Consider the following 72,089-nt stretch of genomic DNA (forward strand, 5'->3'; position numbering starts at 1 on the left):
CTTTTGCTGGTGCTAGTGTGATGGTCTAAAGGTATCAAGTAGTAAAGAGTATAAAGGTATTAACAAAGATGAAAAGTTAATTGAGAAATACTTTATTGCAACGCCTCACTGCTTCACCTTAACAAAAATAAAGAATTAGTGGTGTTAGTGCACTTATCAGAAGAAACAAAATGATACTCTTAGGCAACAAGACTATTTTTTATGTAGGTGGAAGATGATTGGGCAGGGGGGCACTCTTGGAAACTTTAGGAGGAAATCCATGTGCTTGGTATGCTCTTTTGCTTGGCCGTTAGCAGAAGGATAATTCTTGCAATAACTTAAATAGTATAATGATGTTTTTTGTTCAATAAAGCATCACAAGAATGTAATATAGGTTTGGGCTATAGTTCAAGAATGATATCGGACCTTTTCTTGTGGTGTCAAATTGAGCATTTTCTTGTAAACCGCCACAAATTGAGCATTTTCTTGTAGTGTCATTTGATGACTTCTTTCTTCTCATCTATTGTGACCGTTATAAGTGGGGGTTCTTTTTTCCACGAACTAAAAGAAAGTGTACCATAATAAATTATAAATTATATCGGGTGAAGAGAGTACTACATACTAAAAAAATAAACTACCGCCGGATACTTCCTAATGCGGCATACTTCCGATTACAAGATGTAGGAACTTTTCTAGTGTAAGATGTCCTATTGTAACGGTTAAATTTAACGTGAGAATTTTAGGTGTTTGGTTAGTTTTAACGCTTTCCACTAAAATTGCACACTTTTTGTGAATATAAAGGACCATTTGTGTTGAGCAGTATATATGAAGGATCAAATAAGCCCACCGCTGTACATTAATTAAGGACCATTTGAATCTTTTTCTCGAACAATCTTGTGTTTTTCCTTTATTCAGTGACTGAGTTTTCTGTGTACTAAACTTTGAGCCTTTTCTTTAGTCTTGCTTTATTGATTCTTTGACATTCTTTTCTCCTTTTTGGTTTAATTTCCTAACATATTTTCTCCATAGTTTCTGAAGAGATTATCTTTGTGTTGTGAAGATTTGGGGTTTGCACTACTCCAGTCTCAAGAAACTTCAGTAAAAGTAGTGGAGATAGAAAGAAATGGCAGGAGTAGCTTCAGCACCAATTGCAAGTGACCCACTGCCACATCCAGCAAAGATTCAGCTTCCCAATGTTCGCTACACCATTACTAGTCCTCCCCCATGGCGTAAGTCTACACCTCTTTCCTTTTTGTATTACCCCACTATATTCCTTTGCTTTTTATATGTTCCTGTTTTGGGTTTCACGGGATCGGTTTGTACTTTGTTTCTTTGAGCGAGACTGTTTCTGCATTAATATTGATATTTTTTAACCATGGTGGTAGGCCTCTATATATGGGCAATAATTTGGTTCAGGTTCGAATCTCCTCTACTTAATGTGAAATCATCTATGCTTAGGGTTGAACAATATGTGGTAGTAGCCAGTGGGCTAGCTAGGGGGTGGATTAATCCAAAAGAACATTTCCATTTATGCTAGGTGCATATGGGTCCTTATTCTTGACCTAGTTTCTACTTTCTTTTCCTGCAGGCTTCACTGTTTCAGTGAATCACTTGATAATACACTGGGTATTGCCTTAATGAGTTTAGCAAATATCACTTGTTTTAGTTTCACGTTTTCTATTTTCTTTTCAAATCTTCCATACTATGTCGCTCGTGTCAGGAAATAATAACCCAAACAGAAATAATATTCATGGTAAATATCAAGAATAAGAGAGTGATAAGGACACCAAGTCTTTTTAAGATGAATAATATAATATTGTAGGGGAGCAATATAATACAATTATAGTGAAATTATTCACACTTGGTAGTCTCAAAATTCTACTTTACACTTAAAAGAAACAATCCCCTTTTATTTTACACACTTTACCCTCAATATTACTCTACTCCCTATTTTTATCTACCGTCCATGGATTAGTCTCACTGCTCTTCTCCTATAGTTGGTTTAGTAGGTTGTGCATACTTCCCATATTTCAAGGTTTCTTTATTTTTATATTCAAGTAATATGCCTTTTACCTTCTGTATAGTTTTACGCGAATTTTTCCAAATTTGACCGTCTGTTCATGGATTTTATTTTAAAATTTTGAAATAAAAAATGTTTGTTTATCAAACAGGCTCATTACTTCTACTTCAAACTTGAAATGTGAAATTTAAAGTTTGAAAAATAGGTTTTACGAGTTTTTCAAGTTTTCACTCACAAAACTAAACTATATTTTTATGTCCACATACAATTGTCCTTTATCAGTTTAACTTCAGATACTATTTTCATGTCCAAACTATTTTAATTTTATAAGCAAAAACAGTTTAGGCTCAAGGAAGTTTTATTGCTTTTCTGTATGTTCTACATTCATGTCCCTAGCTTGGGTTATATATACAATCCAAGGAACATATACAAATACAACTCACAGACTAATAGATTCCTACAATCTGACGATCCTATACATGAAATAACGTGCAGCCCAGGAAATTGATGATAACAAGCAAATTAGGTCTCTACTATCATCCACAATCCTTATCCCATCCAACTTCACTTTCATTCAGCCTCAAGCTAGAGTTGGGCAAAGATGCAACTCTTAGCTTGCTAGGGAATAGAAATTATTGTTTTGTTAATGCCTTAGTAAATATGTCAGCAATCTGAAGGAGTAAAGGTATGTACTTCATCACCATAGCTCCTTGAGTGACCTTTTCACGAACAAAATAATGATAGTCGAGCTCGACATGTTTTGTGCGACAATGAAGGATAGGATTATTTGTATTATTTTGGCTTGCACCTCGACACAAGAGGGCGAAGGGTGAATTGTGTCTTGCTCGTTTATGCGTGTTAAAGAATCTAGTTCTCTAACCTAAGTATTTCAGACACAAACAAAAAAGTAAAGTGCAGAAATTAAAGTACACAATGAAATTTAGGTGCAAAACCTCCTTGCTCAAGGAAGTAAAAATCATAACCTACCCTCGTAAGATTTGCCTCAAATTTTCACCAACTTCAAAGAGAGGTTTTAGGTTACAACTCAATAATCAAAGGAACTAACTGTAGTACCTTAGTCCCTACAATCAACCAAATTGTAGCTACCTCTTTCAAGACTATAAACTCTACCCTAAAAAACTAAGCAACTCTTCCACAATTTGATAACCTATGAATACACTACTCAAAAGCAAAATAGGTTAAAACTAAAGAACAATGACTCAACCCGGAAACAATGACTCAACCCGGAACAACTAAAGAACTAAAGAATCTTCTTCTTCTTGACCTGATTCATTAGTTGAGCAGCTTAAATCATTCAAAGCACCTTCTTGCAATGATTGATATCTGCTAAGATAAATTTCAGTGCTTTTGCAAAATAGTGGTAGCCCGCAGTAGAGCAACGTGATGCTTTATATAGGAGACCGAAATCTACTTCAATTAATCCTCCAAAACCTAAAATATTTTGGTTAAGGAAAATAATCTCTCTAGGATTCAGTTTCCTTATTTGTTTTCAACTCCACAGGCCTTTTTCTTAAATGCAAGTATTTCTAATTGATGAATCCTTTTTTAACACAAATTTCTCCATCAAATATATTTCTTATAGCCCACAAATTAAATCTTCCAAGGAATCTGTTTAGCATTAGGAATCAACTTTCTAACTTTTAATAATCGCTCTTCAGGTAATCTACTTTTCATTTTCAGACATGTTTCTTTCGATATCTGCTCGTCACATATGCAATCATGTATATCAGTACAACAAAGATCCTCAAAAGATTTGATTCTTTGTCAGTTGTTTGTTAATCATCAAAACTATTTTAAGCTCAGCTCAATAAATTATCCCTTTATGATAATGACAAACCCATGTGCAACTCAATTCAAACTTATGATAAAACCACATGTTTTCTTTAGATAAACCTATGTATGGTCTAGCTTAAAAATCAGTTTCAGTTTCAGGCCTTTCCTGCAGATCACCTATTTTTGCATACATGTAGGGACTCACCTTCCATTTATTGCAACCATATAGATGGCTAGGCATAAGAACCATATTGGTTCAACATTATTTTTTCCTGTAAACAGACATCTTCATACACAATTAATGATTTATCAATTCCAAGCGCGTAGAGAACAGGTTCGTTACCCAGTATATGTGCACATCCTTAACTCCCTCTTTTGGCATCATCAAAAATAAAGCATCCGTGAAGTCAAAAGTGAGAATTAAATAATATCAAACTCATGACCACTTGAGCTACATTACATGAACATAAGCCAAGAACTCGGACGTTTAATCTAAGGATATTATCTATTGTTGAAAGACACATCATAGCATAAATAAAATATTCTTATTTATTCATTGATGTACCGTTTTAAGCCACACGAGTCCAAACCAACAGACGGTTACACAAACCCGCCAAATTTCCACATTCACAAAAAACAAAAACAAAAAACTACTACCAACAACTGGTCATAGAAAGGACTAGACTGGGTCAGACTGGGTTTAAGAAGGGAATAAGGACCAGGTTCACTTGCTAAGGGAGGGGGCTAGGGGATACAAGTTGTAGCAGTTTATCTAGTTGGGCAGTAGCATCCTCTTGATCTTTCATCTTCTCTCACAGCCTAAGTTGCTCGGACTCGGGTGCGGGTGTCCGATACAAGTGGGAATCTAGATGTAAGATCCTTCATGATCTAAATTTAAAGATTCGGGGGTACGGATCCAGGTACGGATACGAGTGCGGGGATTCGGCTAAAAATAATTTAATAATTTAAAAATAGAGTTATAAAAATATGTCTAAATTATGAGACATTATGTGAAAAACTTACAAGGTATTCCGAGAAGGAGAAAATATTGAACAAGAGTAGAATTTTAGAAAGAGATAAAAGGAAAAGGACTGACATAAAAATTTATATATACAAGGTATTCCATTTTCTTCCACATCACCCTAGCTTTTGATTTGTTTTCTAAAATCATTATATCTGTCCCAAATTTCTCCGTTGATTTTGGTCAAAGTACCCAAAATCGCTTGACCAGATTCGACATGGATCCCAGACCCACGTCGTGTCGACACGGGTGCGACATTGAAAGTGAAGAGTCCGAGCAACTTAGCACTCAGCTGCCTATTCTCTTCCCTCAAATAAACATTCTCCTTAGTCAGCTTCTCGTTCTCCTCCTTTGCACTGTTCAGACCACTGATCAGTTGAGTGACCAGATTGTTTCTCTTGGAACCTGGTTCCTTCTCTAGAAGAACACATTCATAGAGTGTCGCTCTATCAAGTAAATCCTTCTTTGTCCCCTTCTTTCCTTCTCTTAGTGGGACCCTAAAGTGAGCAAACACTGGAGTGAGTAAGAACTCATAAGGTAGTGCACGTTTTCCCTTAGATGGAGTGGCTGTCATAGCCATTTGCTTGACCATTTTTGAAGACAAATTCAACAACATATTACTGTCAAAAACCTCCATTACTACCAAATCCAACATAGTGGCCTCATTTTATCTTTTTCCTCTTGTCAACACACACTTGTTCACAAACTCATACAAGAGCTTATGCACTGGGTTCATTTCTCCTTTTAACACCTTCTTCCACCCGTCTCTCTACCTTATGAGAACTTTGCCATCAGATACGCCTTCTTTTGTTCCTCATAAACCCTTATCCAATCCCATTTTATATAGGTGTCAAACCCATTGGTTGGAATTCTCAAGATCTGCCCCAAAGCCTCAGCATTGAAGGTCAACTCGACCCCCTTCACCATGGTGCTCAGAGTCTCATCCTTCAACAACTGCAAGTTGGAGTAGAAATCGCACACTTCCTCCTCATGAACAACCGGAATTGGACAAAGAAACATATGTGCCCACTGTTGGAAGTCCATTTTTTTTTTTCGACTCCTTCATCCCATTTTTCTCCTACAATCTGGTCGATCACCTTCCCCTTCAACACATTCAAATCACTAAACCACTATTCCTTGTCCATACTGGAAACTTTTACTTCAGTCTTCCTCCTCCTTTTGGAACTGGTCCCTTCTACATTAGGGTTAGTTTCCGTTCTTTTCCTCGGAGTCCTGTTCTTCTTTGGAGTGGTTCCTCTTCCATTCTTTCTTATCACTCTCCACCTCTACTACCTCCATATCAGACGGCTCATCCTTCAAGCCGAACTCTTTTTGCTCTTTCCTCTCCTCTCTTTTTCTCTTACTCTCTTCTGTAGTCTCGGCCAAGATAGCTTTGCCCTTACTCCTAGTGTGAGGAATCTTTTTTACACTACTTTATGGCATTTTGACTAGCTGTTCACATAGCGACCAAATAAAGAAGCCCTTTTTTCTTGTGCTTCTTGTTTTCACAAGGCTACCAAAGGCAACCGATAAGTTTTTCCCATCTGTCTCTTCTTCACCCTCAATTCTAGACTGGCTACCACTTAAAGAATCAGGTTTTTTATCAGCCTCTTCAACGTTCTCACCTTCACTAACACCCTCAACATTAGCACCCTCATCAACTTCCTCCTATGTACTCTCACTCACATGCACTTCTTCTACACCCTTACCATCACCAGAAAGGCTTGGTTGTTGTCTAGGGACTTCTACGGCACTAGCATTGTCTTCCCCTTTACTTGCTGCTTCATCAACCTTTTCTTTCTATTTCTCCTTCTTCTTCCACCGCTATGATTTTTTCGCTGCCACCACTCATCTGAATACCCTCCTCCCCAACTACAGTTTCTTCTCTCTACTTCTTCCTCGTCGAGCACCAGAACACTTGTCACCATTTTCTCGCCGGCTGCTGCTGCGATTTCTTATTCTTGAGTGGGGTTGGGATTTTGGATATTTTTAGATTGATATTTTAAAGGAGAAGCATCACAAATAATATTAGTGTGCTCGTACTTAGAAGGTTCAGATTCGTTCACGTTTTGGGAAGTCGACATTGTGAGAGTTTTTTTTCTTTTTCTTTTTTTTTTTTTTTTGCAAAATTTGAAAATTTTAAATTTGGTTATTTTCTTGCTTTTCGATTTAGTTGGAGAGAAGAGATGATTTGAGATAGAGAATTTGTGAGTGGATTAGCGTGTGGGAGGAGTTATATAAGGGGTAGACACGATTTGACAATTGAAACCAAATCAATCAAGGTATTTTAATACCTAATCGTGTTCCTAGTTGGAAAAAGATACGCCCAAGATTTTGAATTTGAAAAATTGGCGGTTGATTGGCTATAGTTTAGGCAACAGAAACGTTCAGTTAGTAAATATAGGAAAACGTTTTGCTTTTCACGTGGACTGGTGGCAATTATGGTTACCTTTTATTACTTGAATATGATCAAGATATGACTGTGGAACCCGATTTTCATGGCGTGGCAATTTAATGGGCTGATACAACTATATCCTGGAGAAGAGGTACATAACTTGGCATCAAAAGAACTATGTTCTTTGAATGATTTCCTCAATGTAGTTGAGTGTCTTCTAAGGAGTAGGGATAACATCATTAGATTTCATCTAAGTTCCTCGATCATGCGGTGCATGCATACCCGTTGCAGTACTGAGTTAGATATTCCCAACAATTAGACACACTAGACACATTATTGTAACATAGCCAATCATTGAAGGAACCAAGACTCTACTCATTTCATCTTGATCAGACTAAGGTACAAGCAATTTCTTGATCATGTCATGCATGCATACCTATTACAGTATAAGAGTGAATATTTTCAACAACTAGACACATTATTGTAACATAGCCAATCATTAAGAGAATCAAGAATGTGCTCAGTTCATCTTGACCAAATCAAGCTCCAAGAAATTCCTTTCAAAATTATCCCTGGTCAAAGCCTTTGTAAGTATATCCACAATCTGCTCTTTAGTGCGCAAAACTCCATAGAGATTTGCCCCTTCTCCATATTGTCTCTCAAAAGTGATGTTTTACATCAATTTTTTTTTCCTCATATAATGAACCAGTTTCTTTGCAATATTCGTAGAAGTATGATCACAATATATAGGAGCCTATTCAATTTTCATTCCAAAGTCCTCTATTTGTTGTTTAATCCACAGTAGTTGTGCATAACACGATGCAGTTGCGACATATTCAACTTCTATAGTTGATATAGCCACAAAGTTCTGTTTCTTTGATACCCATGAGATCAAGCATGAACCGAAAATTGAACCTTCCTAGATGTATCTATTTCTATCCGCCAAATATCCAACATAATCACCATTCGGATATCCCAACAGGTCAAATGTACAACCAGAAGAATACCAAAGAACCAGGTCTTGAGTACCTTTAAAATACCTCAAGATCCTCTTTACCCCTTTCATATGTGACTCTTTGGGATGTGACTGGAAACTTGCATATATTTCAACACTAAATATAATATCTGGTCTATTTGCATTTAAATATAATAAGGAGCTAATCATACCCTTATACATCTTTTCATCAATAGATGAACCAGGTTCATCCAATCCTACCCAGTAGCAGTAGTTATACGAGTGTAAATTGTCTTTGCATTTTCCATCTCATAATTTTTGAGAAATCTTGATGTAATTTTGTTGATGTATAATCATCCTCTTTGCAGTTTTCTTAACTTATAATCCAAGAAAGAAAGTCAGCTCATCCATCGTGCTCATCTCAAATTCATTTCACATGAAATTTGCATACTCATTGCACAAAGACTCATTAGTGGCATCAAAAGTGATATCATCAATATATATTTAGGCAATTAACAAGTTCTTTCCTGTCTTCATCGGAAATAAAGTATTGTCAATTTTGCCTCTTGTGAACCCGTTTGCAAGAAAAAATTTTGATAACTTTTTGTACCATGTCCTTGGTGCTTGCTTCAACCCACTTAATGACTTGGCCAGTTTGTAAACATGTTTAGGAAATTCATGGCTTTCAAAACCTGGAGGTTGTCACACCTATACTTCTTCCTTTAGATACCTATTGAGCAATGCACTTTTAACATCCATTTTGTATAGTTTGAAACTCATATAAGATGCAAAGGCAATGATCATCCATATGGCCTCCACTCTAGCAACTTGTACAAAAGTTTTATCATAGTTTGCCATCTTCTTGATTGTAGCCTCGAACTACCAAGCTTTCATTATTCCTTGTGATAGTAACTTGATTGTCCAACTTGTTTCTAAAAATCCACTTGGTTCCTATGATTCTTCTATCTTTCGATCGAGGTTTCAGATGCCATACTTTATGACTTTCAAATTAATAAAGCTCCACTTGTATAGCCATGATCCAATCAGCATCCCGCTTCTTTTATATTCTTTGGCCAATCATGGATAGGTAGGTAGAGAAGGTACACATTTTTCTTATTTTGGATCATGTCATCATTCCAAAATCCACTGGAGTGAGAACTTTTTTAATTTGATGAGAACTCTTATGCTTCCAGTTTCTCACTTGTAACCCTTGATTACCATGATTTTCTTCCTGGTCAGCGGAAGGACCAGGTTCATTATTATCGGTTGGTACATCATGTGCATGTTTGATTCCCCCTTTCTCTTGTCCTCCATCCTCAACTTCCATAGAATCAGGTTGTTGTTCTATGTCTTGTTGTTCAGAAACGTTCTTCGGAGGACCTTGATCTGGTCTATTTTCATACAAATGTGTGGATCCGATTTTTCCATCATCATCCTTCATACCTCTTTTAGCCAGGTGACCAGTTTCATTTAAACTCTCATGCACACTTTCTTTAGCACACATGGTTATTTTATTATACATTTTATAAGCCTTTCTATGTAAAGAATAGCCAAGGAAAACGCCCTCATCAATTCTAGCAAACTTTTCTAGAGTCTTTTTTTCATTATTGTGCACAAAATATTTACTGCTAAAGGCTCTTAGATGAGCTAGATTTGGTTTACGGTCTTTTAGTAATTCATAGGGAGTCTTCTCAAGCAAAGGTCTAATCATGAATCTATTAATTATGTAGCAAATAATATTCACGTCCTCAGCGCATACCAAAAAGTCTTAGAAATACCAGTAACAATTAACATGGTTCTAGCCATATTCTAGTGTCTTATTCTTCCTTACTATAATACCATTTTGTTGAGGAGTTCTAGGTGCAAAAAATTTATGATCAATTCCATGACACACATAAAATTAAAGAAAACTAGCATTTTCAAATTCAGTATCATGATCAGATCTAATGTAGCCAATTGACTATCTATTTTTCTTTGTAGTTTCTTAATGAATGCAATAAATATATCATATATTTCATCTTTAGTAGCACGAAGCAGAATCCACGTGAACCTGGAATAGTCATTAACAATCACAAACACGTACCTTTTTCCTCCTCAACTTTGAACCCTCATTGGACTACATAAGCGCATGTGTAGTAGTTCTAAGGGTCTAGAAGTACTTACCACAATCTTTGATGCTAGAATGTCTTTATCATCTGAGTTAGGGTTCTCTTTTCCATCAAGAACTTGTCTTTTTCATCACTTTCATCATCAGATTCATCACTGGAGGTATTTTCCATAGCAGTCAGAACCCTTTTCATGATCTTATTTGCTATCCTTTTGTCATCAACTTTCAAGAACTTGGTCCTTTCTCAGTTCTTTCGCCTTATCAGGATTATTTTTTTCCTACTCGGTCTCCCACATTTGGATAATCTTTGATAAAGTGATCATGATTGGCACACTTGTAGTACGCATCAGAATTACTCTTCTCTAGAGCTTTAGCTTTGGATGTGCTACCCTTTTTCTAGAAACTGGCGTTTCTATTCATTCGCTAGAACTTGTGTGTCAACAATGACATGCCATCATCATTAATTTCTAGTTTTTCAGTGGTCTTGAGAGCCAGTTCTTTTCCTTGCAAGGTTCAACCATCTGGCGATCTAATACTTCTTCAACTCATAGGTCTTCAAGTTTTCAGTAAGATTATCAATGGTGATAGTCTCTGTTAGTTTACATACATGTATAGTGTAGTCTTGTCCCATATTGGAAGATGAGTAATATCTCCTTGTAGTGTATAGCTATAAATAGGGACCTCTTGTATTGTATTTATCATCTAATATCAATAACATATTTTTTTCCGTGCCTTCTCACATGGTATCAGAGCATTAGTGAGAAAAGATCGTTGTGTGTCATTCCAGCATTAACCGGGAAGAAAGAACTTAGTCATCGTATAATTTTTCCGGTGACCTAAGGCTTGTCTAAGTGAAAGTTACTTTATGTCGGTGTTGTGCTAAAACCAACACCACCACGAGGTAGATCACCCTCCGACGACCAACCCTTGAAATTTTATCCGGCAGAAAAGCCGCCACGCTCATCCACACGCCGACAACAACTTTCCCGGCGAGGGTTCCGGTCATTTTTTCGCGAAGCTTCTTCAGGACAGTGTGCTCTCCTCAAAATTCCGAGCCTAACCATCTAATTTAAATCAAATTCTGATCACTTTTATATTTTTGCGGTGTGAACAGTGACCTTTCCGACCATTTTTTAAAACCATTTCTTCAGGACAGCTTGCTCGCAAGGGAATTCCGAGTCTATCCATTCTGGTTACAACAAATTTCGACAACTTTGGAATTTTTCGGCGAGCTACAGTGTTTTCGGCGTGAACAATGTTTCCTGCACAGAACAGTGTTCTGTTTTTCTGCTGTAAACGGTATTTTTCAAGCTATTTCTTCAGTTTTCTCACAAGAGTTACTTATTTCCACTATTTCAAGTTAACTACTACAAATTGTAGCGACATGGGAATCGATGCTTTGAATAGCCGGATGGTTTCTTTAGCAGATTATATTGAGTTCCTTCAGTACAAAGCATGTAAGCAGACATCTTCTGAGATAGCTTCTGTTGTTCAAACAGGTAATAGTGTGACTTGTTTCTCCCAATCTTCATCCTCTGAGTCTTGGGTCATTGATTCAGGTGCATCAGATCATATTTCTGGTAACAAATCTCTTTTCACTACTATTTCGTATTCTCAATCTCTTCCAAAAGTCACAATGGCCAATGGATCTCAAACCATGGCAACTGCAATAGGTCAGGCAAGCCCACTTCCTTCTTTACCTTTAGATTCAGTCTTTTATGTTCCCAATAGTCCTTTTAATCTCATAGATGTTAGTCGCTTAGCCAAATTACTTAAATGCACTATTTATTTCTTGATGACCATGTTTTAATATAAGAATACAGTACGGGGCGGATCATTGTATCGGGCGTGAATCAAATGGACTTTATTACCTTATCCTTGCTAAATCACATAGACTCACATCTTGTCTTCCTTTTATAACTTGTCCTGTTACTGATTCACCGGATTTATTACATAAACGGTTGGGACATCCCAGTTTGTCAAAACTTCAGAAAATGATATCTGGTTTATCTCACTTGTCAGCTCTAGAGTGTGAGTCATGTCAACTCGGTAAGCATACTCGCTCCCATTTCCCTCGGCGTCTTGATAATTGAGCAGAGTCACCTTTTACTTTAGTTCATTCAGATGTTTGGGGTCCTAGTCGGGTTAGTTCCACCTTGGGATTTCGCTACTTTGTCAGTTTTACTGATGATTATTCCAGGTGCACTTGGATAGTTTTGATTAAAAAAAATGATCTGAGCTGTTTTCTATTTTCTAGACCTTCCACGCTGAAATTCAAAATCAATTTGGGATTTCTATTTGCATATTTCATAGTGATAATGCCCGAGAGTATTTGTCTTCCCCATTTCAGCAGTTTATGAAGTCTTATGGGATTATTCATCAAACATCTTGTCCGTACACATCTCAACAAAATGGGGTAGCTGAAAGAAAGAATAGACATCTTATTGAAACTGCTCATACCCTACTTATACAATCTCATGCTCCGTTGCGTTTTTGGGGGGATGCAGTTCTTACATCTTGCTATCTTATTAATCGTATGCCATCTTCAGCTACCCAGAACCAAGTTCCATTCTCTGTCATATTTCTCCACTTACCTTTGTTCTCTCTTCCACCCCGTATCTTTGGAAGCACTTATTTTGTCCATAACCTTACTCCAGGAATAGATAAGTTAGCTCCTCGTGCTCTTAAGTGCGTATTTCTGGGTTTTTCGAGAACACAAAAGGGGTATCGATGCTACTCTCCTGACCTCCAGCGGTACCTTATGTCCGCTGATGTTACCTTTTTTGAAACTCAATCATACTTCACAGTTTCAGATCATCACTTAGATATTTCTGAGGTACTACCAGTTTCATCTTTTGGAGATTCAGTCACTCCAGCTCCACCACCTACAGCTCCCGCTGTAGCTCCACCACCTACAGCTCCAGTTGTAGCTCCACCACCTATAGCTCCAGTTCCTCCGCATAATCCAGTTTAACCTTTTGCAGCTCCACCACTCTTGACTTATCATCGTTGTCCACATGCAGCATCAGGCCCTGGTGATTCACGCCCCGCATCAGATTCTGCATCTACTGCGGACTTGTCTCCTCTTAGTCAACCAATTGCACTCCGCAAAGGTGTACGATCCACACTTAATCCTAATCCCCACTATGTCAATTTAAGTTATCATCGTCTGTCGTCACCTCATTATGCTTTTATATCTTCTTTGTCCACTGTTTCTATCCCTAAGTCTACAGGTGAGACACTATCTCATCCAGGATGGCGACATGCTATGATTGACGAGATGTCTGCTTTACATGCGAGTGGCACTTGGGAGCTTGTTCCTCTTCCTGCGGGTAAGTCTACTGTTGACGTCGTTGGGTTTATACAGTCAAAGTCGGCCCGGATGGCTAGGTTGATCGGCTTAAGGCTCGTCTTGTTGCAAAAGGATATACTCAGATTTTTGGGCTTGATTATAGTAATACTTTCTCTCCCGTGGCTAAAGTAACATCTGTTCGTCTCTTTTTGTCCATGGTTGTTGTACGTCATTGGCCTCTTTATCAGTTAGATATTAAGAATGCTTTTTTCTACGGTGATCTTGAGGAAGAAGTTTATATGGAGCAACCACCTGGTTTTATTGCTCAGAGGGAGTTTAGTGGTTGTGTGTGCAGATTGCGCAGGTCACTATATGGTTTGAAACAGTCCCCTCGAGCTTGGTTTTGTAAGTTCAGCACAATTATTCAGGAGTTCGGCATGACTCGTAGTGAGGCTGATCACTCTGTGTTTTATCGGCATTCTGCTCCTAATCTGTGTATTTATCTAGTGGTTTATGTTGATGATATTGTTATTACTGGTAATGATCAGGATGATATTACTAATCTGAAGCAACATCTCTTTCCGCACTTCCAGACTAAGGATCTGGGCAGATTGAAGTATTTTCTAGGTATTGAGGTCGCTCAGTCTAGCTCAGGTGTTGTTATTTTACAACGGAAGTATGCCTTAGACATTCTTGAGGAGACTGAAATGATGGGTTGCAGACCTATTGACTCTCCTATGGATCCGAATGTAAGCTTCTGCCTGGACAGGGGAGCCTCTTAGAGACCCTACGAGATATAGGAGGTTGGTTGGCAAATTGAATTACCTCACAGTGACTAGACCTGACATTTTTTTTCTGGTGAGTGTTGTAAGTCAGTTTATGGATTCTCCCTGTGATAGTCACTGGGATGCCGTTGTTCGTATTCTTCGGTATATAAAGTCAGCTCCAGGCAAAGGATTACTATTCGAGGATCGAGGCCACGGGCAGATTGTTGGGTACACAGATGCTGATTGGACATGATCACCTTTTGATAGACGTTCTACGTCTGGATATTGTGTTCTAGTAGGAGGTAATTTGGTCTCGTGGAAGAGCAAGAACAGAATGTAGTTGCTCGATCTAGCGCCGAAGCCAAATATCGGGCCATGGCTATTGCGACGTGTGAGTTAGTTTGGGTCAAGCAGTTGCTCAAGAAGTTAAAGTTCGGAGAAATCAGCAAGATGGAACTGGTGTATGATAACCAAGCTGCTCTTCATATTGCGTCAAATCCGGTATTCCATGAGAGGACTAAACACATTGAGATCGACTGTCACTTTGTCAGAGAAAAATACTTTCAGGAGATATTGTTACAAAGTTTGTAAAGTCGAATGATCAACTAGCAGATATTTTCACTAAGTCTCTTACTGGTTCTCGTATTAGTTACATGTGTAACAAGTTCGGTACAGATGTGTATGCACTGGCTTGAGGGGGAGTGTTAGTTTACATATATGTATAGTGTAGTCTTGTCCCATATTGGAAGAGGAGTAATATCTCCTTGTAGTATATAGCTATAAATAGGGACTTCTTGTATTATATTTATCATCTAATATCAATAACATATTTTCTCCTGTGCCTTCTCACAGTCTCAAGGTCCCTACCTTTAGTAATATCGAACCTTGATTTCCGAGGAAGGTGACCAAACACTCACAGTTCTGTTTCTAGGATGATTCTCCAGGAAAGATTATCTCATTTAGTAATGGTTGTGAACCTGGTATGCATCTCTTAAATAACTTTTCCTTTCTTATCTTGAAAAGTTCATACTGCCTTATGTGCATGTCAATCAAGGACTGTTTGACCTGATTTGTTCCTTCATGACCAGTATACAAAGCATCCCAAATTTACTTAGGAGTGGTACATGCAGAGATTCAATTATACTCATTAGGTTTAATGTTCTAGATTATAATCTTTTTAGCCTTTGCATACTTCTGAACAGCCTCGACATCTTCGTCAGTATATTGCGCCCTAGTTTTAGAACCAGTTATTTGACCTTTGTCGTCCTTTGCCTTGGGAATCTTATGACCTCTCAAAATAATGTCCTGGAGCTCCAAATCTTCACCTTCTAGAAAGTCCATTCTTGATTTCTACCATCCATAGTACTTCCTGTTGAATAGTGGTGGTCTTGTGGTTGATTGTCTTTAAAAGCCTCATGGTGCTGCCATCTCGGATCCTTTCAAGGCATTAGCCTTACTTTGAAAGAACATGCTCTGACACCAATTATTATTTTAGCTTGCACCTATACACAAGAGGAGGGAGGGTAAATTGTGTCTTACCCAACTTTCGCATGTTAAAGAACCTAGTTCTTTAACTTATGTATTTCATACACAAATAAAAATCAAAGTGTGAAATTGAAGTACACAACATATTTTACGTGAAAAACCTCCTTACTCAAGGGAGTAAAAACCATGACATACCTCATAGGATTTGCCTCAAAACTTCAACAACTTCAAAGATCGATTTTAGGTTACAACTCAATAACTAAAGGAACTAACTCTATTACTTCAGCCCCTACAATCAACTCAATTGTAGTTACCCCTTTCGAGACTGTAAACTCTAGCCTAAAAAGCTAAACAACTCTTCAACAATTTCAAAACCTACGATTACACTTCTCAAAAGCAAAATAGGTAATCATTAAAGAACAATGACTCAACCCTAAACAACTAAAGAACTTAAGTAGCTTCGTCTTCTTGACCTGGTCGTTTAGTTGAGCAACTTAAATTCTTTAAAGGATATTATTGAATGATTGTAATTTACCAAGAGTAATTTTAGTATTTTCATGAAATAGCAGTAGCCTTCAGTAGTAGCAGCATCGTGATGCTTTATATAGGAGTGAGGTTGGCTGAAATCTACTTCAATTAATGCTCCAAAATCTAGATTATTTCGGTTAAGAAAAACAATTCCTCTAGGATTCGATATTCTCATTTGTTTCCAACTCCACACGCCTTTTTTTAATGCAAGTATTTCCACAATTGATGAATCCTTTTTGAACACGAATTTATCCTGTTATTATATTCCTTATAGCCCACAAATTGAATTTTCCAAGGAATCCGTCTTGCATTAGGAATCAACTTTTTAGCTTCTAATTATCGCTCCTCAGATAATTTGGTTCTTTCAAGTTTAGTCCTATTTCTTTTGATATTTGTTCGTCACATCTGCAATCCTGTATATTAGTATAAAAATATCCTCGAAAAAACCTGGTTCTTTATCAATTGTTTGTTAATCATCAAAATCATTTTAAGCTCAGCTCAACAGTTTGTGAGATGTCTAATGTAGAAGACGAACGCCAATGTGTTGCAAAAGATGAGATGTGCACATGAGCTCACTAGCTAAGGAGGCAAGTGCATGATATTCAGTTGCGGCACTAGACAGGGGGTGCAGTCTGTTGTTTCTTTGAAGACCAAGATATGCAATTAGAGCCCAAGAAAACACAAATACCAATTGTGGATCTTCGAGTGATAGGACAACTTGTGTAGTGTCTGAGAGTCCAATGAGTTTTAGAGAAGATGTCGAAGTTATCCAAAGGCTAAAATGTGTAGTTCCAACTAGATATCGAAGAATCCTCTTTACACCTTGCCAATGTATTGTTGAAGGTGATTGCATAAATTGACATTCTTGATTTACTGAATGAGTGAGATCTGGGTGCCAATATTAAATATTGTGATGCTCCCACAACGCTTCTGTATTCAAAAGGGTCCACTGGTGAGTCGGTTGCATCGTGAATGTCACCTTTTTGTGATAGTAGGGTGTTGATTTTTCTAGCACAAACCATCATAGTTCTTTAAAGGACATCCTTTGCATATTTTCTTTGACTTAACTAGAGGCCTTTAGTGAATGGAGTACCTCAATCCCTAAAACATAGTGCAGGATTCCCAAGTCCTTCAAGGCAAACTGTGAGGTCAATTGAGAGATTAATGAATCCAATATATTTTATTGTCACCTGTTACTACTATGTCATCAACATATAGTAGTAGGATTATTGTGTCAATGCTAGACAACATGACTTCTTTTGAAACCCAGATGAAGAAGAAACTCAGTAAATCGTCGAAACCAAGCATTTGGAGCTTATTTCAAACCATAGATGGCAAGTTGGAGCAAACATACATGATGCGAAGCAATATTATCTATGAATCCAGGAGGTTGCTTCATATGCACAGCTTCTTTAAGTCGCCCATGTAGAAATGCATTAAAACGTCAAGTTGTCAAAGTGGCTATCTCTTTGTTGTTGCTAAGGCTAGGATTGTGCGTATAGTTGTTGAACTAATAACTGAACTGAATTTAGCTCCAAAATCAAAGCCTTCCTTTTGATTATATCCTTTTGCAACTAGCCAGGATTTGAATCTACCTAATGTACTATATATCTGACTTCAATTTTGTTTTAAATACCCCTTTAAAGCCAATCATATTCATGTGCGATTCACGTGAACAAGCTTCCAAGTCTCATTTTGATGTAGAGCCTCCGTTTCATCCTTCATTGCATTGTGCTAGTGAGGTTTGAGATAGCCTCTTTGACACTTTTAGGCTCGTCTATTTGTAGAAGCAGCAACTAGCGACGACGGTGAATTCATGAATTCTGGAGGCTGGGCCATATTTTTAAACTTTATTATGGTGGTCATGTGATGAGCAGGAGGCTAGGGCTCATCTTATGTAGTTGGTGCAACAGAACAATCACCAGTATGGCATTTAGTGAAGTCAACGATTAGGTTAATACCTGGAGGTTCAGTTTGAGTAGAATTCTCAGTGGAGCACATAGTGATAGCATGTGGTGATCGCTCTATAGCTTCTGTGGGGCTTGATGTACATCTAAAATTGGTTTAGCTGCCTCTTCGTTATAATCAGCAACATGAAAAACCAAGAGTGGCTCTTCAATGTGAAATGGTGCATGAGAGACCTAGAGTGGTGTAGCTTCCTCGATTATATCGGTAAGTTCTCACTGTTAGAATATATTTCATGGGAGGTATCTGTAGTGGCCATTGATTCGATGAATTCATTGTATATTGACAGTGATGGACTTGAACCTGTACAATTTTGTGGCACACTATAAACATATGGCAAGCACTGATCATCAAACATTAGATGCCTTGAAATATAAACTTCTTTTGTTTGAGGATGATAACACCTATATCCTTTGTGCAATAAACAATAACCAATTAAAATACAAGGAAAGGTTTTTGGTTGAAAACTTTTTTTTGTTATATCTTTTTAGACGTGGAAAACATCTACAACTAAAAATATTTAGAGTACTATAATCTGGTTTTCTTCCATATAACTTCTGAAATGGTGTTTCAATTCTCAAAAGCAGCGTTGGAAGTTATAACAAATATAGCTATCATAATTGCTTCAACCCATAAGCACATAGGTATATTGGCATTCAGCCCAGTGTCTACTACATATTTGTGCTTTCTTTTTGTTACTCCAATCTGATTTTGATTGTTTTGCTTGAAGCTGAATCCTCTGCCTCTTCCTTCTCCTCTCCCTCTATAGAAATTTCGTCTTCCTCTTCCAAAGGAGCCTTGAGTTCTTTGAGCTTGGAAGGCCATTGCTTGATCTACATGATCCTTTTTACCATCTTTTCCACTCATGTCAAAACCCCTTAGCGCATTTGCAAACTAATATGGAGGTTTACCCCACATTATTATTCTTAGGTTTTTGTACTTGCTTCCAAGAACTTTAGCAAAGCTTACAACTTTGTTGTCCTCATTTAAAGGTTTGTGTATAGCTGTAAGTTCAATAAACATTCCCTTAAACTCCTTTATGTACTCATCTATCATTTTTGACTCATCTTGATACCTTGAAGTCGTTTCAAGTTGAATTCTTTGTCCTTGTTAGCTTGTAGGTAATTATCCTCAAGACTTTTCCATATATGCTTGGAAGTATTGCAACCAATGATAAGCAAGATTGACTCCTCCGTCATTTTCCAGTGATCCAACTCCTAATTAGCACATCTTGCTTTCCCATTCTTGAAACTTAAGGTTAGGATTTTCTTCCCCTTTTTCATTCACCTCAACAGTAGGTGGAGGGTATTGTCGATGATATCGCTAACCCTTAGAGTTCACATCAACTGAATAATTTGGATTCTCCACACAAGATAATTTGAGAGTTTTATCTTTAAAGGACAAATAGTAATAAGTTGATGAGGAGAAGAAGGCGAGAGAAAACATGTTTTGCAATCCCAGCACACTCATCTTCTAGCTGCCTTGGAACCTCCAAAATCTACTTTCAAGCATATTGAGAGGCACATGGCTAGATTTTTCTGGGGTCTTCGAAAGAAAAGTAGAAATTTCATTGGAGTTTCTGGTCTATCATGTGTTTCCCAACTGTCGAAGGGGCATTGGATTTAGAAGTTTGCTGGATTTTAGTGATGCATTAGCAAAGAAAAGATGGTGAATATATAGGACCAATAACACCTTATGGTCTAACTTCCTCAACACAAAATACTGCAGACTATCATGCCCTGTAGAAAATGTTTGGAGAACAGGTCAGACACACAGTTGGAAAAAACTTATCCAAGTTAAAGAGGAGGTTGAGGAAAACTTACTCTTGAAGATTAATTCTGGCACTTCAAGTCTTTGGTGGGATAACTGGACTGGTATGGGAGCTATTGCCCAAATTATTTCATATAATAGCACACCAAGAGGACTGTCGGCGAAGGATATTACTGTTGATGGTAAGTGGAAGCTGGATCATTTGCGAACCCCTTTTTGGAATATCTCCATTCCTGCGAACCATTTTCTGAAATCGCTTTGCCATGTAAGCCATATCAGCGCCCTCACCACTTGAGTCACTGTTGTCTGTCTTGAAGATCGGGTTCTTCTCCCTTTTGGGCTCTCTTCTCTCATGATCCTTCTTCTTCTTCATTTCATAAGTTTTCAGAATATTAATGAGTTCATCAATGGCCAGCTTTTGTAGATCCTTTGCCTCTGTGATAGTATTTACTTTGCTTTCCCGGGAACCATGTAATACACTAAGTATTTTCCTGACAAGTTTGTTCCTTGGAATGATTTCTCCCAGAGAATAGAGCTCATTGATGATGGAAGTGAAGCGAGTGTGCATGTCCTGAATGGACTCATCATCCTTCATCCTGAAGAGTTTATACTCAGTGGCTAACATATCAATCTTTGACTGCTTGACTTGAGTTGTCCTTTCATGTGCTGTTTAGAGAGCTTCCTAGATCTCCTTGGCAGATTGACATGCAAAAATCCTGTTGTATTCGTCTGGTCCAATACCACAGATGAGGATCTTTTTTGCTCGAAAGTTCTTTTCGATCGCCTTGTGATCAGCATCGTTGTACTCCTTCCTTGTCTTGGGAACTATCACTGCTGGTTCACCAATGGTCTTCATAGGAACGAAAGGACCATCACAGATAACATCTTAGAGCTCTGAATCTTCAGCCATGATAAAATCATGCATCCTTGTCTTCCACCATCCGTAGTATTGGCCATTGAATCTTGGTGGTCTGTAGGTAGGCTGGCCTTCTTCAAAGTTTGGTGGAGCATCCATGAAGATCCTTTCTAGGTGTTAGCTTGATAGAAAGAATCCGCTCTGATAACAATTGATAGAACCTTAGGGTCCACCAAACTGTATGGAAAATCGGGTTCTCTATCAGTTTTCACAGAACACACACAAAGAGATAAGTAAATGACACAACAGAGTTTTACGTGGAAAACTCCCAGCTCACGGGATTAAAAACCACGACCTACAATCGTAGGATTTCAACTTCACTAACCGAGCAAGTTCAAATTACAACCTATTGTAACTTAGGAATTAACACCTTAATGCCTCACTCACTTGTAATAACTCTATTACAAGCCTCTTTGTAATAACTCTATTACAAAGCTCACAACTCGACTCACTCTAGTCAAGACACAAACACAAGGTTTATTATTTTACAAAAGGTTTTCTACACAATGCTTATAGCTAAGTTAAATAGGAATTACAAGTAAATCACTTTAACAAAGGTACAACATAACTAAGGACATGTAATAACTCAATGCAGGAAACTGGTCCTTCGTTATGATGTTCTTTGTTCTTGATGCCCTGAGTGTCACTTGCAAGTTGGCAACACACTTGAGAGAAAGCTTGAGGAATTCTGGAATGTGCAAGTATGTTGTTTTCCCTTTGCTTCATGTTAATATTACACAAGTGACATCACTTGAATGATGCAAGCATATTTGGTACAAGGGCATTCCCCATAAAGTGACTGCTGCACTGTTTGCACTATTGCGTGTGTGCAGAGGAACAATTGCAGCGACTTTACAACTGTGGGGTGTTGACTAGTACACTCAGCAGGGGAACTGATATCCATCTGTTCCCTCTGTTATTTCTTTGACTCTGAGTGTTGGAACATGTCCAGACTTGAGACTTGTTGATCTTGAGCACGTTGAGGATACGGAACAGGTTCCCTATCTGGTTTCTTACCATTAAGTTTGTAAGATCGTCAAAACATAACTGGACACATAACCTATCAATTTCACCCTTTTTGATGATGACAAACTTGTAATTGAAATTCCCCTTGAGAACCAAAGAACCATAAATATTTCCTGTATTCCCTCTGAACTTGTTCCCCCTCAATTAATTTTCCCCCTTTTGGCATCATAAAAAGATTAGTAAATAGTAATAAGCAAAAAGAAGTCTAGCAAGCTTAATTCATGCACACAAACATGACTATGAACAGAGCATAAGAGCAAGGCATGCATAGCAAAAGGATGAGATATTCATTAATTTGGAAATAAACAGGGAGCAGAATTAGCAGTACCATTTGTTACATAACCATCCACAAAATAAAACAATAGAAAAAGTACCAGCCACTAAACACATCAAAACAAAAAGGACCAAAACAGAGGACATGCAACTTGAACTGGACACTAGGAAGGGAATGACTTTTAAGGAGCACTGGAAGGGGGAGGCAGAGATGTGGAGGCAAGGGTTCTAAGTAGAATATCCATTCGAGCATTTGCTGACACTTGCTCATTAAGCAACCTCTCCTTCAGGTCCTCGATCTGTTTCCTGAGTTCAGCATTTTCCTTGGTCAGGCGGGCAACCTCTGCGCCTTGTGAACTGCTGGAACCAGGTGCCTCATGGGCCTTACTAAGCTGTCTCTCAAGAATGACATTCCGAGCCTTCAAATTCCTTATCTCTTCATTAGCAATGTTCTAAGCTTCAATCAGTTGAGAGATAGTAGAATTGCTGCCAATCCCTCCTTTCTTATCGATGCACTCACACTCTTCTAGGGTGGTCTTGGAGAAGGTCTGTTCGCGAGTACCCACTGTAGCCTTTCCCAAAGAGACGTTGAAGAACTCAAATACCTTAGTAAGAACCCGTAGGGCAACCCATGATTACCATCCTTAAAATCAGCCACTTTCTTCATGTTTTCAATCATGATACCCGACAAATGGATAGTGGAGTAGGCATCCAGCACTTCCATGAGGAACATATCTGCTTGTGACGTAATGGAACGCCTTTTTGCACGTGGGAGCAGAACCTTGTTCACCATCTCGAACAATAATTGGTACACGGGAAGGAGGGCTTTCTTGTATACCCGCTCCCCTGTTATATTGCATCATCCTTCAAAATGGCATTTCTGAAGTTTGAAGAACAAGTCCCCTCAATGGATGATATGCTGCCAGTAGGCACTCCCAGAATTGTTCCAAGCACAACCTCATCCATCATAAAATCAACACCATTCACCTTCAGGCATATGTTGTCATCTTCTACGGTGAACATATCAGCATAGAAATTGCGCACCTCCGCCTCATACACCTTAGGGCTTTCAGTAGTGAACAAATGTGTCCACTACTGAAATTCACAGATATCAACCAGTTGACGCATCACTGTCATGTCAAGAATATCAGGAGCAAATGTTCTGCCCCACAGCACCTTCTGGTTTCTAATATTTTCTCTTCCTTCATCCTTGGCCACACCCACCTTGACCTTCTTGGAGGAACCGGGTTCCTCATTGCCACCAACCTTCCGTTTCACAAATTTTCTCACACTTTTCCCTTTCTCTGCAGATTTCTCAGATACCCTCTCAGACACCTTTTCTCCAGACTTTTCAGACATTTTCTCATCAGACTCCTCAGCCACTTTCTCACCAGACTTTTCCACTTAAACATTGCTAACCTCCATCACTTTCACAAATGACTCTTTCCTATATTTTGGAACTGTAGGTTTCTTAGAGGACTTACGAATTAAGGAACTAGATTCCTCATTCACCTCGTCATCAACATCAACAACAATTGATGGAGGCACTACCTCTTGATTCACTAACTTTCCACCTTTCTTTAGCAGCCTAGTAGTAGGTCTTTTAGGAGTGGGCTTTTTGGGAGTTTCCCTACTACTCATAGCAACAATAAAACTAGCAACATAGATATTTCATAATCTTCCTCACTATCCTTATTCTCTTCCTCAGAAATAGATCTTATCTCAGGAACAACAATGGTTGATGGCTCAGCAACGAAATGAGGAGAGGGAGCGGGATCAGTACTGACCTGGGGTTCTTTTGAATAACTGGGGGTTTCATTCCAAGTCGGAGCAGAGGGCTCCTCTTGGGCTGAGGGATCAGGTGCCAGATTTTCAACAGGCACCAGTTCCCTACCCTCTACCTGTAGACTATCACCTTCAGCCTGAGACCCAATAGTTTCAGAAACACCTTCATAACCACCAACTAAACTCCCCTCAGTAGCGATTAACAACATATTCTCTATGGCCTCTTGTTCATTCAACCCCAAAGTAGATTCAGAAGATACATGAAGAATATTACCTGTAGGGTTGGCAACATTCAAGTCAAGGTTTGGGATATTCTTCACCACTACAAACCACACTCTGTTGTGCCTCACAGCTTTCTTCTACTTGCAAACTGAAGACTTCCTGATTTTCTTCTCCTTCTACTGAGTCTCCCTCAGCCACTTTTTTCGGCGAGGCAGAAGGAGGTTACAACCACAAACCTCTTTGGGTTCGGAGTTTTGCGAATCCGATGAAAACTAGGACTCGATTGGACTGGAGAAAAAGCAGAGGATGATTGAGAATCTTGTGTGGGGTTTGGACTTGGTGGCGTGTAGGAATACTTCAGGATCTACAACTTTGGTTTAAAATTTCATAAGCAAGAGCAGCTGAGGCTCACGGAAGTTCTATTGTTTTTCTGTATGTTCTATATTCACGTCCCTACCTTGGGTTATATAATACAACCCAAGGAGCGTATACAAGTACACCACACAGACTAACTCCTACAATCTGATCCTATACATGAAGTAACGTGCAGGCCAGGAAATTCACACCGAACCAAATTAGGTCTCTGCTATAAGTTATAATCCACAATTCCTTATCCCATTCAGCTTCACTTTCAAAACAGCTTAGAGATCTCTAGTATAAACAAGAGAGCTGACTGTATACACAATTTTTTCCTCCGTCCCGTGTCATTTGTCATTTTTCGCTTCTTAAGATTTAACTGTGTGAATCTTGACCAACATTTTATAATGTATTTTTTCATCCTCTTGACATGAGAAAAATTTCAACTTATAGAACTTTCGTCTAGTTTTAAATATATCTAAATTTTAATTTTAAAATATTGAGTTGATCTAGTTCAATTTAGCTTCAAAAATTAGTCAAATTAACTAAGCAAAAGTGACAAATAAATTGGGACGGAGGGAGTATTATTTGGTGGCTGACATAGTATTTACTCTGTAAAGTATTTTCTTGTTTTCTACCGATAAAAAAAAAGTATTTTCTTGTTTTCCTGTTACTGCTATTGAACAAAAATGTTGTGGAACGCTTCTCTGTATTGGTTAAAGTTAAATGTTCTTAAAAAAAAATTTAATTTGGCTTCACCATCTGTATCGTGGGATATGCTGATTTATTTGTCAAATTGCTGGAATGCAGCTGAGGCTATTCTTCTCGGTTTTCAACATTATCTTGTTATGCTTGGTACAACAGTTATCATCCCTACAACTCTGGTTCCACAAATGGGAGGTGGAAATGTGAGGCTTCCAGACACATTGAACTACTTAATTAACGACTTAAAGTATGAATTTCACTTGAACTGATCAAGTAGTGTTATAGGTTTTTAATGAAAGAATACCTGCCCGTTAATTTGCAGGAGGAGAAAGCCAAAGTTATTCAGACATTGCTATTCGTTGCTGGTCTGAACACCTTGTTGCAGTCTCTCTTTGGGACCAGACTGCCTGCTGTGATGGGAGGGTCTTACACCTTCGTTGCACCTACAATCTCGATTATCATTTCTGGACGATGGAGTGATGAAGACCCTGTTTCGGTTGGTGTCTTCTTCAAACACTCAGTCATTTCTCTTCTATTGTTTTGATCATCTATTCATCAACTAATTATTTGTTGAATGTCGGAGACAAAAGCAGAGATATTGGTCTAGTTATATAGCTTTTCTATGGAGTTAGTTGGGGAATGCATGGAATGAGCCAGTTCAACAGTTATTGTCATTTAGGTAGGATGCTGGGAGAACCAACTAGAGTTAGTTTAGTTTAAAAGAGTTTTAAGTTATATATACCGCCATCCAAAGAATATCTACATATAAGCATCTTGAAACTAAAGCAGGTTACTTGTCACAACATGTAAAACTACCTAAAAATTTCCTATATTGACTTGTATATAACTTAAACTCGGTTTAAAATTAGAGTTTAAGTTCTATGCATTGACGGTGTAAAAGATATTTACATCATTAAGTTATCAAAAGGTAATTATAAGTAATTCTATTTAATAGCATTGATTTTATAACATAAAATAAGCGGCAAGTAATCTGTTATGACAGGATTAATTACATCATCCAATAGTAAAAAAATTCATTACGGTCGGTGATCATAACTTAGTGGCTATTCAGACATCGGGGCTCGACCCCTCCAAACATTTGAAAGAAAATAATAATTTATAAATTTTGGAAGATTCCTCCAAATATACCACTGTTTTCGAAAACCAAATCCAAACACTAACTATAATTTTCCACAATAAAATTTTGAGAACCACATTTAAATACTACACATAATAATTTACTTTCCGCTTAATAAATGATTCATGTCAGTGCCTATTTCTTTAACTCTCTACTAGTCGGAAGAAGTTTTGAGACAGAGGGAGTCATCCATTGCATCTTGGTGATATTGGGTCTTAATGTTTTTGTTTATGTTTCCTATATGATTCATCAGAAATTCAAGAAGATAATGCGGGCGACTCAAGGTGCACATATTGCGGCTTCAACACTTCAGATAGTCCTAGGCTTCAGTGGTCTCTGGGGCAAGGTTACACGGTTTGTTATAACACAAGATCTCTCCCTACATCTGAGCTGGCCTTCTCATCTAGCATCTGGTTTTGTACAATCAAGCACATACTTTTCTGCTCTTGGATATTGTTATGCTATACTAAAGATAGATTAATTGTTCTAATAAGGATCACTTTTCGGTGGTTTGATGTCTGCTGATCAGTTATGTTGAGTGCTTCGTGCACGTACACTAGCTCTAATAGGCATTTTACTTTCCGTGGATTCTTAGGTTTTTGAGCCCACTTTCAGTTGTTCCTTTGGTTTCTCTTGTTGGCTTTGGGCTTTATGAGTTTGGTTTTAGTGGGGTAAGTATCACAACTCGCTACATTTATAAGTGTTGATGTTATCTTGCATTACGATGATACTGTAGGATGATTGTTAAATCTACTTTGTCTTTGTTTAGGTTGCCAAATGTGTTGAAGTTGGGTTGCCAGAGCTAGTCCTTTTGGTCATTTTCTCTCAGGTGGGATGCTTTGTCTAGAAATCAGATATTTCACTTGAACATTATTTTACATGGAAGACATTGTAGGTATAAATTAAAGGTACACATTCTTGATAATTCTGGTTATTGCAGTATTTTGCCTATTTGATATGCCCAAGGAAGAAGTTATTTGATAGTTTTACTGTTAGTATCACGGTGGCCATTGTATGGATTTATGCACACCTACTCACCGTGCGTGGGGCTTACAATGGAAAGCCACCAAAGACACAAGCAAGCTGCAGAACTGATCGTGCTAGACTCATTGATGGTGCTCCATGGCAAGTGCTCTTCCTGTCCTTTTCCTTTTAATTTCCCTAATGTATTGATTCTCATGTTGTAGACTGCATAGATTGTTTGTTGGTCAATTTTAAACTATTTTCATTGCTACTACTCCTATGTAGGAGCAGAACAAAATTTACTTTATATTTTGAACCAAGTCTTTTTTAACTCATGGTCTTATGATTGTATCAAGGGATGCACATTGTTTGAAAAACATTCCATACTACTTATTACTTGCTTAAATTTGTAACTTTAACGATTTCCTCTTATTCCACGCTGGCATTAATTTGCAGGATTAGTATTCCTTACCCCTTCCAATGGGGACTTCCTTCATTTGATGTCGGTGAAGCATTTGCTATGATGATGGCCACTTTTGTTGCTCTTGTAGAGGTTTGTTTACCCGTCAGTGCTTGGACAAATATATAACTAAATTTTTTTGAATTGATCTAATACGAAAATTTGTATGGCCAGAAATCATTTTATAAAGGGGAAGTTACAGTTAAATTGTTACCAAATATAGAACCAAATGACTAAAAAAGAAAGATTATCATATAAATTAGGACAAGGGAATATCTTATTTTGGCAGGTTTTGTAGACATTTATGGTTTAGTTGGAAAATAAGTTATTCCTGTATTAATTATTCGGGGATTAATTATTCCGGAATTGTTATCGGGATAACAATAACAGTACAATTCTAAAATTAATTATACCGCAATTTTATCCCAACCAAATGTGCGATAAATTTATTTCAAATTTAATACTGAGATTATTTATTCCTTGTCACTAGTACCAAACGAGCTTAGGGTTTAAGTAGCTCCTTGTGTTAATTTCTTTTGCTTATTCGAGTATGATCTTGATTGCCTTACATTGGGCTACTTGGAATTATGACACTTCTGGCGGTTGGTACAGATATCTCAATCTTCATCCTTTTCCATTCTGAGGTGATTCGTTTCAAATTCAAGAGTAATTTCATAATGGATAAAATATATTGTTGACTTTTATATGATATGTTTGAAGGATCTAGAGAAAAAGGCTATTCTTGACCCCGTTTTTCTTTTAGATCCTATTTAGAATCCCTTTTTCTTCTGCACACACAAATCCAAATACAGATCTTGACACATCTTGTTTTTTTATTTTCTTAATTTCTTTTTCCTCCATATTTCTTTCCAAAATCATGTCTGTCATCTTCAGAAAAATCTTCATCAGTTAACGAGAACCTCTGTTGCATCGATCTCCTCTTCCATGCTAAAATGACTTTCTTGCTCAAACTAGAAACAAAAGATGGGCTGAGCATTTAAGGTTGATGTAGATGTTTCATGAATGAATTGAGAATCCTTGGTTGGGAGGGCTAAGCAATTGATAGAAAGTAATTAATGTATGAAAGCTAAAGGTGGAAGTTCGAACGATAGCTGCAATTGATTAGTTTGTCACCTCCATTGTTGTCCTTGTCTCCAAAGTGGACTTCGTATTCCAAATCAACCTCATAAAATAGCAATTTTTCTACCATAGTGATCTCGTTCGTTGGTCGAGGAACTCTTTTTCGGTGGGACAGTGTGCTCATCCGATATAAAAGTTTTGTCGGTCGGGTACAATTTCATTATTTCCTTTTGTTCTCAACATAGCATCATTAGTATTCTCATTACGATCACCCTAACCCCTAAGCTTCTTCATAAGCCGTAACCTCAGGCAAGTTACATTGTTGTGCACCCACATGATCTTGAGTTGCATTGTTCACTGTAGATTCTGTTTAATTGCTAAAGCCGTCTAGGAGATGCATTACTCTTATGAACGTACATTTGTTTTTGCCTCTTTTTCGTTTTGGGATTGCTCCAAGGTTGCTCCTTGTCCTTTAGATATTCACCCTGTTGTTTTTTCCCCCTATGTTATTATTCTCAGCCACGTGCTTCAACTCTTTTATATCTTTGTTCTGTCCATTATCATTTTTGCCAACCTTAGTTTGTTCATCATCCTCAACATTCCATTCTTTTTTTTTGCATTGCTCTTCCAAATGCCCTTGATGTGAGCACTTAAGACAATAAGAAGGAATGTTCTCATATTCTATTTTCTGCCAAAAGTCGTCATTAATCTCACTCCCCGACCTCTTAAAATTGACCCAAACTTCATTTTGTTTTAATAACAGTAGCCAAGTATAGAGCAATTACTTTTCCAACTGGGGACAGGATGCTAACCAGACCTTCCTTTCTCCTTAAGTGCAATGGGAGGCTGAGTAAAACAACCCTCACTAGTGCAATTGTTGTTTCTTCTTCATGATTCTAACCAGAACTTCCCAACTAGTGTATACTTACAATCTTCAGCTAAAAGATCAAGGTACTCTTCTGATTACTGCTCGGCAGTTGCCGTCGCATTACTGCTCGTCTGAGCATTCGGATCGGTGAAGAGGTTCACATTAGGCGGCTAAGGCAAGGGATGTATTCTACTCGCCGGTAAAGATCTGGCTGGTGGTTCCATGGAGAAGACGCGTGAGGCACACACTCATATTTTGATCCTCTTCTTATAGGAGAGTGACGGCAATTCTTGTGTGATCCTCTTCTCTGTTTACCATTTTTCTGAAGAAACAGATACTTTTTTTTTTCCTGAAGAAACAGATGTTTTTATTTTTAAAGATATAGGCCTTGAACTAACTTCTTTTCACGCTTGTACTCTTTGGTGTTCAGTCCACTGGTTCTTTTATTGCAATTGCAAGACACACATCTGGCACTCCTGTGCCCCCATCAATACTAAGCCGTGGTGCTGGTTGGCAGGTAAACAGTTTTTCTTCCCTTGAATCTTTCCTCTCTCCCTCTTGTAAAGTAAGCAAAGAAGAGTAAAAGAGAAAGTCCGGTTGGATTGAATTTTTTTTTAAAAGAATGGGTCATTTCTCGATTTGTGCTGTGTTATTCTTGCGCAGGGGCCATGCTCAAAAGTTCTGTTGGATTGATTTAAGTGGAGCTTTACTCGGAATCAGATGCGTAGAACTTTTAGGGAGGTCTATGTGAAGTAGGCAAGTAGATTGGGAGAACTACACAAAATTGGAACATTGTCGATCTGTTCCAGTCTCAGCATTTTCCACATGCACAATTTACCATAAGAATAATGACTTGTTTTACGAAATCCCAACACCCAACTCTAACTAGAATGGCTTTCTTCCCATAACACAAGTCAAAATATGTGTCCACTCAACTGCAAGTTTGCAACCCGACATATCTAATCTGGTTCACGTACTTGGAACCATTAATTTTAATATAATGCCAATTTGAGTAACTTTTGTTATAAAGTTATTTTGCATAGATCCATTTAGGCTGTGACAGTACATGGCAGATATGATACTTCTTGAGATACCAGATATCATAATTTATGTGCTTAAGGGATTGGAAGTCAAATAGTTTTTTCTCTCTTGCTTCCCCTGAAATATTCTCTTCTTCTCTGCTCTCTTTCTTTCATTTTCTGCCGTGAAGGATTGTAATTCATGAGTACAAGGTATTTATACACTTACATAAGAGACTATCAAAGGAAACTAATCAAAACTAATAAAGGAAAATATCCTAAGCATCTGCTCTTATAATTGTCACCTATATATGGAAAGTAATGTATTAACTACTAATTATTCTGTAACACTCCCCTCAAGTTGGAGCATTGATGTTGATCATGCCTAGCCTTTTACAAAGATAATCAACTCGAGTTTCATTCAATGCTTTTGTGGACAAATCATCTAGTTGTTCGCGAGTCTTCGCATGACTAGTGCAAAATTGAGTTTTAGAAATCTTTCCACAAATAAAGTGGCAGTCAACCTCTGTATGCTTAGTTATTTCGTGATATATAGGATTTGAGGCGATATGAAGAACAACTAATTATCACACCAGAGTTTTGCTAGTGCAAAGAGCTTCAACCCAATTTCTACCACAAGATGATGTACCCATATGATCTCATATGTCGACCTTGTCATAGCTCCATACTCAAATTCTGCACCGGACCGTGATACAATACTTTGTTTCTTACTTTACCGAATTTCCACCAGCAAAGACACAATAGCCAGTAGTAGATCTCCAATCACTTTTAGATCCACCCCAGTTAGTTTCTGCAAAGAACTCAATGTGACTATGTCTGTGGTTGCCTTATAATATGCGAGTCCACGAGCTCCTTTTAAGTAGCATAGAATATGTTTCAAAGCTACTCAGCTAATCAGGTTCCTAGGAGTACAAGAAATTTGGTAAAATGCTCTCAGGCACTTTTCCCGAAACATTTCTCTTTCATGAATCCTAGGATTGTATCACCACCCTCCAAGAGACAAGCCTATCGCGACCAAAACCCAGTTAAAATCTCCGGCGTACGACTACTCATGCGCCCTCACGCGCGGCCCAGTTCCGACGACTTCTCAGCCACGCGCTGGCGCGTGAGGCTTATCCCGACCAGATCTCACTTTTTCTTCTTCAGACACCCTCATCGCGAGGCTGTTCTGAGCCTACCCATCCAAGAATTTCCAAAATCCGACGACTTTCACTATTTTCTGGCAACGGGCGATGCTTTTTCCGACCAGACCTCACTAGTTCTTCTTCAGTCAGCCTCTTCGCGAGGCTTTTCCGAGCCTACCCATCCCAGTTCCTCCTAAATCAGAAGATGTTTTCTATTTTCCGGCGAAAATCTTCAGATTCCGGTGGCATTCTTTGATTTTTCCGGCATCGTGCAGCGCCGGAGCTATAGATAGTATTTTGGGATAACCGAATTTAGATATGATGGATTTTAGAGAGAGAAGCTCCTACTTCTCTCTAGAATCTAGAAAGCTGGAAAACATGTTTTTCATCAAAGCTGCCACTTGGCCAGCCCTAGAACTTGGGGAAAGATGCCATCGAAAGCTCGACGTAGGGTAGGAGCCGCACTTCTCGCTGTCTGAGGAGCACACTCTCAGGCGCAAGGGTTTCTTGGAATCTTGTCTAATTGGGTCTTTTCCAAATGGGTTGGTTCTCCTGAGGCTGATAGGAACTAGGCAGCAGAGGTATGGAACGTCAATAACGGGTTGAAAATATCGCAACTGGGGGACACGCAATATCTCTTTCGATTTGTCGACGAGTCTCAAGCTTCAGAAATTCTTATCAGAGGAAACGGGTGGTTCGATGGGAACTTAAAGCTAGATAGATGGGTGGAGCACGACGGGTGTCTCGACCCATATTTCCCCGGCGAAACATTGGTGGTCAACATGGTGGGTCTCCCGGTGCATCTTTGGTGTCTTGACCTATTCAAGAAGATTGGAAAAATCTGTGGGGATTTTATTGATGTCACTTGCAGCCTACACGATCTCTCGCGAGTGAGGATTGTGGTGAGGAAAGGGGGCAGAATCCCTGTCTCCACTGTGGTGGAAGATGACTATTTGAGGTATAGAGTTTAGTTGAGCCCTGAATGTCGCCCTATCTTTATGCCTGTGGTAGTGGCGGAAGAAAAAGGAAGGACAAATAGAACGTAGGGGAGGGGAACTCAGTCTCTGAAAGGAGGGGAGGACTCACCGGATCAGTGGACCAAGCCGGAATTAAACGTTAGATCGAGAAGAGACGGGAGGTTTGAATTTGGGAGAAGAAGACAAAATTTTATCAGGAGAAAAAGACGTGAATGCCCCTGGGTTAGTGATGCGGGCTGGAAAGGCATAATGGACTGGTTCTCTTTTAGTTGTCATAGGACGGGCCAAGTTTTCAGCAAGTATAGGCCTGGGCCTCTACACATGGACCCAATAACTTTTCCCAATTATATTAGAATTGATCCTAAGGGCCCCAGATTATTTCAAGTTGCGTCTGATAAGGCTCCTAAGCATATGGGAATAGTCGCTCCTTCTTCTACCAATGGTGCTTCATACAGTGGTATTTCTTCACCAAACTCTAGTGACCTGCGCCCCTCTTTGATGGCCGCTGTTCCTCGGCTTCCCGCCTCTGATGGACCCAGCTCCATCACCCTATCATCTTCTCCTGTGCTTAGCTGTGCTGAGGTTACACTTCAAGCACCTTCTTCTTCCGGGGAGATTATTGCGCCTGCCCCAATTAATGTTAATGCCGGAACAGTAATTCCAGTTAATATGCCGCCAAGGGTTCCATGCTTTCTTCCTCCCCGTTACCCTGCTGGCGTCTCTGACCATTCCTATAGCAGCAGGGTGTTAATGTCAAAGGTTGGTGCCTCTCAAGGAAATGGCGAAATCCTTCCAGCACCTAAAGTCCCTATTGCTAGCAATGTTATGGTCTTGTATTCCTCCGGTAGGAGCAAGGAAAGGGTACATATAGAAGACGCCTGTCCAATTTCGTTACGGATTGGAGGAGGGGATGTCCTTCTGGACGAAGGATAAACTATTAAACTTTGGGAAGTTTTTAGGTGTTTCTTTTGAATGGAAGGAAGATAGGGTGTTAGAACTGTTGAGGGAGATTGAGCAACAATCTTTTTATGATGGTGCAGGGAGGGAGTTGGGTCAAGGTGATAAGCAAAATAATTTAGGGGATGTATTGGTGTACCAGATAAGGGGCCGGGTGCGTGACAAAGAGGAAGGGAGCTCGGCTAGGGGGGATGGGGAAAATGGGGATATTGTTACTTATGAAAGTTAAGATTTTTTCATGGAATGTGAGGGGGATGAATGACCCAAACAAAAGGGTCATCATCAAAGTGGGAGTTAGAGAGTAGGGTGCCAATCTAGTTTGTTTTCAGGAGACAAAAATGGAAGTTTTGTCGGATGCGATTGTGAGGAGTCCAACTCAAGGTCTAGACTTGATATATTTCTGATATCGTCCTCCTGGGATGAGCTGGTGCCGAATGTGCTGTAGATTCCTTTACCTAGGCTGACTTCGGATCATTTGCCTATCTTACTAGATGGATACAGAGGGATGGGGTGCGTGCTCCTTTCCGATTCGAGAACATGTGGTTGACCAGGATTTGGTGACAAAGTGAAAGAATGGTGGACAAGCTACGGGGTATCAGGGACACCTTCATTCCGTCTTTTGAAGAAACTTAAATTGCTCAAGGGAGATATTATTAGGTGGAATAAAGAGGTTTTTGGGAGGGTAGAGGTTAAAATGAGGGAGCTCATGCATGAATTGGGAGAACTAGAGAGAGGGGAAGGGGCGAAAGAGCTAGATGAATCTGAGAAAGCGAAATTGGGGGAGGTTAAGAGGGAAATAGTCGAGTTAGCAGTTGGCGGTAAAAATCGCGGCGATTTAGTTAAAGGAAGGGGATTCAAATACCATGTTTTCCCACAGGGTTGCGGTTGCAAATCGAAGGAGAAATTTCATAGAGTCCATAGTTGTGGATGGGGTGAGGATTGAGGGAGAGGAGGAGGTAAAAGGGACAGATCCAAGGATACATCCAAAGATGACTTTGGGACAGATCTAAGTACAGATACAGATGTAGGGATTCAGTAAAAAATAATTTAAATATCTAAAATTAGAGTTATAAAATTATGCCTAAAGAATGAGTCATTATGTAAAAAAACTTATGTGTTGCTTGTAGACTGCAGGAAAAGGATTACAAGTTTAGTAACCATAAAAAAGTGAAGGATATTAACATTTGAACTAAGCTAATAAGAAAATAAAAAAGTATTTACTAACCGGAAGTTGTAGGCCTTTTACATTTCCAAAAGAGAATTCGAGGAGTTAAAAGGAAAAAGACTGACATAGAAATTTCTATATACAAGATAATCATTTTCTTCAATTTTACCTTAGCATTTGTTTTGATTTTAGAAATTATTATACTTGTCCCGAATTTTCCCGGTCAATTTTGGTCAAAGTATCCAAAATTGATTGACTAGATCCAGTACGGATCCAACACCCACATCCACACCCACGTCGTGTCAATATCGGTGTGGCACCGAAAGTAAAGAGTTTGAGCAACTTAGGTGAAACACAATGACCACTCAATTGTGATCCTTTAAAGATCCGAATCTCTTTAGAAAAAGAGCCAAATGATGGAGACTATGGGATCTGATACCATGTAATATATGGGAGAAGTATCTTCTATTCATGACTACAACATATTTATATACTTACATAAAAGACTACCAAAGGAAACTAATCAAAATAAATAGAGGAAAATATCCCAAGGATGTGCTCTTACTGTACTCTACTTTCTCTGCCGATACCGAAGAGGGTAACTAACCTCTTGACTAAGGGCTCCCTAGCTACCCCTGCAACCTTGCTCCCTAAGTTTCTTCGTAAGATGAACCTTCTTGCTTTCTTTATTTTGAAATATCCTGCTTCTACCTCAGGGAGTTGGGATTTTACTATCAGGATTGTTTGGCACTGGGATTGGATCTTCTGTTTCTGTGTAAGTCCAGACGAAAACCTTCTGCAGCTAGCAAATAGTCTCTTAGGATTACATTAGTTGACTATGAAGAACTGACTTTTCCTTTGTTCACATGCAGTGAGAATGCTGGCCTTATAGCACAGACACGTGTTGGTAGTAGAAGAGTTGTCCAGATATCTGCTGGGTTCATGATTTTCTTTTCAATTCTCGGTAAATCTAACTGTTTTGTCGTACAATTATATTTTTGTGGGTTATCTTGATGCTTGATTGCTCTCTCTCCCCCACCCTATGTGGATTTATCTTGACAATACTATTATCATCAGGGAAATATGGAGCGTTCTTTGCTTCAATTCCAACGCCCATTGTAGGTGCTTTGTATTGCCTTCTGTTCCCTTATGTAGGTATGCAAATATAGTAAGGCAAACACATGCGCTGGATCAGTGCCAAAATCTTTCATGTTATTCATATAGTTTGCTAATTAATAAGATTGTTGGTTCTTATGTTGATTCTTGGCAGGAGCCGGAGGCTTAAGCTTCCTTCAGTTTTGCAATCTTAATAGTTTCCGCACCAAGTTTATATTAGGTTTCTCCATCTTTCTGGGTTTGTCCGTGCCACAGTACTTCAATGAGTATACTGCTATTGCTGGTTATGGACCTGTTCACACGCATAGAAGATGGGTATATATCAAATTAAATTTGCATTTTAACCTTCTGAATGTATATCTTAACATTTGACTTGTGTTTCATTCTAGTCTTGTATTAAGAGCTTTTCTGGTTTCTTATTGTTCAGCTCAACGACATGGTCAATGTGCCCTTTTCGTCGAAAGCTTTTGTTGCGGGAATCGTGGCTTATTTTCTAGACAACACACTACAGAGAAGGTATAATCAGACATGGAATGACAGAGGCAATCACTGGTGGTACGCATTCACGTCCTACAAGGGTGACTGTAGAAGTGAAGAATTCTACTCCCTTCCTTACATTCTGCGTCATTGGTGACCCTATGGAGACAGAAGGGTTCCTACTTCAACGAGAGTCTTGCTTGAGCCCTGACCATTGAAACACAAATCTTCTTTTCATATGTATTGCGAAAAGAAGTATAAATAGTTTGGATGGTTGTTATCTATTGTATTTGTTAATCTAAATTAGGGAGCAAGAGCAACTAATTGTGTGTGCCATATCATGCGCAGTGGAAATCATTGTAATCGCTACCAACAAACACTACTAAAAATCTGCTAAAAATCGATCAAATATTTCCGACCAATGTTGGTCGGTCAAAAAAAGCTACCAAAAACCGTCCAGGTTGGACGGAAACTGGGAATTTTTTTTTTACATTTTTTTAAAACTAAATACCGACCAACGTTAGTCGGTAATTGGTCAACGAATTGACCCAGTTGGTCAGACAAGAAAATTTTGGATTACCGACCAACGTTGGTCGGTAATCTGGATCTAATTTTTTAAATTTTAATAATTATTTTATTATTTAAAATATTTTATAATATTTAAGAATTTATATTTAAAATTACCGACCAACGTTGGTCGGTTAATGTAGGGGAAGCATTTACCGACCAACTTTGGTCGGTAATTGTTATTTTCTGCAAAATAACCGACCAAAGTTGGTCGGTTATTACGTCAACATTGGTCAAACTTTCGAATTACTTTTATATTTACTATCTAAATAATATAAATGTAATTCGTTAACACTTTTGTAATACAAATAATGAATACACTAACATATACTATATATAACATGCTATTTGTAAATTGATTCATCGACTTATAACTTACTTAGATGCATCGATGAATATTAAAAACAAAACGTTTGACCTATATCGACTAATAGTAAAAACAAAACGTCTCGACCTATATCGATTAATCTAGCTATGCCATGCATTATTAGTGATGAATGAATGAAAAATAAAAGAATTAATACTAAACATCTTTGACATATATATATATATATATATTAGTATTAAGTAAACGAGTTAAATTAATATATATATATATATATATATATATATGGATCCATCTTTGACATATATATATGGATCACAAATTAAATAAACAAAAGAAGCTATTAGTATTAAGTAAACGAGTTAAATTAATAGGTCAAACATGGTCAAACTTTAACAAGCTATATATATACACACTAATATATACTATAACAAGCTATATATATAGTTAAAGTATTACAATGAAGTGTGTTTGTGTGTGTATATATATATATATATATATATAAGAACACGAAGCGCTAGGACCACAGGGTCGGGTTCTTTTAGGGATAGACTTGGGAAGATACTAATTAGTATATATACTTTATCATCAAATATATCTATTTGTAAATTGATTCATCAACTTATAACTTACTTAGATGTATCGATGAATATTAATCAATGATTCATCAAAACGTCTCGACCTATATATCGATTAATCTATGTCATGCATTATTAGTGATGAACGAATAAAAAGAGAAGTTATTAGCATCAATTACAATATAGTGTATGTGTGTGTGTGTGAGAAATTACTCACATACTTAATTATAACTTAGAAAATTTACTTAGATAAATGCTATTATAATTTATTAAAATTAAATAGTTAATATAATTATTTATAAAGATTATGCTTATAGTTTATAATTATTTATAATAATTGCATAGTTAAATAAAATAAATGCTTGTAGTATATAATATTTTTTTTTATATTTTATAATATTTTAAGGAAAAAAACACAAAAAAAAAAGAATTTAATTTTTTTTTTAAAAACAACCGACCAAAGTTGGTCGGTTTTTGGTCAAACGGTCAACACTTAATGTACCGACCAAAATTACCGATCAACTTTGGTCGGTAATTCTGAAATCAGAGAATTGAAAAACGGGGGAAACCCCCATTTCTCTCTTATTTTCCCCTCTCTTCTCTATTTCCCTCACTCAAAACCTTCCCCTTTCCTTCTCTATTTCCCTCACATAAATCCCATTCCCCACCCCGCGTCGCCACCGCCCAGCCCTCGCTGTCGCCGCGCCGTCGCCGTCGCCGCTGCCACTGCCACTGCCGCCCCTCTCCTTCTCCATCTCCTAAAAATTCTAGGTTTGAATTACAACTTATTTATTTATTATTTCTAGGTTTTGTTAATTAGTTATGAATTAGTTTCAATTATTCGAACATTACATTTTATTGAGGATTAGGGTTTAGATCATGTTTTAATTAGTTTTGTTAATTAGTTTTATTAACTAATTAGTTTTGTTAATTAGTCAATTAGTTATGAATTAGTTTTAATTGATGAGTGTTTCAATTTTGAGTTTGTATTGTCTTGAATAGTTTAGTTAGAATTGAATTATTAACTTTGTATTGTCATGAATAGTTTAGTTAGAATCTAGGGTTTACGATTTGTTCTTGTGAATCGAACTCTTAGGGTATCAGTTGAATTTCTTTTGTTTAGTTAGTTTATGTTTAAACTCGTAGGATATGAATTGAAATTTTAGTTTTTAGGATTTGTTCTTGTGATTCGAACTTTAAGCGTATGGGTTGAATTTCTTTAGTTTAGTTAGTTTATGTTTAAACTCGTAGGATATGAATTGAAATTTTAGTTTTTAGGATTTGTTCTTGTGAATTGAACTTTTAGGATATGAATTGAACTTTTAAGATATAAATTGGACCTTTTGGATATGAATTGAACTTTTAGGATATAAATTGGTGTAATTAGAAAAAAATAATTATCTTGATTTAACTAAAAAAGATATAATTAATTTATAATTGTAGAATAAATTAATTTGTTCTTGTGAATCGAACTTTTAGGGTATGGGTTGAATTTCTTTAGTTTAGTTAGTTTATGTTTAAACTCGTAGGATATGAATTGAAATTTTAGTTTTTAGGATTTGTTCTTGTGAATTGAACTTTTAGGATATGAATTGAACTTTTAAGATATGAATTGGACCTTTTGGATATGAATTGAACTTTTAGGATATAAATTGGTGTAATTAGGAGCCAATTATTATCTTGAATTAACTAAAAAAGATAGAATTAATTTATAATTATAGAATAAATTAATTTGTTCTTGTTTTATTTATATAGATGGAACATCGTACTTGGATGTATAATAGGAATAATCCTAATCGGCGGGGATTGCGGGAGAATTTTATAGAAGGGGTTAATGACTTTATTAGACATGCAATATCACTTCTACCATACCAAAGTGAAGGAGTAATTAGGTGCCCTTGTGTCAGGTGCGATTGTATGAAGTTTAAAAAATCGGAGGAAGTTAAGCTTCATCTTTATAGGAAGGGGTTTATAGAGAATTACTTTGTGTGGACTAATCATGGAGAGATCGATGGTAGCCGTGAGATATTTCATAACATGGTTGTTGGTGAAAGTAGTAGGTCGGTGGAGAATACAAATCTTGATTCTAGAATTCAGGATATGGTTGCGGATGCTTTTGGGATGCACTTCGGGGGTGAGCCCAATGAAAATGTTGAACAAACTCCTAATGATGACGCAAAACGTTTTTATGAACAGTTAGAGGAAGCTAGTCGTCCACTACGTGAAGGAAGTCCGCACTCTGAGCTGCCTGTTGCAGTTAGATTACTAAGTATCAAATCTAATTGGAATATTTCTCAAGCAGCCATGGACTCTTTCATTGACCTTATGAGTGAACTAGTTGACCCTAATATCAACTTACCTGGTGATTTCTGTAAGGCAAAGAGATTGGTTTCTAAGTTAGGACTTTCGTCAATGAGAATTGATTGTTGTGAAGATGGTTGCATATTATATTATAAAGATGATGCAACTTTAGACAGTTGTAAATTTTGCGAAAAGCCTCGTTTCAAGAGGCTTTCCAGCGGGAATATGGTCGCTGTCAAGGCGATGCATTATTTACCTCTTATACCTAGGTTAAAGAGGTTATATGCGTCGATGAGTTCTGCTCCTCATATGAGATGACACTTTGAAAATAGAAGACCACCTGGTGTTATGTGTCATCCTTCAGATGGAGAAGCTTGGAAGCACTTTGATAGGACATATCCAGATTTTGCTAGTGAACCAAGGAACATTCGATTAGGTCTGTGTGCGGATGGCTTCATGCCTTTTTCTGTATCTGCGACACCATATTCATGTTGGCCTGTCTTTCTTACACCTTATAATCTACCACCTGAGTTGTGTATGACTAGTCCATATATATTCTTAAATTGTATTATCCCCGGTCCACGTAATTCGAAAAGTTTGATTGATGTATATTTGCAACCTTTGATTGATGAGCTAAAACAATTGTGGTATGATGGTGTTGAAACATATGACATATCAACCAAGCAGAATTTCAATTTGTGTGCTAATTTAGTGTGGACTATTAATGATTTTCCTGCATATGGAATGTTGTCTGGGTGGATGACTGTTGGGAAGCTAGCTTATCCTTACTGCATGGAAAATAGTAAAGCGTTCACTTTGAAACATGGGCGAAAGCAATCATGGTTTGATTGTCACCGTCAATTCTTGCCTGATGATCATGAGTTTAGAAGGATGAAAAGTGCATTCAAAAAGAATAAAGTGGAATATGATTCTCCACCTCCGATACTTTCAGGTGAGGAAATTTGGGAGAGCGTCCAGAACTTTAGTAAAGTTACTGAGGCTCCACCTTATAGATTCCCCGGATATGGTGTTAATCATAATTGGATGAAACAGAGTATATTTTGGGAGTTGCCTTATTGGAAGGATAATCTTCTCTGATACAACCTTGATGTCATGCATATTGAGAAGAATTATTTTGATAATTTGTTCAACACAGTGATGGATGTTAAAGGTAAGACAAAAGATAACCAGAAGGCTAGAATGGACTTACAAGAATATTGCAGGCGGCCTGAATTATACTTGCAGACAACAAACAATGGTAAGGTGTTCAAGCCCAAAGCAAGTTACACATTCACTTTGGAGGAAAGATGACAAATTTGTGATTGGGTTACGAAATTGAAGATGCCTGAGGGTTATGCGTCGAATCTTGGAAAAAAAGTAGATATGGAGGTAGGGAAGTTGAGCCATTTGAAAAGTCATGACTACCATGTTTTCATGGAGACCTTAATGCCTATTGCATTTTGTGATTTGCCTGAAAGAATCTGGAAACCCATCAGAGAGATTATTTTATTTTTTAAAGACTTGTGTTCTACCACATTAAGGGAAGAAAACCTACTTCGGATGGACCAGAACATCCGTGTAATTTCTATAAGATGGAAAAGATATTTCCATGTGATTTCTTTGATGTGATTGAACACCTTCCAATACACCTTGTCCACGAGACACGACTTGGAGGGCCTGTTCAATGCAGATGGATGCATCCCTTTGAGAGGTAATATTATAAGTTTGATGTAATATTCTATTTTATTTGAATGTTTTTGGCTAACATGAGATTATGTAGGACAATTGGCAAATGCAAATAATTTGTTAAGCAGAGGAATAAGATTGAAGGATCTATATGCGAAGCCTATCTTGCAAAGGAAACTGCACATTTTTGTTCTTATTATTTTGAGAGTAACGTGCCATGTTCTAGGAATAGGCCCAATAGGCACATGGTCGAATGTGTGAATGATCCATTATATCCACCAATGTTCATATTCAATCAACCAGGCCGATGTTCTAAGGATGTTAGAAAGAGAAGTTTGAGTGATATGGAGTACAAGTCAGCTACACTTCATGTGTTGCTAAATTGTCCCGAAGTTGTACCATTTCTCAAGTAAGTATTGATTTATTAGTTATCAAAATGTAAAATTTACTGTGACTACATATTGATGCAACTACTAAAAATATTTGATATGTCATAGTCACTTCGTGGGTCAATTTGGCCATGATGTTGTATATACGAGATTCGATACGCGGTTCAAACAGTTTGTAAGTGTATATATAGTGAATGTATAAAAATTGATTCATAAGTTGTGCTAACTTATGATTTTTTTTTAACTATATGTAGGTAAATAATCCAAATAATGGTGTAAATCAATTTTTGAACGATATATCTTGGGGACCTGGGCTTCAGGTCACAACAATGTCTAAGTACGTAGTGAATGGTTATAAGTTTCATACAGAGGATTGCTCTAAAAATAAAAATAGCAACAACAGCGGGGTGTGGGTTCAAGGTGGTGATGGCAACCAAGTTGGAGATATTGATTATTATGGTGTGGTCAAAGAAATATTACAACTAGAATATACAGGTTGGCCATATAAGAAATTGATACTCTTTAGATGCAAGTGGTTTGACCCAAATCCAACAAGAGGTACAAGAGTACACAACCAATACAACATAATTGAGGTTAATCATACGAGGGAGTATGATCGCTATGATCCTTTCATAATTGCACATAACATTAGGCAAGTGTATTATGCTCCTTATCCATTGCGGCAGAATAAGTCCGATTGGTGGGTTGTAATAAAAACTAAGCCTGTAGGTAGGGTGGAAGTCGAGAATGTGTTAGATGTTGCATATCAAAACGATATCTCCAATGTTCACCAAATAGTGGACGGTCAGTTAGAAAATGATTTGGAACATCCTGAACGCATATTGGAAGAAGTTGATATAAATGAAGTAATAATTATAGAAAATGAGGACGAAGAATCAACTGATGAAGCTCAAACAAGTGAGGACGAAGAATTCTCGGACGAGGAACAATACGTCGATGAGGATTAAAAAGTTGGTTTTTTAAAGCACTCTCATTTTATAGCTAGTTTCTTATATGTTTCAATCTAAATGTATATTATATTATGCAGATGGCAGGCAAAGGTCAAGGTAACAATGACCCTACTAGTTCTCGGGGTCGAGAAAAGGGTAGGAAGGGAAAGAGGAGGATAGAAAATAATACTCCCTCTTGTCCACCCTTTTCAGAGATGCCTATGTCTTATCCTCCACCACACGGCTATACTGGGCTGCCACAGCATCACGAGCCGTATACCTTCATTCATACACAAAGTCTTCCATCACAGGGCCATAGGACTATACGTCCGACATACAGTCCAGCTGCCTTACAGCCATCTGCATCACATCCACATGGATCACATCCCTACATATCACAGCCACATGGATCGCATCCATCCATATCACAGCCACTCGGGTCACAGCCATCGGTATCACATCCACTTGGGTCGCATCCAGCTATGTCGCAGTCACAGGGATCGCAACCATCTTCATCATCGACTCCATCTATTGCAGGCCTTCGCCTGCGAGGCAGTAGCTCTGACTCGCCTACACCGTCTTCACATGCCTCTGATACACATGCTTCGGATGGTGATGACGAGGTAGTGCATTATGATCGATATGGCAGGATCATCATAGTCCCTGAGGGTGATGGGTAAGTGTTATTCATTATTTTTGCGTCTATTGATTTGTAACATTTTTACTAAGATATTAATGTATTTTTATTGTTAAATTGCAGGTTCAGGCTGGGTAATAAGACTACGAGGATAATCACCAATGCCATCAGAAAGCTTTATGATGGCCCTTATGCGACTTGGACTGATTGCCCATTCTCACTGAAGGAGAAAATTTTCAATCAATTTAAGGTATAAATGTTCTTTTAAACAGTTTAATAATTTATATTTATGATGTTTCCATCTAATATTTAAATTTTTAAATACAGAGAAAGTGTGTAAGGGAAGACCGTTATAGCACGGAAGTGGCTACAAATTTTCATCATAAAGCTCGCAAGAGATTGGCGGATGCTTTCTCGGATGCTAGAAAGAAGAACAAGAGGCCTGGCTGGTTACTTGAGAATTTATGGAATGATTTGCAAAGGCAATGGCTTACCGCAGAGTTCTTAGAGAGGAGCGAAAAAGGAAAGGAAGCTCGCACATCCGAGAAGGGAGGCTCCTTGCACACTGGAGGTGCGATCAGCCTAGGGACAATAAAAAGAAGATTGGTACGTAATTGCTTAAATTATTTTACTTTTCTAAGTATATCTATTCTGTTTATTAACTAAATTAATTTATTTTCAGGAAAAGAAGTATGGGCGTCCAATGAGTCATGATGAGCTATTCAAGGAGACACATATTGTGAAGAACAAGAAAGAGGGGGATCAAGATAGGTGGGTCGAGGACCGGGCTTCGACTGCATATGTAAGCTTTCAATTTTCTTTAAGTATTATAATTTACTTTTATAAAATTTTTGAAATACTGATTTAATTTAAAATAATATAGGGTCGCTACCAAAGTAACGTGGAGGAATTCATCCGTAGTCATCCAGCTGGTGAATCAGGTAAGCCAACCCAACCTTCGAACGAGGATGCTAAAAGAATACGGTTGGAGTCTGTTGGCGGTCCAAAATGGGGGAAGGTATATGGGCTTCCTACTAAAAACTTCCATCGCTATAAGTGTGGAATGTGAGGAATAGGGACTTCCTCGCAAGGCGAGCAACTTAATAGGGAGAGCCTCTCCGCTATGCGGGAGACAGTGACAAAGCTTACATCAGAGCTAGAAGCGGCCAAGGAAAGAGAAAGGCTTAGAGATGCTCAATTCCTTGGCATGCAAGCTCAGATCAGAACTCTCCTATCTAGTGGAGCTTTTCCATTGCCCCGATCTCGTGAGTCATCTCCAGAGGGTCGACCTCCACGTGATCATTCCTCCCGTCCTGCTCGTGATCGTTCCTCCCGTCCTCCCCGTGATCGTGCTTCCCGTCCTCCACAATACCGTTCTCTATATCGTCTTGTAAATGAAAGTTCATTTATGATGTTGTAGAAAACACCCCTTGACTTTTATATACTTTGAACTAGATAAATAGAACCAGTTTTGAACTAGTTGTAATTAGTTTTAACTTGGTTTTGGATTTTTATGTTCAATTGAACTTTAATTTGTTAGTTTTAAAGTATTTATTGAATGTTTTGGTTGTTGTTGTTGTGTTGTTGTTTTTTTGTTGTTGTTGTTGTTGTTGTTGTTGTTGTTGTTGTTGTTGTTGTTGTGTTGTTGTTGTTATGTTGTTGTTGTTGTTGTTGTTGTTATGTTGTTGTTGTTGTGTTGTTGTTGTTGTTATTAGGTGTATTGGTATGCTGGCAGGTGGTGTAGCTGCCAAAACAGGCATTTTATGCCAAAATTAAACCCAGAAAAACCGACCAAAGTTGGTCGGTTTTTAATAAAAAAATAAATTATTCCAAAATACCGACCAAAGTTGGTCGGTTAATGAACATTGAATTCCCAGAATTCAACATTACCGACCAACTTTGGTCGGTATTTTGCCTGCACTGTTGAGATTACCGACCATAGTTGGTCGGTAATGTTTAATTTTAATTATTTTAAAAAAATATATATTTTCAATTACCGACCAAAGTTGGTCGGTTTTTATTAATTTTAATAATTAATAAAAAATATAATTTCGTTAAACCGACCAACTTTGGTCGGTAAAATTAAATTAATAAAATATGTTTCCGACCAAAGTTGGTCGGTAAGTAATTAAACTTGTCAGATGGTCGTTTTAAGCTACCGACCAAAGTTGGTCAGTAATTTCCGACCAAGTTTGGTCGGTAAGCCATTCCGACTATTAAAACACCGTCCACACCGTAATGGTTGCGTTTTGGTCGGTAATTGGCCATAACCGACCAACTTTAGTCGGTTTTTTTGGTCGGTTTTTAGCGAATTTCTAGTAGTGAAAATTGCTCCCAAATCTACTTTGAATTACTAGGAAACAAAGTTAATCTTTCACCAATTAAATGCCTTAACTTGTGTGTGTTTTTCGTGTAAAGAGGATTAGTGAGAGAAAATTCCTATGCTTGAGAAGTTTTGCATTTTCTCTTTAACATAAAACATAAATAGGTAGAGTAATAGCAATTAAAGGAAGATAACTCACCACTCCCTTTTGCACATTTACGTTAGTGGGAGTTTGTGATTGTGTGGTAACTTCTCTTAACTTCTCTTACTTATCTCTCATAATCGGGTCGGGTCATCCCACATGGAGCGACCCATGACCCATAATCCAACATTTCCCACTTCGCTCATAGCGGGCTAGACTGATGTCTTTGACACACAATTCATACTGGCAAATAGTTGGTGCGACATGCGAGCATAAAGAGCTGTAATATTCCAAAACTAATTAAGGTTGTACTAAAGCTCTATGTAGAAATCCAATCACATACGGAAAGGATTCACTACTAGCATGAGGATCTTATTACTCTCAATAGATATAATTCACAACTCTATAGCTTGTTATCCGATCCCTCATCCTCGAAAAGAGGTGAACTCGAGTTCATGTATAACTTCATCCATAATTATATTTGTTACCCAATGGTAAGTGCAATGGCCGACCTATGAATACAAGTAATATTATTTATTTTAGTTGTCTTCCCTTCCTACTCGAAACTATCCATCCCAGATCAACTACTTTCCTAGACATGCACTGCATTGCCAAATCACTCATGGCTATTAGTGACATGCTAAAGTAGCAACATCGATTGACACTTCAAGAAACAGTAAAAGGTCAAAGTGTATTCCAATAATAGTTAATATAACTTTTGGGGATCTCACACAATGAAGAAGCAAGTTTCAATTCTTCCATTATCCCATTGGTTGTCACCACACGTGGTATGAAACACGTGTTATGGTGTTCTCACCATATATTAGTGTGTGTGTCTAATTGTTTTACTCATTCAAAACCGTATAGATCTTGGTCTAGACACTTACAAATATCTTAATCTAAATTTCTCACTTCAATAATCCTCAATCTATCTTCTTAGAGAAACTCGCATCTGGCTTACAAAATAAGTCATAATCGAATGGTGGAATTCATAAGTACGAGTAGTTGTCAAGACCGAAATTTACAAGTGAAATATGACCTCGCACTATTCAAGGTTCTATAAAGTCTCATCTCTTTATGATTCTCAGCGTAAGAGGCGATTACTCGTGTGAGAGAGTCAATCTTGCGACTTGTTCGACACACTTTGTCAACAAAATATCATCACATGCATATAAGATATGAACATAAATTCAAGAGTCAAATATTGATGAGCATATTATAATAATCAAGTTATTTTACAATACATAAGCATGGTCATATCCTCAAACCTAGAGCCATAACATGCTTCTTAAATCAGTCTCTAGATATCGCCTTTGTAAAAGGATCAACTATCATATTTCGAGTAGCAATGTACTATAAATTTATCTCTCCACTTCCTACCATGTCTCTCACAAAGTTATACTTGATGTCAATGTGTTTGATCTTGCTGTGATACTTAGGATCTTTTGTGTATGAAATAGTCACTTGACTATCACAATATAGTGTCATGGGACCCTGCGAGTTCTTTGTAATATCCAAATGCTCAAAGAATCTCTTCTACCAAACAACTTCTTGTACTGCAGATGCACAAGCCACGAACTCAGCTTCCATCGTTGAAAGGGCTGTACATGTTTTATTCTTACTTTTCCATGAAACAACACCACCATTAAGTAAGAAGACATAACCAGATGTTGATTTTCTATCATTCCGGTCGCCAGCCTAATCAACATTTGTATATCCTCTCAAGTATAAATCATTTCCACTATAACATATTGAATAATCAGCAGTTTCCTTTAGGGATCTAAAAATTCTCTTCCTTCTAGGATTGAATTAATACTTGCTAACCAGACCTATAGCATAACAAATGTCCAGACAAGTACACATTATAGCGTACATCAAGCTCCCGACAATACTTGAATACGAATTTCGAGACGTGTCTCCCTTTTCATTTTCATTATTAGGACACATTTCAAGGCTTAAAGTTTCACCTCTCACTATAGGAATATCCATGGATTTGCAACTATTCATGCGAAAAATGCTCTAAAATGTTTTTTATATAAGTTTTTTGAGATAGACACAATAACTTTTTGGAATGATCTCTTTGGATCTTAACTTCAAGGATATAGTCGGCCTCACTCATATCTTTCATGTCAAATGACTTTGAAAGACATGACTTGAAATACTTTATGTAATAATTGATTTGGTGTGATTTCTCTTACTTAGTTTTTGTCTTATCTTACTTTTTCTCATTATTAAATAATTTTATTTGTTCTTTCTTATTATTAAATAATTTTAATTTATATAGGACCAACAAAAAGAAAACACATCTACTGTCCTCTTCTCTCTCTTTAAAGCGTACGATAAAGTGAGTGTGTAACGTGCGCATTCGCTGGCCATAGCGAGGGGGAGTCCGAAGAAGACGGTTAGCAACAATACTCCATTAGAAGTGAAGTCATCTGAAGCTCACAAGAAGATTATGACGGCTAATTCAATACTGTTGCAGCAAATCTACAAGGGAGGTGAAGCTTGGCCTGCGCTTCCAATTCCAGCTGAAAAACTTACTACGCCAGATATTAATGAAGATCGAGCAAATGGAGTGGTGAATCTGAGCTCGGGTGAGACAAAATCCAGCTCGAATGGCCAAATCTCGGAAGATAAAATAGAGGTTACCCAACAGCAAGGAACGACCAGAGCCCAAAGGCGTTTGGAATTAGGAAATGAAGCAAATGGGGGAAAAACTTGAGCAAATATGTTTGAGAGAAATAGGTTTGCAGCTAGAGGAACGAGCCTTTGTTTCATTGCTCCAAAGGTACAAGATGGGAAAAAGGTTATTTTTTTGGTGCAAGAGGAGCTTAATGATGAAACATAAAAAGGGAATTTGCAATTATACTGTGTTGTGGGAGAAACACCAATAGTTGGAGCTATTGAACACTTCATTTCATCTCAGTGAAACTTCGTAGCTAAACCAATAAAGGTATACTTCAATAACGATGGTTATTTTGTTCTTCGTTTTACTAGTATGGATGACAAGAATGTTGCACTGAGTTCTTGGCCTCATATAATCAATAGTAAACAAATTATAACAAAGCGTTGGACAATTAATTCAAATTTTAATGATGAAGTGCTGAAAACTATCTCAGTATGGGTAAGGTTTCCAAAATTACCACTCAATTGCTGGAATATGAAAACCCGTAGTAGGATTGGTAGTGGACTTGGTATCCCTTTGTATGCTGATCATGATTGCACTACAAAAGCTGAATGAATTTCATATGTAAGAGTAATTGAGATGGATATCACAAGAGACATGCCGGAGACCGTGTGTGTCCAAGATCCAATTGGGAAATGCTTTGAGCAAGTAGTAACATATGAATGGAGGACTATTTTTGTTCTCAATTGGGACACCAATACCAGCAAAATAAATAGAAGAATCCTCCAAAGCAGATATAAAATACCAGAAGTTTAAACAAGAATGGCATGTTAGAGGAAATAAGTAAAATGAGATGCCAATAAGCATGCCTGATAATCAATAATTGGGGAAAATACATGTAACTGCTAATGAAAAACCCCTAGAAATTGGTGCCAAACAATTAAATGAAATAGTGGGACATCAGTGTAGTTTGCATGATGCTTCTAGTAACATTCAAAAATAGGAGGAGAGTTGATAACTAGCCCACAAACCATACAAGTCAATGAAACGGGATGGAAAGAGGTGAGGAGTAAATCAGATGGTGGGGTAAATTACAGTATTTACCCCACCATTCCCCTGCCGGTGATGGGAGATTGCCGCTGGACCACAGGATAAAGGATAGTTGTAACGATCTGACCGGTCGTTTTGAGCTTAGCATTTCACTTGGCAGTTTGAGACTTTGCATAACTTCATATTATGTATTATGACTTGCGTGTATGGTTGATTTCGATTTTTGAGCGGTTCATAATTGATTTGAAAGAATGATTCTCATTTTTGAAGCTTTAAGTTGGAAAAGTTGATCAAAGTTTGATTTTTGGGTAACCGGACTCGGAATCGGGTTTTAATTATTCCGATAAGTTTGTATGATGATCTTAGACATGTCCACAAAGTTTGGTTAAATTCCAATGAGTTTTGGATAAGTTTGGATTCTATCGTGATTGTTTTCGGTTCCAATGCCGATTTGAGCATAAAGGTTACCATATTGAACAAACGGCATTTGATTTGTGTTTCGACTAAACTATTGTATCTGTATCGTAATTTTGGAACTATATCAACTGAAATCATCAAGTTTCGACATCGTATGAGGAAATTATGGTCATTTTACTAAGAATTGTGTTGCTAGATTTTTCAGATTAATTACGAAATTGTCACTGAATTCGTATTTAAAAATATGCTTTATTTTCAAATATTGAAATCAACATATCTCCTTTATTATAAGGTCAAATGGAGTGATTCAAAAATCTAACTTGATTGAAATTTCATGACGAATCCATTGGAGGCACCAAAAGTGATTTTCGAGATCATTTGGAATAAGAAATGAGGCAGAACAACTGGACGTCTCTGGCTATTAATATTGTTGGAGTTTTTCTCATCTTGAAAGTTTAGGATTGGGAGAATTCAAGGATGTTCTTCAAGTTTCTTCCATGGGGTAAGGTCTAAAACATAACCTAAGTATTTTCCTTTGATTCATTCTCTTGGTTTAAGCTTTAATCCATGATTTTAATTGAAAATCCATTTAATTCTTTAAATCAAGATCTAGGGTTATGTCCAAAATTTTAAAAAATTGAAAATGAGTTAGAGGTGTTTATGTCCTGATTTATTTTGGGCTTTTGTTCTCCTATATTAGGAGAACAACATACTCGAATTTGGCGAGTTTTGGAAGAGTATTTCAGGAGATATGTGACCCAACTAGTGTGGGTTGGACTCTCGGGTTATTAACACCCAAGAGCGATGTTTTGGCAGATGGGTTGAGCTATTGCACTCCGATTGAATCAGTTTTTGTTCGTGTGAGCTTGTATTGGTTCGGGTTTTGCTCGGGTAAGCTTGGATTCAGAATCCAAGGCGGGCCCTGCTACACTTTTCGGGGAAAAATGTAAAGATCATAATTTTATTTATTGTAATTAGTTTCTCTTGCATTGTTTGATGTTATTAAGTCATTTTTGATTAGATTTGAGTCGTGTGAAGGCGAGTTTTAGGGGAAAAGCTATTTTGGAGGGTTGAGTTGGCCTAATTGAGGTAAGTAGCTTGCCCAACTTTGTGTGGGGGAAACTACCCTTTAGGATTTGGGTTGATTGTGCTATTTCTGTTAAGTGAAAGCCGTGTACACAAGGTGACGAGTGGGTACACGGGCTATATATGGTATTTGACCGGTTTAGATTATTTAGACTCTTTTCATGCCTTTAATTGAATTTTCTCTTACATGTCATATCTCTCATTGTTAATCTACTCTTACATGCTCTATTTGACGTTGTTAGCACTTGTTCTACCTCTTACTTGTTATTTTGCTTTTTTATGTGCTTTAATTGAAGTTATTTCCTTCCTTATTGTCTTGTTACCTCTTAATTGTTGAATCACTTTTGATTGAAGTTGTTATTTCGTGGAATATCATCTTGTTGAGTTATTGGTGTTGAAGTTATAATAGTCGTTATCATGTTTAGGCGAAGTTATTAATTGTTAAGATACCTTTCCTTGTTGAGCATTGCCATTCATTTTGTTATTGTTAAAATTCTTGTACACATTGCGGTTGAGCCATGGGCTGTTTGTTGTGGAAATATTGGTGTTGTTAACTTTGTGGCAAGTTGTGGCATGTGGGTACTTGTGGTACGAGTTGTGATTGTATTGTGATATTGATTCGCATGCGATGGTATAAGGCTAGGGGTTGATATGCATGCAGTGAGATAAGGTGGGCTTGATACGCATGTTGCTAGTAGGGGAACTACTTGAAGCATGCGGTGAGCTAAGGTGGGTTAAAACACGTGTAGCTATTTCAAAAAAAAAATGATTTTCAAAACTAAATGTAAGACTCACGCGGTGATATAATGAAAGATTGTGATTGAAATTGTGAAATGTGAATATGAGGCGGTACCTCGGTTGTGATTTTCATTGTACATTCCATGTTTGAACAACATGTTGATTTGAACGGTCATTGTTCTTCCTTTAATCATTCATCCACATTTTGTTTGTATTTGGTTATTCATTGTTATCTTGGTGTTGGAACGACTGTGATTTCTTTTGTGAGTCATGCATTCTACGTGATTTGTTGTGTTATTTTAATATGTCAATCTGTGCCTCTGTTATAGCTTGGCGAATTGATTGTCAATGTGAATTTAATTGCGTGGAGTCATTATGTCATATTCCGTTGAGTTGTTGGTAACATAATGGTTTAAAGAAAAGAAATTAACAAGCTTTATTCTATGTGCCTCTTAAGATAGAACTCGTTATCTCACTCGATGCCTTATTATTCTAAATGGTTATTGCACTTTCATTATAATTGTGTTCTCAAATTATACTCATCACCCTGTTAGATGTTTACCCTAATTAAAATTCTTATCATATGTTTCTTTAACAAATTCTATATTTAATTCGTTAATTTAACTTATATTTTACTTTGTTTAAAAATGATACTTCTACTCAATTTTATTGATTTATAAATTAAACCCATCTTATACTCTGTTTCGTACTAATTGTATATTCTGTTACTTTACTTGATTTCTAAAATAAACTCATTATTTTATTTGACACATTACCTTATTCAAGATTGTTATTATGTTTTATGGTGTCTAAATATATCTTTCGTTCATCTAAATTAATATTATCACAGTTTCAAAATACATGGTAGCATGTGGGTTTTGCCGTGCGAAGATGATTGTTCGTATGGGTACGAGGTGCCATATGTGTAAGATTTGAAAATTGTGGTTCATGACTTGTGCTTTATGCGGTGTGGTGCCTTGGGGTAATTCTTGTTGTAAGTCCATGCGTTCCGATTTGATTATTTGAGTTGTCATTCGTTTTTTCCTTATTTGAGTTCATTTACATCTCATCGGTGTTCTGATTAAGTTGTTTCTTTATTACTCGTTTACTACTTGCTGCCATTATGTTTCTATTACTTTATTGTTTGTTGTAAATCAATAATTTTTCTGTTGTTGGTCTTACACTGGTGTTCTTTCCATTGTTAGCTTATGTATATCTTGAACATGTTTCTTTGTCTAGTATGTGTCTTGACCTGTCCTCATCACTATTCTATCGAGGTTACTCTTGATACTTACTGTGTACCATTGTAGGGTATTCATGCTACGCTTCTGCACATTTTTGTGCATATCCAGGTATTCTGATTGTGTTGTTAAGAGTTGCGTCTATGCGGCGAAAGACTTCAAGGTATACCTATTTGACGTTCGCAGGCCTCCTAGTCGCCATCTTACTTCATTATGCTACTATTAAATTGTAATTAAAAAAAGTATTGTGTTTAGAAGTTCTAGCGTGTTTTAGTGGTGCTTATTACTCCGTACTATCTGATTTTGGAAATGCATAACTATTGATCGCTTGTGGCTATCTATGCTATTTAATGATTTATGATAAATGATTATATAGTTCAATTTTTTTATTAAATCATCATGTGTTAAGCTTACCTAGTCTTAGAGACTAGGTGCCATCACGACATCCTAAGGTGGGAAATTGGGGTCATGACAAGTTAGTATTACAGCTCTAGGTTCATAGGTGGTACGAGTCATAAGCAAGTTTAGTAGAGTCTTACGGATCGGTACGAAAATGCCTATACTTATCTTTGAGAGGCTACAAAACTATTAGGAATCACTCATTTTATTCCTTATCGTGCGACATTAATTAATCTTGAAGCATATATCTTATATCCCTTTACATTCACTCATAACAGATGTTTCGTTCTCGATATCAGCTATGCTCCGATGGTTTGTAATGCTGCAGATGGGCTATGAGGGGGCCATAGATGTTCAATCACTGTCTCGAGGTATTGTCCAGACTAAGGACGCTGACGTGTTGGTAGATATTTTGTTGTTCAAGTGTTGGATGCAACTGGTTCGTGTATTTGATTGGTGTTGTACAAACTTATGAAGGCTGGTAATGTGGATCATAAGAAGTTGTGCCCTATGACTTCGTGCTAAGTGAGGGAGTCTACTATCGATGATCATATTGCATGGGAAAATGTCGTATCAGTCTTGGGTCTAAGGTATATATGCAGTATTGAGGGGTTCCCCGGAATTGTACATGATTAAGATATGAGATTTTCATGGGATGATGCTGGAACTTGCAGTATATCTGTATCACTGTTAAATCTACATTCCAGTATCAAGAGGTTTGTCACGGCCCAAAATCACATGTGCCGTGATGACGCCAATCACGATACTAGGCAAGCCGACAACTCACAAATAACAGACACCTATAATTTAAAACATATTGAAATAGGTTTAAGTAAATAAAATCTCATAATAACTGGAAGAAAACACCACAACTCAATAGAATTCCCCAAAATACGGGTGTCACTAAATACATGAGCATCTATACAATAACATGGTCTAACTGCTGAAACACTGTCTAGGAAGGTAAAACAGTATAAATAAAACTAAAAGAAAAAGGAGGAGAGTCAAGGTCTGCGGATGCCAAGGCAACTACCTCGATAGTCTCCTAACTGAATAAGCTCTAACACTAACAACCTCCGTGGCCAGAAGTACCTAGATCTGCACACGAAATATAAAGTGTAGTATGAGTACAACCGACCCAATCTACTCAATAAGTAACAAGACTAACCTTGAGCAGAAAGCAGTCACGAGCTCAACCTATACAATCCAAATACATAATTTAATAGTACAGAAATGATAGGAAATATGACAATAATATCTTAGAGAAACTCATAATCTATTGGTACACAGTACAAAAATGTAGACATGCTTCCAGCTTTAACAGTTAAGCTCAATACATATAAAATATGCCAAGTATGACTGATATGAGGAATATTACATCTCTAAATCTACATGTCAATGTGCATGTCACATGTGATGCAGCACAATGAAAACCTCATGTACTCACTCTTAGAATACTTAATCTGACTGACTCAATTATTGCTCATCACACTCAGTCACTCAGCACTGTACGGTACATGCGCTTATTGCTGGTATGTTAGACTCCGGAAGGGCGGATCCTGCCCAAGCACTAATAAAATCTAATGCGACACGCATTAGATCTCAGCCAACCGCTCCGAATAATAGGTAGTCGTAACTGGAATGAAATGCGTAGACTTGGTCAACCGATCCACAATCACCCAAATAACATCATACTTCCTCAAAGTCCGTAGGAGACCAACTACAAAATCCATGGTGATACGTTCCATTTTCACTCTGGAATCTCAAGCCTCTGAAGCAAACCGCCCGGTTTCTAATGCTTGTACTTCACTTGCTGACAATTTAGGCACCGAGCTACAAACCCCACTATATCCTTCTTCATCCTCCTCTGCCAATAGTGCGGCCTCATGGGGATTCAACTGGCGTAAAGCATAAGCAATCACTCTACCCTCCTACATCAAGGCACACCCAATACTAATTCGAGAAGCATCACAATACACTGTATAAGAATCCGACACTGAAGGCAAAACGAAAACTGGAGCTGTGGTCAAGGTAGTCTTAAGCTTCTGAAAGCTCTCCTCACACTCATCCGACCACCTGAATGGAGAACACTTTTGGGTTAACCTGGTCAAAGGCACTGCAATGGACAAGAAACCCTCCACAAAGCGATGATAATACTCGGCCAGGCCGAGAAAACTCTGAATGTCAAGACGGTCTGGGCTAACTCTGAACCACCTCTATCTTCTTTGGATCTACCTTAATTCCCTCACTGGACACCACCTGCCCCAAGAATGCCACCGAACTGAGCCAAAACTCATACTTGGAGAACTTGGCATAATGTTTCTCCTCCCTCAACCTTTGTAATACAATCCTCAAATGTTGGGCATGCTCCTCCTGGCTACGTGAGTACACCGGGATATCATCAATAAATACTACGACAAACGAATCAAGATATGGCTGAAATACATTATTCATCAAATGCATGAATGCTGTTGGGGCATTGGTCAGCTCAAAAGACATCACAAGGAACTTATAGTGACCATAGAAGGTCCTGAATGCCGTCTGGAGTCCCTACACCACCTGCTCTGGAGTACGGGCGGTGTAACACCCGGGAAAATTTTGAAGTACTTATGTGTAAAGCCATGTAAAATTCGCAAATGAATTCAAGGTTTCATGGTGCCGGAGTAAACAAAAAAGTTTGGCAGAGAAATGCGTTTCTGCGGTCCATTATGCGACCGCAGAATCACTCTGCGGGCCGCATAATGGCCGTAGAGTGAGGCAAGAATGGGAAGGTTTGGATGACATTCTGCGGTCAACTTTGCGATCGCAGAACTATTTTGCAGTCCGTTATGTGACCACAGAATAGGTCTGCGGGCCGCATAGTGACCGCAAACCCAGGCAGATGTTTCCCCAGTTTTGGGCACCAATTGTGCGGCTGATATGCGGACGGCATATCAATTATGCGATCGCATATGCAACCGTATATCCTATTTCGGATCTTTATTTTTGGGTTTTTATAACCCGACCTTACTTCGTTAAATACACGCAATAGACCACTTTTGAGCTAAAATCTGATATTTTAGAGAGAAGTGAGAGTGTTTTAGAGAGAGAGAAAACCCTAGGCTATTTATTCATCAATTGTTGCTCAAATCATGGAATATTAACAAGGAAATCCCACAAGTTCTTCATCTAAGAGGTAAGGTTCCATACCATAGTTTTTAATTTCGAGTTTGGGGTAAACGATGGGTGATTGGGACTATGATTCTTGGGTGTAAGAGTATTATTTATACATGCTTGTACTAATAAGGTTTGTGAGAATATTGTTGAGCTCAAATAAGTAAAGATTGGGTTGTGGAATGAAGGAAATCTTGTAGAAGAATCTTGTAGACAAATTTGCACACCTAGTGTTTGATAAAATGCTCAAATAAATTGAAACCATGAATACCTTCCTAATTTGTGTTCAATTTTGTTATGTCTCAAAATAGATTGGTATGATGATCCAAAAGGTCATCTTATATTTTAGAACTCGAATCTACGCTCTTAAACCTTAAAAATCTCATTTTTACCCTCCTCAATTTACGCACGCAATCTGGGCATATTTTTGGAAATCTTTTATGTTGATTTTAGTTGACTTTGGTCAATATTTTTGGTAAACAGGCCCAGATCCGTACTTTGACTTTCCCGGTTGGTCCATGTCAATGTATGGGGCTTGAGCGTATGCCCGGAATCGAATTCAGAGGTCCCTAGCTCAAGTTATGCATTTTTGATGAAAATTAAAAGTCTGAAAATTTAATTATTTTTAAGAATTGATTGGTGTTTGACATTGTTAGTGCCAGGTCCGTATTCTGGTTCCGGAGCCCGGTACAGATTCATTATGATATTTAAGACTTGTCTGTGAAATTTGGTGAGAAACGGAGTTGATTAGACGTGATTCAGACGTACAGTTGAGAAAATAGAAAATTTAAAGTGTTCTTGAGAATTTCATTTGAATTGGTGCTTAATTCGTAGTTCTAGGTGTTATTTTAGAGATTTGATCGCGCGAGCAAGTCCGTATGATATTTTTAGACTTGCGTGCATGTTTGGTTTGGAGCCCCGAGGGCTCGGGTGCCATTCGAGGCGATGCGTGAGTTGAGTTCAAACCTCAACAAGGCTGCCGGTGCACCAAATCTGGTGTGCACGTACCTGAGAGCCTTTGGTCACAGGTGCGAGCGATAGCCCCGCTGGTGCGACCCAGACCTGGATTTCATTTTTCCGCAGATACAGACTTCTCTCCGCAAGAGCGGGACCGCAGAAGCGGAACCTTGTCCGCAGGTGCGGACCCAGTTAGCCCAGTTCTTTTCCGCAGAAGCGCACGTCCTGTCTGCACGTGCTGATGCGCAGGTGCGAAGTTCGCTGGGTAGCGAGTTCATTTAATTCGGACTCCAGCCATTTTTTTCTTCTCGTTTCAAAAGGATAGGAGGCCTAGGGCGATTTTTCAAAGACAATTTCTTCACCAAATCATAGGTTAGTGTTCCTTAACTCATTTATTTCAATCTTTTACTTCATTTTACAAGAATTCAACCAAAAATCTAGAGTTTTCATGGTAGAATTAGGGGTTAGGGTAGAAACTAGGGATTTTGAGAATTTGAGGATTTAGACCTCAATTTGAGGTTGGATTCCAAAACTAATTATATATTCGGGCTCGGGAGTGAATGGGTAAATGGATTTTGGTCCCAACCTCGGGTTTTGACCAAGCGGGCCCGAGGTCGATTTTTTGACTTTTTGGAGGAAAATTTGGGAAATTTAATTTATGCAATATATTGATTTCTTTAGCAATATTTGATATTATTGAGTCATTTTGAATAGATATGAGTGGTTTGGAGGTGAATTCCAAAGAAAAAGCTGTGATTGAGAATTAAGTGGCCTTCAGAGCGAGGTAAGTGTTGTGTCTAACCCTAACTTGAGGGAATTAGGAACCTTAGATTATTTGCTAAGTGAAATTCATGTGAGCGGCGTATATGTGAGGTGACGAGTACTTATACACCGCCAATTTACCTGTATTCCATGCTTCTTCCATTTTCTTATATTGTCTCATTCCTTTGCCTAATTGTTACGTGTTATACTAGTGTTGTTCAATTTATCTTATCACGTTTTCAGATCTTCTGGTGATAATTGAGTTTTTATTTCAAAGTTGAGATTGATATTATGGAACCAAATATTGAAGTAAGGTTTGTACTTGTTATTCTATCTCCCTGTTGTTTTTTATGTATTGCATTATTGTAAGGGGGAGTGTTAATGCACGAAGGGTGATGCCGTGCCATATTGTGAGTGTTAATGCACGAAGGGTGATGTCGTGCCATGATATGAGTGTTAATGCACGAAGGGTGATACCATTCCATATTGTGAGTGTTAATGTACGAAGGGTGATACTGTTCCATATTGTGAGTGTTAATGCACGAAGGGTGATACCGTGCCATGATATGAGTGTTAATGCACGAAGGGTGATGACGTGCCGTTTCTATTAATTTTATGGTGAGATTGAGAGTAAAAGCACGAAGGGTGATGTCGTGCATATTTCCTTAATTTATTCACTATTCCTGTTGATTCATGGTATATTGACTGCTCCGGTGATCATTCGGTTGTAGTTCTTTATCTTGTATTCCCCTCAGTATGTTCCCCTCCCGACATTTCCTGTTTAGTTCTTCACTTCTGTTATTTGTATATACACTGTTAAATTGTACAAGTTGATTTGTAGGTGCCTTGCCTTAGCCTCATCACTACTTCGTCGAGGTTAGGCTTGACACTTACCAGTACATGGGGTCGGTTGTACTGATACTACACTCTACACTTTCTGTGCAGATTTTGATACCGGCTCGGGTTGATCGAGATTTTGCTATTGGTCTGCTGTCTAGAGACTCAAGGTAGATCTGTCGGCGTTCACAGACCTTGAAGTTCCCGTCTATCTTTTCTGTTCTATTGTTTCTTTCATTCAGACAGTTGGATTTCTTTCAGACTATTACTTGTAGTAAATTCTAGAATGCTCGTGAATTGTGACTCCAGCTCCAGGTGGTAGTAATTAATACAGTTTTATGATATTAGGTACTTATTATATTTCATCTTAGTTGATTATTGTTAATTACTGAATGGGAATAAGGAAATGGGTTTAATGATTCTCTAACGTTGGCTCGCCTAACAAGTGAAATGTTAGGCGCCATCACGGTCCCGTCGGTGGGAAATTCCGGGTCATGACAATTGGGATTGCTAGAATTTACGGAACGTTGTAGTAATTTAAGAAAAGCTCAAAGCGAGGTATGTTGGCTAGACTTTCTCTCTTAGAATTGAATTCCATGATATTCCCGTAAGTTTAAAGTATGGTTGTATCAAGTTCCTCATTCTATGTTCCGAGATGTTCCCAATAAATTCGAGCATGCCAAATAAGCAAAGTGTCGAGAATTATGTATTCAAAACGTGTTACGAAGGTTCCTATGACATTATGTTATACTTTGGGAATGTGTTCAAGAATGATATGTGTATTAGAGTGCTATGTCTTTGAGTCATGTTTCAAATCTAGGCTATGATGCCAAATTGTGTGAGAAAATCCCAAAATGCTTAAGACTCTTAATTGCTCATATGTGTACCTAAAGTCTTGATTGAAAATGTATTATTGTTGATATTCTATAAAGATGGTTGGAAGTGAAATAAGTGAATTGGGGATATAAAGTGTGGCCAACGTGCCAAGAGTGAAAGTTATACTTGTGGCCAATGGTGCCAATGAAATGAAATGATGTGAGAAAGAGTAATGAAATGAGCCTTGATTCAACTATTCCGAATTGACTTCGAAAGTAGAATTGCCTTAATGCTTATGAACTCAAGTCATGCCCATATGTCGTTGTTTTAACAAATGCTATGCTTTGTGAGTATTTTCAATGTGTTTTGCGTTCTTACATATTCCTGAGTGAAAATTGTGTATTTTTCTTTTTGGGAAAAAGTATTTCAAGAATAAATGGTGTGTTACTTGTTGATGATTTTAACTTGCGCATCAATTGCCAATTATTTTAGTCCATTTCTCGGAAAGAAATCTATTGTGGTTAAATTGTTCATTTTTAATGAACTTAAAGTTGTGATTTTCGGAATATTATATATGTTGATATTTATGATGATGATACATGAGAGGGAAGAAATGAAAGCGTGGAATATCAAATACGGCCACCGTGCCTTGAATTAAGAATTTTGTGAATGGCCAAAAAAGCCAAAGGAATATTGTTGTTGTTATTGGTTGAAAATACTAGTGGAGATTCATACAATGTGAAAGATGATGAGGTAAATACATTTTTACCTATGTTATTTTTGTGAATTATTCCCCTTATTTTGGATGAGATTGATGTGATAAAATTATTCCCCTTATTTGGGATGAGATTGATGTGATAATAATTATTTCCCTTAAGTAGGATAATATTGAATGATAGAAAAGGATGATGTCGATCCATACGACATTGTGGTGAGATGACCTAGCCGACCGGGTCGTGATCGGACACCATGACACACACATGGTGGTGATTGTGTTGGAAATTGTAATTGAAATTCTGATTTTGGTTGATGTCTTCAAATAAGATAGCCTAGCCGATCGGGTCGTGATCGGACTCCGTGCTAGATTCACTTTGGTATATTTGCACAGAGATTGTGATTGTGGTTGATGTCTTCAAATAAGATGGCCTAGCCGATCGGGTCGTGATCGGACTCCGTGCTAAAAGCACGGTGGTATTGGTATTGTGAATATTTGTATTGTAAAAGGTGATATTGTGAACAGTGATATATCAGTGCTAAAGATCTCCCAACCAAAAATAATATTATCATCATACTTTAACTATCACTTCACAGTGTTATCTTCATATTTTGGAAATTATTTTGTTTTAACTTGGCATTTTAATATCATTGATTGTTGATCATTATTTCCACGGTTTTCCTTTTTTTAATTGGCATTCTATTTTGAAAGAGGATAGTTAGCTTTACATACTAGTACTATTACATATGTACTAATATCCCTTTTGCCGGGGGCGCTACATCTTTAATGGATGCAGGTTGTTCATCAGCCTGATGTTATTCGAGTTGTACATTGTGTTTTGAGGTATAACCGGGGGCTTGTTGCCGACACTTCAATACTACTCTTATGTTGTACTTAGAGGCTCCGTAGATAGGTTGTGGATGGTAGTCGATGTTGAGAATTGAACTAGAAATGTTGATATTTGGCAAACATGTTTTTCATTATATCTATAAACTTGTAATAATTTGGAAATTATGAACGAAGCTGCTAATGGAATGAAATGGGAGTTGTTAATGAAATATTTTCAGTGTTTGATTAATGGAGTGCATCTCCTCTTTATTCATGGATGAGTTTGGGTAGAAGGAAATCTAATAGGCTTGCTCGACCGGGTTCACTCGGTTGAGCACCAGTCGCGCTCCCCGAGTTTGGGGCATGTCAGGCGGCGGGAGTATGATCACCTCTCCCGGTCTGAGAAGTGGCTGGTGCTTCTTGAACTGAAACCGCCTGAGCAAGGCTGGTGCAAACAGTCAATATTTTGGCCAGAGCCTCCTGAAAGCCTGGAATCACTACATCTGGAATCTGCTCCTGAGCTGGAGCGACTGGTGGATCTATAGGTGCTGCTCTAGCTGCCGTACAAGCTGCACCTTGGCCTCTACGACGACCCCGACCTTTCGTGGCCCTAGCTGGTGGTACTGGTGGCCGCCCGCCCGGTACGGTAGCACGTGTCTTTACCATATATGAGAGAATAGAATAACAAAAGTTTAGTTTTCAGAATCAACAAATTTGCACGACAAGAATACAAGAAATTGAAGTTTTCCTAATCGTTTGGCAGCCTCTCGAAGAAAAAACTAGACGTCTCCGTACCGATCTGCAAGACTCTACTAAACCTTATCATGACTCGTGAGACCTATGTAACCTAGGCTCTGATACCAACTTATCACAACCCATAATCACATGTGCTGTGATGGCGGCTATCGCAATACTAGGCATGCTGACAACTCTCAAATAACAAGTATCTATAATTTAAAACATATTGAAATTGGTTTATGTAAATAAAGTCTCATAATAATTGGAAGAAAACACCACAACTCAACAGACTTCCCCAAATTCGAGGTGTCACTAAGTACATGAGCATCTATACAATAACAAGGTTTGGCTACTGAAACGCTGTCTAGGAAGGTAGAACAATTTAAATAAAACTAAAAGAAAAAAGAGGAGAGTCAAGGTTTGCAGATGCCAAGGCAGTTACCTCGATAGTCTCCCAACCGAATGAGCTCCAACACTAACAACCTCCGTGCCCGGTAGTACCTAGATCTGCACACGAAGTGCAGAGTGTAGTATGAGTACAACGACCCAATGTACTCAATAAGTAACAAGAACAAACTTGAGCTGAAAGTAGTCACGAGCTTAACCAATGCAGTCCAAATATATAATTTAATAGTACAGAAATGATAGGAAATATGACAATAAAATCATAGAGAAACTCATAATCTGTTGGTACATAGTACAGGTTTGTAGACATGTTTCCAGGTTTAACAGTTAAGCTCAATACAGATAAAATATGGCAAGTATGACTGATATGAGGAATATTACATCTCTAAATCTACATGTCAATGTGCATGTCACATGCGATGCATCACAATGAAAACCTCACGTACTCACACTCTTAGAATACTCAATCTGAATGACTCAATTCTCCCTCATCACACCCAGTCACTCAACACTATATGGTCCATGCGCTAACTTCTGGTATGTCAGACTCCGAAAGGGCGGATCCTGCCCAAGCACTAATAAAACCTACTGCGGCACAACCCGATCCCATCATGAATCGATAATACCTACTGTGGCGTGCAGCCCGATCCCATCATGAGTCAATAGTACTCGCTGCAGCGTGCATCCCAAACCTATCAACATCACTCACAAACAGGCCCTCGGCGTCACTTAGTCATCAATCTCTCCAGTCTCTCGGGCTCACAACACTCATGCCAATGAGCCCACAACAATGATACATGATGTGACAATAAATGATAACAAAAACTGAGATATGATGTGCAATGATGGATGTGACTGAGTACATAACTGCTAATTAAGCAAATAACTCGACAACAAAAGAACAACCAATGTAGGTCCCAATAGTACCAGCACATAACCTAAAAATGATTTCTATCATAAATCACAACTCAAATTCTCTAATAGATAGCGTACAGTAATAATATTTAGATAATATGACTACACAGTTCCACAGAATCGACTGAGTCACAATTTTTACAGTGTACGCCCATTACCTAGCATGTGCGCCACCTTAACACCGATCACACAACACGTAATTCAGGGATTCATACCCTAAGAAACAAGTTTAGAAGTGTTACTTATCTCAAACCGTGCAAATGTCTATTCCAATAAGCCCTTGCCTCGCGAATCGGCCTCTGAAAACCTCGAATATAGCCACAAACAACTCGATACAATAAACACAAGCCATATGAATCAATTCCATATGATAAAGCTAAGTTCTTAAGCAAATGTAAGAAAGTCAACCCCGAGCCCACGTCTCAGAATCCAACAAAATTAACAAAATCCAAACACACATTCAACCACGAGTCCAACCATACAAAAATTACTCAAATCCCTAATTCTTACTCTCCAATCCCTAGCCCAAAACTCCCAGAAGTCTACCTTAAAAACACATAAACTAGGTGAGAAACTCAATGGGTATTCCATATTAATGAATAAAAATGATCAAAAGTGACTTACCTCTTGAAATCTAGTGAAATCTAGTGAGATCCCAAAGTCCAAAAAAAAATGTCGAAACCCTTTGACTCTATACACTGCCCAGGCATCTCGCTTCTGCGGGCCAAAAATCCACATCTATGGAACCGCTTTTGCGGTGAAAACTCCGCGCCTGCGGAATTCACTTAAGCCCTCACAAATCCGCACCTGTGCTCCAATATCCACATCTACATTTAAACGTCCTCTTCTGTGAAGAAAACCATGCTTGCCCATCTCCGCACCTGCAGATCCTTATCGCATCTGCGGGCTCGTAGATGCGGAAGATCTCTCGCACCTGCGACCAAACTTCAAGTTTTCTAATTTTTGCATTTCATGCCAAAATTTCCTACGGACCTCCAAATCAATATCCGGACACACTCCAAAGTTCAAAACCACCATGCGAAACTATCGGAACCATCAAAACTTCATTCCATATTCAGTTACTCATAAGTCAACATACGGTCAACTCTTTCAACTTAGGCTTCCAACCTTGGGACTAAGTGTCCCAATTAATACCGAAACATCCCTCGAAACAAAAAAAACTACCTTGAAAATTCACATAACAACAATTGAGTACAAAATAAGCAGTAAATGAGGGAATGGGGCTACAACACTCAAAATGATCGACCGAGTCATTATAAGGCTAGAGAAACATCTTCAGATTCATAGAAGGTCTCTTCAGAGTGGGTATCTGATGAGTGGTGATTTTACCATTTATTTTAGTCTCTTTTATTTAGTTTTTGTATCCTTCAATTATAATACGAGGTTGATTATAGTGTGTATTGCAAGATTTTTAGGTACAATGAGTCTTGAAGAGAGTTGAGATTAAATGGAATGGAATTGAGCAAAAATGGCTTGTACAAGTGACAAACTGCTCCCAGTGGTCTCGCACTTGCGAGAGAATTACCGTTTCTGCAGACTCGTATCTGCGAGTAATAGGCCGTATCTACGGAATAGACAATCTTCGTTGAGATCGCATCTGTGGTGGCTCATTCGCATCTGCGAAGGTGCTTCTGCAAGAAGCACTCTGCTCCTGCGTACACGTTTCTGCGCTTCATGGGTCGCTTCTTCAGACCTGAAAATATCTTCTTATCATCACATTTGCTTGCAGTATTCTGCATCTATGAATCCGCACCTATGATGATCCTTCCACAGGTGCTATCAACGGGCTCCAGCTTTGGACAAACATGACAGTTCACATTTTCTCCATTCCAAACCCATAAATACACGACCTTGCTTATTGGAAACACATCTTTGGCCGATCTTTGGACATCTTTGACATCTCTTGACTAGAGAACACAAGTTTTGGAGCTAGGGCTCTTGCACACACACTTAGGTCTTGAAGATTTGAAGGTTTTGGTTGAGAATTTCTTATCCATTTATGTTCATTTCTTCATTTCCTTGCTTTGTATTGAATATCTAAGTGTGTAGTATTTTTTCCAATACTTAAATCTGGTTTATGGGAATATTCATATTTAAGCTGTGGATTAAATATCTTGTTGTGCTTATTTATTGAACGATTTTTATTTATTATGAAGTGAGTTATTATTTCTTTAATTATTCTTGTTCTTTAATGTTTCCAAAGTGATCTCGCCCATTCACTTCCAATTAATTTTGGGAAAGATAATTTAGGGTTGGGAAAGATTAATTAATAAAAACTTGAGGCATTAACCCTCACTTTATAGATTTTACCTTGTGATAGGATTGAACAACTAGTAGCCATATTCGGGTATGCTTAATCTCTTAATTGTAGGAAGTCTTGATAACCTTCGAAAAAAGCTAATATAGAATTAACAACTCGCTCACATTTGTAAAATCGTGAAATACATTGGATTGTTACTTGAGTGTAATTCCCATTGTATCCATGCTTGTAGCCATTGATCATTTTACTCGCTTTCTAGGTTAGTTTACATTTTCGCATTTAGACATAAGTATTTTCTCAAAACCTTTTTAAGTGTTTGGCTTAGTATAATAAGTGATAATTCTCTTACACGCCTAATCGCTTGCATATTGTTCTCTGTGGATTCGACCTCGACTTATAGTTGGGTATATTATATTGCATGCGACTGTGTCCATTTACCTTTTAGTAGTGAATTTGGACGTCATCAAAATTGGCGCCATTACTGGGGAAACAATTGGCGTATTTAGGTAGTTTGAGAAGTAAGCGTACGTGCTTTGGTCCAAACTTGTGAATATTTTTGTAATTATTTTTCTTATCTTTGTTTATTTGTCTTATTGTTTTCTTATTTGTTTTTCTTGTTAATTTTCTTAGTTTTTGAAAAATGGCATCACATACTAAAAATTGGCCAAATGGTAGTTGTTCATACTTTGATGACCCTTGTCCTTATTGTGGAGGACCACACCCGTGGCGAAATCGTTTAAATTCTCCCGGGGGTAGATTGTGCACACAATCTCAAACCCATGAGTGGAGTATATGTGATAAGTGTGGTGGTCAAAATGGCTATTGTGATAATTGTGCTTATTTGTCCTTCCCTTCCCCAATCCCCCGCTATGATTCTTCTTCTTTTTGTGATGACAAGTATAGGGACATGGAAGTAGAAGAAATTGAGCATAGTCAAAATGGAGAGTTCAAGCTCACGGTGAAATGCCCACTTGAAGGAGGAACCAAATAGCAAAAGGACTTGGACGAACTTTTGGAAACTAGTCTCCAAAATGATTTGGCACTAGAAGGTTGAACTCACAAATGGGAGAAATGCTTGAAGCTTTAGAGGTCCAAAAAGCCTCTGAAGTGGATGATATCCAGGAACCTTCCTTTGAGGTTGAAGCCGAAAATACTTTTTTGGCACTTGATCAAAACCAAGAAGAACTCTCAAATGCTCAAAATGAGAGGAAGATGCTCATGTTGAATTCCATTCTTGAAAATAAGGACAAGAACAACATGGCACTCGAGGACTTGAAACAAGTACTAACTCAAAATGATGAGAATATCCGCACCTTGGAAGATCAAATGAAAATATTGATTGAGGCTCACTATGCCCGCCAACTTGAGAGTGTGAAAGAGCTCAAGAATAGTCCAACTTTGAGGAAAGATGTGAGCGTTATTTTGAGGAATCAAGAATTGAACATCCACCAACCGACTCCATGCTTGTTAGTGGTGCCAAGAAAAATATGGAATTAGAGTCTAGTGATCTAGTTGAAAAGATGGTTAAATTTGACTCTAGTTCGGGGGACCAAGAGGATGTCAAAATCCAGAAAACATTGAAATTTGGAGGCTTGATGTCACATTCCAATTATTTCTCAACATTGGATTTGTGTGGTGATATGGTAATTGAACTACACGAATCAATGCAGAATTGGGAAGAGTAAAGGCAAAGGCCATACATTTTACAATTTGAAAGCCAAGAAATGCAAAATGAAGAAATTAAAGTTTAGCTTGATCATCTACTTACCACCCCCCATCGCTCGTGATCACAAACTGGATTCCAAGTTAGGTGCCTAGTTCATATCTTCCAAATAGAGAAAAAAGTAGTAAAGTTGATTCGCATCGTGCCACGACATTAAATGTGGCGCTTGGTAGAAGGCAACCTATCGTTTTCAAATGTTGTTGTTAGATTTTTTATTTTTGTAGGTTAGTTATTTTAGGGTTCTTAGGTCCTTGTGTTCACTGAACATGCAATTGTTTTGTTACGAATACGTTCCTTAATGACTGGCTTCACCTCTACCTACTTTAATTAAAACTAATTGCTTCATGATCCACTCTTATTGTTTATTTGATTCATTTGTTCCTTAATTAGAACTGTTAACTCTTATATTGCCATGTTATTATTCCCCTTAACTGCTTATATTTATTTGAAGTTATAGTTATCTATTTTGTAATTGTTCATCCTTAATTGAGGTTATGGTTATCTTCCCGTTGTCTACCTTTAATGAAATTTGTCGTATCTCTTTCGTAGTTGCCTAACCTTAAAAGAAGCTTAGATATTCTATGACCTACCCTTATTTGGAATTATCTGACTTGTGTTAGTTTCTTTGTTGTTGAACCGTACATTGTGGAACTGTTATTACATATTGTTTCCTTCCCTGTTAAGCTGTTCTTACTACGCCTAGTATTCTTTATTCCTTGTGAACTAGTTCTACCATTTCTCGCGATCGAAGGTTATTGAGTTGATTTACTTGCCGTACCTTGTATTATTGTCATTGTTGCTGTTGTACTTATTGTGGTGATGTATGAGGTTTCTGCTGTGCGGTTGTTGTTATTGTGATGTACGAGGTTTCTGCTATGCGGTTGTTGTTATGGGGTTGCACGAGGTTTATGTCGTGCTATTGTTACTATTGATATTTGCACATGCGACGTGACAAGGTGGGCTATATATGTGGGTTGCGCATGTGGCGAGACAAGGTGGGAATATACTTTATTATTGTACACGTGGCGAGACAAGATGGGCTATGTCGGGGATTGATTTGTGATGATTTGTGATGGCCTTGGGGCATTCTTGTTGTTGATATTTGTGTAGTGGTACATGTTGAACATTTTGATGTGTGTGTCTTAGAATACAGAGAAAGTGAAGCAAAAGTGGCTAAGCTTTCTTTTCTGTGGCAAAAATAATGCGATCGCATAGTGGTTATGTGGATCACATAGTGGTCGCAGAATGAGTTAGAAGTTCGTAAGCTTTGGTCGCTCAAATATGCGGTGGAATGCCAATTCTGCGGACCTCATAATGATTATGCGAATGAAAATGCGACCGAACATTGGCCAAGCACACACCCATCATCACCAAATTTTGGGTTCATTTTTTATAGAATATATTAGTATATTAGTTTTGACTAATCTACCAAGTTTCAGATTTTTTGGAGTTGAATTGAGGAGTTTGAGGTGTTGGAGTGCACAAAAACAATGGCTACCTAGTCTGTGCATCAGTCATCTGGTGCAACCGCATTTGCGGAACACTAGTCGCAGATGCAGTCTCACAGATGCAGTCTCGCAGAAGCGCCAATTGAAGCGTAGATGCAGAAGCTTCACAGAAGCAACTCATTTACCGCAAAAGCATAGGCGTAGAAGCGGTTAAAATGTCGTAGATGCGATGCGTCGGGTAATTTTAAAGAGTCCATATATTCTTTAGCAGGTAATACCATCTTCCTTTCAATCTCAACTCCCCAACCCAAAACCCCTCTCATCTCTCACACTATTGCTCTTCACCACTGCTCACACTCAATTTCTCACACACAGGCAACTCATTATCATCTTCAGCTCTCTCTTCTACTTCTCTCTTCTACTTTTATTTTCTTTCTTCTTCTTCATCTCTTATCCATGGCATAATTCCCACAACCCCATTTCCGTCTGATTAGTGTTAATATTAGGGGTGAGGAAATTGGTTGAGTGTTGTCATGTGTGCTGTTGTTGTTGAAAAATATTTGGGAAAATCTGAGTACCTAATTTATTTAAAGAAGCATGACTTCTCTTTGCTTGTTAAATGTTCGATAATTTATCCAAGAGAATTTTGGTTGTGAACTGCCTTAAAATTAGGTTTAATCAAGTCGTATAATCATCTAGTGCACTAATTTAGAAGTCTTGAGTATAAATTGTGTGCTAAATCATGTTTAGAAGTAAATGAAATCGACTGTTGCTAGTTTGTTTTGAAACCCCTGATGAACACCACATAAGCGGAAAATGTGCCACAGATGCGACCTCACACCTACGATGTATATTTCGAAGGTGCAATTTTTGGTCAGCAGTAATTGTTCGCAGAAGCGCATGAAATTCCGTAGAAGCGGAACCGCACCTGCGATGGTTTTTCCGCAGGTGCGGTGACTGGGCATTTTTTGCAAAAATAGTGGCTCTGCAATTATGGCTTGCTGGGTAGGGCTGCTTATCGGGCGGATTAGACGGTTATATACTCTTAACGGTTTGGCTTATCGGTTATCGGCTTTTAAATATATTAATCCGCTAGCCACCCGATAAGATATCGGGCGGATTGGTATCGGTTTAGCTCTTATCGGGCGGTTATCGGGCGGTTTATCGGATTGTTTGTTGATCGCTATGACTCAAAATAAAATTTCTAAGAAGAGAGCTAAATAGAAAAAATAGAGAGAAGTGTATTCCAACGTATTTCCCAGTAGAATCATCTCTGGGGATGAGCCTATTAACAACTTATAACTATCAGAAGAAATAGAAGAGAACACTGGGTATAATACATGATAATCAAAATTATCTAATAGTAACTAAATGGAATAGTAAATTATAACTAAATGTCTAATAGTAAATTAGTAATAGAGAATAGAGATAGAGTACTGAAAGTGGAAGAATGGTTTTTGATTATATATATATATATATATATATATATATATATATATATATATATATATTCTTAACGGGTTAACGGATTATCCGTTAAGAAAATTGAATAATCCGCTCCCAAACCGATAAGCCGTTAATAAAAAAATTTCAATCCATTCCCCGTCCATTAAACCATTAAACCAATACCAATAAGCCATTAAGCTTCGGTTTCGGTTTCGGTTCGGTTTTCGGTTTCGGTTTAGTTTTGAACACCCCTATTGCTGGGTCCGGTCGGCTTTATTCTTTGGCCTAATTGCATTGTTTTTAATTTCTTAACATAAATCTAATGGCTGACTAACTTTGTTTTGATTTTTGAAGGTACTTTGAACTTAAAATGGACTCGAACATGAACGAAAATGCAGCGCTTGATCACGAAATTAAAGAAGTGGCTGAGGATTTGAACTATGATACCAACAAATTCTTGTCTTCCGAGTGCCAAAACTGGTATTATGATAATCTTCTTTCAAAGAAGCTCAAACTTGAGAAAGGAATTGTTGATGACAAAGTGGATGAGCTCCTTCCGGATTTAAATGACCGGCTAGTTTCAAGTGGTTGGACCTGCTTCATCCCAACTCCATGCAAGGCCAATGAGGAATGGGTGCAGGAATTTTACGCCATCTTAAAGCGTACACATATCCAAAACTATGAACTTACAATAAGGGGAAAGATTGTAAAATTTGGAGTTGAAGAGATAAATGATGTTTATGGGCTTCAAAATCATCTGCTGGAGCCAATGCGAGAAAGAGATACATATGAAAATGGTGATTGTCTAGTCTCAAAGCTTTGTCCTATAGGCCAAACAATGACTTGGGCTAAAAAGAAAAAAGGCATCAAATGTGGTGATTTC

General features: G+C 37.9%; 1 protein-coding gene across 5 annotated transcripts; it reads left to right on the forward strand.

Annotated features, from left to right (window-relative positions):
* The first annotated feature begins 761 nt into the window (after positions 1-761).
* LOC107807104 (nucleobase-ascorbate transporter 6) lies at positions 762-37,063 on the forward strand. 5 transcript variants are annotated; one of them, XM_075221573.1, is made up of 15 exons: positions 771-910; positions 1,040-1,208; positions 25,468-25,565; positions 25,685-25,858; positions 26,754-26,854; positions 27,096-27,171; positions 27,270-27,329; positions 27,441-27,625; positions 27,920-28,016; positions 30,302-30,388; positions 35,851-35,909; positions 36,007-36,098; positions 36,212-36,289; positions 36,405-36,565; positions 36,678-37,063. In XM_075221573.1, exons 2-15 carry the CDS (start codon positions 1,103-1,105, stop codon positions 36,882-36,884), a joined length of 1,581 nt encoding a protein of 526 aa, XP_075077674.1. In that variant the 5' UTR covers positions 771-910; positions 1,040-1,102; the 3' UTR covers positions 36,885-37,063. The 5 variants fall into 5 exon arrangements, with proteins under 5 accessions (XP_075077677.1, XP_075077676.1, XP_075077674.1 ...); XM_075221576.1 differs by lacking the exon at positions 36,678-37,063 and having other exon boundaries at positions 762-910; positions 36,212-36,285; positions 36,405-36,553; XM_075221575.1 differs by lacking the exon at positions 36,212-36,289 and having other exon boundaries at positions 769-910.
* Positions 37,064-72,089: the final 35,026 nt, after the last annotated feature.

This window comes from Nicotiana tabacum, chromosome 9 (genome assembly GCF_000715075.1).
Source record: "Nicotiana tabacum cultivar K326 chromosome 9, ASM71507v2, whole genome shotgun sequence".
Lineage (NCBI taxonomy): Eukaryota > Viridiplantae > Streptophyta > Magnoliopsida > Solanales > Solanaceae > Nicotiana > Nicotiana tabacum.

Excerpts from the sequence above, each read along its gene's own strand:
- LOC107807104 (XM_075221573.1), top strand. The coding sequence starts at position 1,103 with ATGGCAGGAGTAGCTTCAGCACCAATTGCAAGTGACCCACTGCCACAT. Across the intron at positions 25,566-25,684 it reads CACAAATGGGAGGTGGAAAT|GAGGAGAAAGCCAAAGTTAT; the intron begins GTGAGGCTTCCA and ends GTTAATTTGCAG. Across the intron at positions 26,855-27,095 it reads CTCTGGGGCAAGGTTACACG|GTTTTTGAGCCCACTTTCAG; the intron begins GTTTGTTATAAC and ends GTGGATTCTTAG.